Source organism: Lepisosteus platostomus, chromosome 3 (assembly GCF_059453375.1).
Source record: "Lepisosteus platostomus isolate fLepPlt1 chromosome 3, fLepPlt1.hap1, whole genome shotgun sequence".
NCBI lineage: Eukaryota > Metazoa > Chordata > Actinopteri > Semionotiformes > Lepisosteidae > Lepisosteus > Lepisosteus platostomus.
This window is the reverse complement of record NC_142613.1, coordinates 62,586,692-62,658,780: the sequence shown is the minus strand read 5'-3', so window position 1 is coordinate 62,658,780 and position 72,089 is coordinate 62,586,692. Positions and strand designations below refer to the sequence as shown.

At 37.8% G+C, this 72,089-nt stretch overlaps 1 protein-coding gene across 5 annotated transcripts; it reads right to left on the bottom strand.

Moving 5' to 3' along the window:
- Positions 1-25,812: 25,812 nt before the first annotated feature.
- ehd3 (EH-domain containing 3) lies at positions 25,813-71,725 on the bottom strand. 5 transcript variants are annotated; one of them, XM_088626360.1, is made up of 8 exons: positions 71,604-71,725; positions 71,246-71,373; positions 70,814-71,011; positions 66,501-66,677; positions 59,774-59,871; positions 35,911-36,323; positions 29,801-29,965; positions 25,813-29,193 (listed from the first exon to the last, which is right to left on the bottom strand). In XM_088626360.1, exons 2-8 carry the CDS (start codon positions 71,251-71,253, stop codon positions 28,666-28,668), a joined length of 1,587 nt encoding a protein of 528 aa, XP_088482486.1. In that variant the 5' UTR covers positions 71,254-71,373; positions 71,604-71,725; the 3' UTR covers positions 25,813-28,665. The 5 variants fall into 5 exon arrangements, with proteins under 5 accessions (XP_088482486.1, XP_088482482.1, XP_088482484.1 ...); XM_088626356.1 differs by having other exon boundaries at positions 71,614-71,665; XM_088626358.1 differs by having other exon boundaries at positions 70,814-71,373.
- Positions 71,726-72,089: the final 364 nt, after the last annotated feature.

Sequence of the window (72,089 nt, the reverse complement as noted above, 5' to 3'; positions counted from 1 at the left end):
TTCACAAATGGCTTCCTTTTACAGCAGTTATGACAAGTAGCGATATGGAATATGAAAGCAATACCAGCTTGCTATACTTGTTGTGTGAGTGAGACCAGATAGGAAATGTCAGAGGCTACCTAGACAGCTCAGGTGAGAGGGGGAATGGACCCTGTGCAGGTACCAACCTCAGGGATCTCTAAAAGAGCACCAGAATACAAACTCAGGAAACAAAGTCCAGAAACAGAGTTCAAGAACCTGAAAGGCAATCCAAGGAGAAATAAAACACAGAAGCAGGGGAAAGGAAACACAGAGTAGCAAGGAAAAGAAGAACAAGAAAATGAACAGGGACTTAAACACAATGGGAGCAAGAAGAAAGGTAAGAAGTAGGGTACTTGGCCCAGGAAAAGCCAAGAAAGTAAAGGACCAGAGCTCAAACCAGAGGTATACGAGACTGAACACTGGAGGGAATGAGAGCACAGTTTATCCTGTATGGAGCTGAGGAAGGGAGCCATGGAGTCCCACAGTAGATGTACTGATCAGCCATTCAGTTTCTAAAGCTTAATACAGCTCTCTGCGTGGTCTGTGGCTCCACTGTGCAGCTGTGCAAACAGTGCTCGAGGTTCCCTCTCATGGCGAGGGGATGGAACTGTAACAGTAAATTGTTTATTATTTTAATAATCTCTCCCCTGGTCTTTGCACTTGTCCTTCATGTTTTTCTTGTGAAAAACTCTGGTCTTCTAGGACAACGGACATGCGGCCTTTAAAACAGTGGAGTTCTAAAACCTTACCTGACATCAATTTCCTTCTGAAGTAGTTTGAATTTTAAAAGCAAAATACAAAAAATACTTAAAAGCAGAACCTTCTTTGAATGCAATGGAAAAAACACAACCCTAATGTTTGTCAATTTCTGGGAATTTCAGAATCTCAAAATCTAAATTTACTTTGAGTTGAAGAAATGTTTACACTTTCCAAAGAAAATAAGAGAGATAAAGTCTTGACCTTGACCAACTTTTGTATTTTTAAATGTGAGGGGGAACAGTTTGTTTATGGAATACTTAATAAGAGATAAATCTCAAGCCCTGCATGAAACAGGATATTATTATTCTTGCTATAAATCAATGTGGTAAAGAGGCAGTGTTCAAACTCCATTAAGTATTATTTTTTAATTGTTTCATATCTTTTGTGTTTAGAATGTTATATTTTTGAAGGTTCCTTGCATTTTTCGTTTATAATATTGGTTTGGAAAGTTTGCATGTGGTTTACTACAATTACTGTAGGTCTCAGTTTGTATGACTGTTAAATGTAATACTTTATCTAACCATAAGATGGAGCCCTAACACGGGGATTGGAATACTAATACGCCAAATTTATTCAAACCTCACCGACAACTTGAGACTTTTCTTTGCCTCTCATTTTATTTTTAATTTCTTCTTTGTTACTTTAATTTTCGCTGTTTAAAATTCAGAATCATTCACTGCTACGTCTCACAAACCTAGAAAAGGTAAAGACTTATGCACGTTGCCAAGTCATCTGCTTCATCTACAGCCACATGCCCAGAGTGCAGGGAATGGGTATTTGGGGTTAATCAGAGAGCTTATTTTCACTTAAAGTGATGAAGTTAATACAAATGTAATGAGATATCAAAAGTGAAAGTAGGACAGCAGCTTTGCACTACTTTACTATACTCTATAGTTACAGTATGCCTATACTGGTTTTTGTAAGGGTTACCTGTTTTTTTTTATTGTTTTGTCTGCGTCCCTCTCCTATCAATGTATCCAGTCCTTCCTAGTGCATACAGTACAGCAGACACAATCATCACAATCCAAGATTGAGTGACCACTGTTTGCCTAAACAACCATCAGTCACCACACAGTCAGAGGTGGCTCATTAGCTTGTGTGGGGACACTCTACAGGCTGAGAGCAGACCTGGAACAGAGAGGGGAGACAAAGGCCAAATGAGTGAAGGACAGAGCCCCGTGACTCCTGGTCATGTGCATCTATTCTTTAAGTAGCCCCCACCTGTTCAGGTATGCTACCCCCAGAAATCACCTGGACACTCACACCCCTTATTCAGTCCTGAAGTTCTAGCCAGAAAGAGGACCTGTAAACCTCAACCAGTGTTTGGAGACTCAGGCTCTCTTTTCTTCCCCTGTCCTATCTTTGTTGCAGACACGGGAAAGAGGAAGTACAGCATAACAGAACATATTGAGAGTGAATGTCTGGACTGAAGAGGATGCAATACTAACCAAAGGACTGGACTGATTTCTTCTTCAGTGTGTTAGAAGGAAGCACTCCTGGATGAATGGTCTGGGCTGATCCAGAAAAATGAAGTGTGTTGAATTTTCGTTTTGGGGACATTACAAGGAAAATAAGGACTGGATTGTATGACATACTGTGTAAAAAGTGCTTCTTGTGCTTTTGTTTGGCTACTGGGGAGTATGACTTTAACTTATGTTTATGTGCATGTGTGTTCCTTCTGGACAGTTTTTTAGTAGACTGGGATAATTGTTGTCAATAGAGAATTAATAATGTAGCAAACAAACAGCAGACAGCTCCACCACGCCAAAAGAACAGGTCCTCTCCTGCAGCAGTTTTACACAGGCTAGATTTCACTCTAGTGTGGTAATATCACTTCTGCAGCTCACCCACCAGTTAATAATTCTAGATATAAACCTAAATTTACTGGTGAATTTGAGAGTCAGCATGTGAAACATCATGTTCACGTGAAAATGTATATTTACTTATCAAGTCTTCTTACAGAACAGCACTGTAATAGCCACAATGGAACAGATACCAGCACTTCAGTGTGTGCCAAAACTGTCATTTGACTGCAGAACTTGGCACGGGACACCAAAACATATGGGTATGCTGACCGGAGATTGTGCTTAAACAAAAAGCAAAGCATCCACTATTCACAAGCCTATGGAAAAGGGGTGAGATTACTCTGTGTGAAAAATAATAAAATGGGGTGATTTTTTTTTAATCTGAAGGGGTCAGTACAAGGTGTTGTGCCATTGTGTCTGAGCTGCAAAAGCACAAGTAGATGTTAATTCCACACTGAACAGTAAAAAAGGAGGAGGGTGAAGCACAAAGAGAGTGGAGTGGGCTGGTGAAGACAGAAGAAAGAAGGTGGACCTTCTCTGCCTAACTGTGTGGGACTCAAACACTTCATTAATAAACACAAAGCTTTAATTGAAACAAATTCTATAACTGAGACTGGCCATTTTCTGCATTTTCTGAACACTGCTAGACAGTGCCACCTTCTATCATCTCACCTTTTAAATTGTTAGACCAATCGTCTTGAATTAAACAAACAGGAAATACCAGAAAAAAAAGAGAATTTAACATTTACTAGCTGTAAAAAATGCTAAAACTTTACTTTGATTGTAAAGGGTATCTTTTTCGAAGATAATGTGGAATTCAAAAACAGACCACTGGACATAATTTTAGAAAAGATGTTAAGATATGGTGAAATGTGTGTAACATTGTATTTTACTGGAAAAGTGTGTTACCATTTCACACATGGTTTATTATCCATCCCATTTAAAAAAAACATTTAAATTGTTTTTTTCTCAGATCTAATACCAGCACTCAAGCTTGTCCTAGTTTCAGTACTGCATTAAGATTACTTTTTATTGTCCCAGACCAGTACACATTAAGGGGCCAGTTCTAAGGATCCATTATTTCATTTCCCTGCTGAAAAACATCCTGCCATGTTCACTCAGCCTAATATTGTTTTCATCACAGGATGTTAAAATCTGATAAATACTGGCAGAAAACAGGAAAATGCAGCTTGGTGCTGGGCTAGCTGTCCATATCTTTTTAAATCCTCAATATTATTAATCTGTCCTTTGCCTTTGCTATTTTAGATGTGACACACCCACTGCTGTCTTGACAGGGCAAGTAAGTTTGAAGTAATTGTTTCAGTTGTGACAGTGTGGATATCATGCACTAGAGTTTTCAGCCACTTTGTAAAACAAAAAGAAATAGAAATGTATTATTATTATTATCCAAGAGTAATGACAAGTTTATTGAGTGTTATAGCCACAGTGATTTTGGCTTGACCTGCTGAGGGGTTATCTTACCTGGCCACAGGATGAGGAGTGAACAAGGGGTAGCTGCAAAGGTGGAGATTAGGTGGAGAAGGAATACAAAAGATACTAGAGAACTTCTCTCATAAACTCCATTAATATTATCTTAATAATTCAGCTTTGTTTCCAACTTGAACCGTGAATTTCATGCATTAGTTGTAGGCATTTTAATAAGGTTTCCCTTTCTAAAATGTGAAGTTGAATAGATATATAATAGATGCATACAGCACATGATGAAAGTAGCCAGTTGTTTTTGGCTTGAAAAAGACATACAAAAAGAGTAAATGTATGAAGGCCTAGAAAGAAGTGATTAAGAAAAAGATACTGAAAAAAAAAATGTGTGAAAAAAATTAAATGCAATGAATTAGAAACACGAGAAAAAAAAAGTCATTTGTAAGGCTAAGAAAAGTTGATTCTCAAGGAAAAAAAACTGACAACATTCCTCAGGGTGAGGAAAGACACAGTTCTTTATCATATAATTTGCATTGCAGGTTCGAGACATACTGAAGACAAGTTTCCAGGTCCTGATGGTCTTTCTAGCTGTGCTCAAGGAAGAATGAGAGACCGTGTCTGTAAGACAATATTGTTCTAGGCAATGATTTAGAACACTGATTTAGAAAAGGTAAATCTTGTTCAACTACTGGAACTTGACAAAGATCTTCTGAACAAATAACAGTAGTAATGGATACAAAGTAGACGATATTATACAGTATATACTGTAGCTTTTCAGAAGACTTTTGATTAAGCCATTAATAAAAAAAAACAACTAATTTAACTAATCAAATTTCATGCAGTAAACTTTCAAGTTAATGTATAAATGTGGCTTAAGAACTGGTTATTGAACACTGAGCTTGATAAAGACTTCAATAAAGAGAAAGATGTCTATACTGGTACACATTTAATGTCTGCTAGACCATGTGGGGAAGGATTAGAAAAGGCAAAAAGACGTTTAAGGGTATGTAATTAAAATAGTAGAATTTAAACAAGAGAACGTTTTGTCAAAAATGCATAATACACTATTAAAACCTGTTAAAATGATATACGCCATTTTGTTCAAAACATTACAAAAAAGATATCCAAGCAGGCGGCTGCGTCAGCATGTGTAGACTGCAAAGTCTCTTTTCTTTTCTCTGCCTTTAAGCATGGGATGAAGATTCCGAACAAGGATATTGCTGCAGTGCAACGAGTCCGGGGAGGAAGAATGAGACACATTTCAGTTTTAATGTCCTTCAACTAAAAGAAAAGTCTTTTTGGATCTGATCAAAGGAGAATGCATTGAATCTTTGCATTGAAACTACAGAGATATTGAGATAAAATCCCACATAGGAGGCACTTTTTGGGGTTTGTGGAGGTCTGAAATAAACTACCAAACAAGACCGTCAGAACTGATGCCCTGGTTTCTTGCAAGAAACAGCTGAATGAGTTCCTAGGATTACTCAGATACTAGCAATCAAATGAGCTAGGCCCCCTGTCATTTGTAACTTTTATGATGTTCTTATTTTCCCACCATTCCTTAATTTCCCAAGAGCCTTCTTCTTCTCACCCTCTCCTCAAGCGATCTTTCTTTCTGTTGTCGTATGGCTAAAAGTAGTGGCATTAACCCAATTAAATAAATCCAGATGTTTGTTGCTTTGAGGGGATGATACTATTGAGCTCTGGGTAGAGATAATTTGAAACATTTTAGCAAGAGATGTACAGCCAATATAAACACTACACAAAGAGAACACATCATTTGTATGCTTGTTTGTTTTCTTCCATTCTAATCATTTTGATAGTTTTCTTTTAGGCCTGCAGTTTTAAAGATTTTTCTCTTGTTCTTTGAGAAGACTCTTCATATTATTTTTGATTTATTTAATTTAGTATCTATGCGCTAGCCTTCACCTGAGATGTCCTCTTTTACATTTGTCATTGACAACCTGGAGCCCAGTGTATCACCTGCAGCTCTTGCTTATGTGCACAACATGAATTAACATCATAAAAGTTAAGATTAAGAGATAAAGAATTTTCACTGCACAGGGTCATTCTGCAGTTTTTTTTTCTGTTAAAGTAGAACGCTGTGCTTTTGTATAGTGCCTGCCAAAATTATTTACCATTTACAATGATGTCCCATTTTGTTGAATTATACACGTTTTTAAAGTGAGTTTGTTTAATCAATACTCTAAAAGTGTGAGAGCTAAATTATAGTTACTTCATTTTTTCTTGTTTGTTGGCATATGATCTAATATTTGCATCCATTTCAAATTGTGAGTTTTGCTTTTCTTTTGTGGAAAAAAAAAACAGCCAGGTCATCACATCCAGGAAAGCATTCAGTGTCTCTAAGGTACCTTCCCTTACAGGGTGGTCATGAAGGTTAATTTTAATATAATTTTACTTCCTTGCTCTTCACATCCTAAACACAGCTGTATAACTATAGGAAATAACAAATTGGGAAAAGGACACTTTGAATTGCAAAAATGTACAATTTTTATCCCAGGTAGCTCAGAGTTCATTCCCCTACAATGTCTTAATCCCCTCCCTGGAGAAAATGCACAGTGTTCTTAAGGGCGGAAATGCACTGGGTATTGCGTAAATCCACATTCACCTTCCACCCTCATTTCCATACTAAGAGAGTTCACCGTGCTGCCAAATCTGCATGCCTTCTCTGCACAATACTTCTGCTTTATCCAAGGACTTCAGATGCAACTCTGTTTTTCTTCAGGACTCTACCAGAAAGAAATGCTGTGCAGTTTCAAACCCAATGGAGCTGCTACAGTTATTATAATTAGAAAATAGTGGAATGTTCATTAAAAAAAATCAATTTTTTTATGACAATCTGAGAAATCCCTATGAAAATCAGGATCATTTCCCATTCACACTTTCACAAGCATACAAATTCTTGCTTCACAGAGGCTGTTAAGATCAAGATGAATTTTGAATTACTGTACAGTGACCCAGTCTAAGGGACAGAAATCCTGTAGACAGTTATACTGAAACAAGTACTTGTGTCAATGCATATGGCCAGTTCACTATTTTGATTATTCATTGTGGCCAATTTGTCAATTCTGCAGCATGGCAGAGATGTGGGCTTAGCCCAATAGTTACACACAGCAGTAAATTAATTACACGTGACCAGTTCCATATTACCACTGATGCAGGTGACATTGCATGGTCAGTTGAAAGTTAAATTGTTCAAGATTGTTCTTATTCATAGCCTACAGCTTCCTTTCAGTTTAAACAACATTCAGCAACATCCAATGGTGAAGAAGTTTAAAACTTGGCTTATGCTTAATTTCTTTCAATAACAGCGTAACAAGACATATATAGAAGCATTAGGTGACATAATCCCTGGGACCTCCATAGTGACAGATTCTTGTTAAGGGTGGCTGGTCATTCAACATGGTGGAGTTCAATGCTGTAGGTGTACGATGTCTGTGCCTGGGCGATCCAGATCAAATATCAGCCAGGACCAAGTCACTTACACACCAGCAGAGGCAGAACCTGGACAATTTAGTGGGAGAGTGTGTAATTATTACCAGTATGTAGCTCCTTATGATGCCCAATACCAATAATTGAATCATTCCCACAGCCTCCTGACATTGCTGAATTCAATACTGTTACACAGAAAAGCAAGCAAGCCTGTGATCCAACGATAAGCCTTGTTATACTGGTTAATTAATTTGTTTTAAAATGAAGTTAAGACATACACAAAAATGTGGATGCATTGAACGATACACTTAGCCTAATACAATAACTATGAAGCATGACAGTCTGTTGCAAACAAAACTTTAAGCTACAAGGCCATTATATCAAGCAGCAGATGATAAATAGCAAAATAGAAGTTAGACAAAGGACTCAACAGACAAAGCTCTTAACATTATTTCTCTTACTTCCTTCCCTCATATCTGCCTGTATGTCTTTGTGACACTGTTCAAAGCCATGTAAGCACTTTCCTCATGCTCCTCTAGAAATATACAACAACATGCTACAGAATACTCTGCACGCTTATTCTGTTTCTTACAGAATCCTTAAGTAAAGCTTGTGGGCATTGTTACATCATGTAATAAATTCAGCAGAAAAGGAAGTAAATTAATTGTTTTGATTGCTGGAAACCAGTTAATCTGATTAAACTACTGCTACCTATGCAATGGAACGCAGCCACACATTGCCCAGAATACCATAAACCAAACTCTCCACCATTGGGAGAACAGAAGTCAAACTGTGCTTTAAAGTCTATACTGTCTCCACTGCCTCAGTTTAGGTGTTTGTCTAGATGATCTTAATCTTACACTGCCGTGTTGCTTATAGACATTAGGTCTCCACAATTTCCTTTTGTATTTTCTCAAAGAAGCACCATGAATTCTGAAGGGCTGATTCCTGTTTCTGATGTGAAAGACCCTAAATTCTTATTATAGCGCTGGCATGAACTTCCCCTATCTGAGGAGAGCAAACAAGCAGAAGGTGCAGTGCCTGCCCTTTCTCCCCTTAGACGTAGCTTTGGTGTTTCAAAGGCAACCGCTTCACTGTTCACTGCAGATACCAATTTGTATTTGTCACATTCTTTGCGCTGAAGGGGGACAAAAACAGAGAACAGAAAAGTGTTTCAGAAAAAAATTTAATGTATTTCTCTATCATGATAATTGTTCTTTCTGTGATACTTCTTGGTTTTTTGCTTAAAGTGATTCCCTGTGATTGTAATTTATATAAAAGTTATTTGTTACTTTTAAGAATAAAGTTACAAACGCCACTCTTTCCATGGAGAAAAAATACAGTCATTCACATTTTTTTTTCTATACACATATGAAGATCTGCATAAAAGGATTTGTTTCATATTTGCATGATTGGCAAAGTTTAGGAATTGAAACATATTTATTTATCCATGATCAGGTTGGTGATCTGACCTCAGACTGTCAATCTAGGAATTCTTTGTTGCACTCAATGATATATAAATCATTACATCAGTAGTAGGCTATTTTGTTCTCCATTTGTGCCCTGCTTTGGAATCATCAGCCCAGTAAGCCACTGGTTTCAGGTGGCTGAGGGCTGGATAGCAGGAGTAGTACACAATCTCTCTGGGGGTTTCCCTGTGGATGCCCCTTTCCCCCGAGCTCTGCAGTGTTCTTCTGTTCCTAAGGCCATTGCTGATCGCTTTCTTCCTCAGCCAGAAAACAGCACAGCATGGATAGAGACTAAATAGCTCCCAGGGTACAGGACCCATACAGCTCTCCAGACAAAGTCTTTTGCCTTTTGCCAGATGAACCACACTGAAACATGAGATACTAGGATGTACTGGGATTTGCAGTGTCTCCTACAAGTAACTGCAAATTCCATGTTTATATTTGTATTGAAAAACATGTGTAAACTACAATAAGAGATCATGAAATAAGAAAGTTTGACTCCATAGTAACTAAACATACCTCATACTCTGCTGTACACCAAGTTCAAACTGTATTCAACAAAAACTAAACACAAATTGTTTTAATTATGGTTTTATTGTGTTTCAATAATCTGCAAATTAAGACTCAAAAGGCATTCTGTTGCATTTGTGTTTCAGGTAAAGGGTACTGTGAATTTTGGTCAGCCATGAAATGTTTGTAAATGTTCTGAAAAGGAAAGATAAAAGGATTGTGTAAGCATTGCACAGCAACATACCCGAAAATAGGAACAATGAAAGCTGACAGGCTGTCTGCGCAGAGGTATGTCCGTAGTGATAACAAAGGACAGGATTACTACTGAAACAAAACAAAAGAGTCACACAAAACAAATTGCTTTATGCTGTGAAAATAGATTACCAATGGAAAATTCCTTAAAGGGCAGAACTCATGTGAAAGACCATTTACCTTTTGATGTGAATAGTCAAAATTCCCAATTAATTACAAACTAGCAATTTTAATGGCATGTTCAGTATTATTCACTTTAATTTCAGGATGATCATGCTATCTTAGTCTTTCAGCCATACAAACCCAAACACTTATAAAGTATCCCCACATGCAATTATATTATATTCCCTTTTTTATTTACCGAGATAACAGCTAATAAATGGTTCTGCAAAAAGAAACTTCATTTAATCTTAATCATGGAAGTGCAGATAAAAAGAGCCCTAATTACTAAACACTAGATATAAATCTACCACATGAAGTCATTTTATCTTAAGCAGACAACATGCTTAGAGTGGTCTTTTAAAAATATATAAGTATCATCTGTGCTCGGGCCAGCAGTCACTGTAATACGTTTTCTTATCTTTTTTTTAAAAAAAGCATATTTTGCATGTTCTTAAGCATATTTTTTTTAAAACTTTCCAGGGATGAGTATGGATCCAAACATATCATCTACCAGAACACCACCTGATCAAGACCAGTACAGTATGTTGTAAGAAACCAATTGTGTAGATGGTATGAAACCAGATCATGAATATTCAACTCCTTATTTACTTAAAATACCTTGTTCTAAACTGTTTACCAATTATCAGTTAACTTTAACAGGGTGTGCAAGAAGGTGTATATTTGTAACAAAGTCCCAGTGGCTAGTAGTTTTACACATGGGGTGGTGTGGTGGCTCTGTGGCTAAGGCTCTGCACCTGTGGCTGGAAGGTTGCCAGTTCAAATCCCATGGCTGGCTGTGGAATCCTATTCTTTTGGGCCCCTGAGCAAGGCCCTTAACCCCAACTGCTCCAGGGGTGCTGTACAATGGCTGACCCTGCGGTCTGACCCCAAGCTTCTCTCCCTGTCTGTGTGTCTGTGTCTCATGGAGAGCAAGCTGGAGTATGTGAAAATATGATTTCCTAATGCAAGAAATTGTATATGGCTAATTAAGTGAACTTATCTTACATGGCTACAGCACAGACAGAAGAAAGATGGTTTCTCCATTGTACATGACCTTTAGAAACTGAACCCCAATATTTGCTGTTTTATTTTACACATGCAGTCTTCTCATTTCAGTCATTAATCGACTTTAATAGGGATTTTTTAGAAAGGAACATGAATGAGCATTAATGAAAATTAAAACTTTCATAAGGTGACTTAAAAATGAAGTTGTGAATTTTATCATGTCAGGAATGTAGAGGCCCTCATAAACAAGCAAATAAATACAATTCAGGCTTTGAAAGGAAACTGAGAATGTATTTTGTTTCATTTTAGTTTGTCAATATTTACTTGAAGTCAACATCTTAACATGTAATCAACCAAATATGAAAGGAATTATACACTTGAGATTGAATTCTGAAGAACATGAAGAAATTCCATTAAAACTAATGTCATTTAACATTTTGACTGCTGCAGCTGCAGAACACACTGAACTTTTTCTTAATCCCTGCGCATTTAAGAAAAAATAAAACAATAAACATCTGTTACGGTGTCCATGACACTAGCACAAAACATGCAGAAAGTAGTGTGAACAAATCAGTGCTGACATGGAACCCAATGTTTAAGAAAATATCCAGAGACAGCTGTATTATCCTACAAGCCTCGCAGTCAAAAACTGACCACACAAGATCCAGTGACCCTGTTGAGAAATGTTATCAATCAAGCAATTGGGAGCAATGCATTTGGATTACTGTACATTGAAATTGCATCTTAATTTAACTATATTCACAGCATGTTTTATGTTAACCCCTTCTTATTTTCTGGCCTGTAAGAATGACTTTTTTATCTTTAAACTTACACTTTTTTATCTTCGCACATCTTATTATCTTTGCACTATCCTTGTGTACTAGGACTGCTGGTGCAGAATAACAGCCACACACTTCACAGGCAGGTGATGAAATTCAGTAGATAAAAAACACACAGGAACATAACTAAAGGAGGTCACCTGACTCTTTTAGCTTGTTTGGTTGCTAATATCTAATTGATCTCAGGATCACAGCCAGTTGCTCCTGTCAAAGTCAGAGCATCATTTTCAACATCATTGTTCCAGACTCCTCAATCTCACAACCCTATGTGTGAAAACATGCCTCCAGTTATGAGTTTTAAATGACTTATCCATGATTTCCACTTGTGTTTCCTGGTTTATCTTTCACTGTTCTGAGGAAGTCCAATGGTTTGTCAATTTGAAATTTGGCAAACTTGATCTTGAAGTTCCCTTGTAGTCTTTTTGTGTTTCAGGCGAAAAAGATTCAGGTTTTTTAAGCCATTGTTAGCCTCTTTTCAGAGCAGGACATTCCTTGAAGCACAAGAATGCATCTCAAGCCTGGAGAAGTATCAAGGAAAAATAATAATCATTTTGTTGTGATCATTATAATTGGCATACCCACTTCCACCAGTAACGCAGGAGGACAAGCTGGAATGACCACAAGAACTGGCAGAGTCGGCTGCAACGATCAGTGTGTATGATCTACACACTCTGGCAGGACATCTGTTCCACCTGTGCACAATTAACTACCACAGCTGTCTTGTGAGAACCAGGCTACTTCCAATCAGTCTTTGTATCACTCTGCCTCAAGAGTTTCGTCCCATAAACCTCGGTGTTCCCTGCTTTGATATCTTCTGGATTTCGACCTTGATTCGCTACGACTTCACCTTTCTGATTTTCCTTGAACTACTTCCAGTGGATCTCTGCAGTATGAACTTGTTTGCTTGTTTTAGACTACACTTTGGATTGTGCTTTTCTGCTTGTTTTCTCACCGCACTAACATGTCTGCTCACTCACCACAATATCCCGCCTGCACGTTTTCATGCTTGTCTGCATTGGGGTTCTGGGATGCTGCTCAACTACAAGCAGCACTGTAACAATTACTATCTCTATTTATGTGTTACACCACGTCAATCTCCCGATATTGTTACAGAATCATTTTTTCATTCAGCAGAGGGAGACAAAGATATAATGTTTAATACAAAGGAAGGGTTCTTTTTGGAGGTTAATGTTTGGATGGTTTATTCAATTAAAAACATAATTTCACAGGACACTAAAGAAAGACTTGTCCACCCCCTCATTTGCAATTGTTTGTGGCAAATTTATAATTGACATTGTAAACAGTATTGGTAACATGGTGTGCTATTACATTTATACAGTATGCTTCTATATGAAACCAAATATTTAAAAGTCTAGTGAACTTTAAACAAGGTCATCTTAAACCCATTGTCAATGACAGATGACTGTGAAGTAGGAAGTAGGTGTTAAGTTGCAACCTTTTCTTCCCTGCTGATTGCCAAGAGAAAGTGCTTGGCTTAAGTTGACCTTGTAACTTTTCAGATTCTGTCAATTCAGCACAATAATCCCTCTGAGATTCACTGAGGATGCTTGTCTTTATCTTCACCTTGTAAAAAGTGTTTCTCTATGCTGAAGTGCTTTTTGTACCTTGTGCAGAAAAAATAAGTTATTTTCTTCAGTAAGCACGTAACGGTTAATGTGTACCTTGCAACTAAGGCGATCATTACAGACACATGACTGTAACTAATTTTCTACTCGACTACTTCCCAGATATAACGAATAATGAAGTACCATTTATTTATGGCTTGTGTACCAGTCCTGTATCTGTCCTTTTTAAAACATCCTTTTTAGTAGCTGGAGCATTTCAATTTTGTTGCAGAGTACATTATTCAAAGGGATATTTTCTTATATACTGTATGACCTGCTTAAGACAATTTCCAAAAAGCACCTTCCAAGTTAAGCTAGCTCAAAACTGTGCATTGCGTGGTGACAGAGGTTAGCTGGAAAGCAAAGTTAAAAGCTAAGCTATGATTTTTAGTGGCAAGCTTTGACACTTGTGATGCAGATTATGTACTGTTTTTCAATTCCATGAGGCTCAGCAAAAGCTTTATTTCTCTTTTTGTTTGTTCGCAAGAAGACAAATACTGCAACCCAGGAACAGGAACCATAATGCAACAGAAGGAAGTCTATCGCCTTTATGGAAGTGAATTGTATTTTTTTTAGTGGAAAGATTTCATAGCAGTTTGACATACAGTATGCATTTGCATGTTAATGCATTGTTAGAGTTCAAGCAAGAGTAGTCATATGACATTTAAACTTTACTGCCTTCAATCACATTTGCAGCACGAGGTACAGAAATGATTTACTTGCTTTTCTCTCCAGGCAGGAGTCAAAAGGTGTATTGCAAAGGACATCTGAATAATCAATCTCATTGTTGAACAGGGTTGAAAAACATCTAAATAGCTTTCCAAAAACATATGGAGTTCTGTAGGGTATGGCAGATTATAAGAAGTAAAATTGATTCAACTGGAAATCTGGTGATAAAGTGAGGCATCAAGAATGACAACTGTGTGTTCTAATATATATACTGCAGATCCCAATTTAAAAAGGGAATAAAAGAGAGAGCAATGTCACAGTGCTTCACATTTTGCAAAGGCTCACAAGGATGCAGGTCCTTTTCTTCGGTATCTGTTCTGTTTCTATTTTTACATTGTATAATGTGCTTTGTGAAAGACTAATATCATATGGGGAATTGTACAGAAGCAAATTGTACAGATAAACTTTGACACTATATGTGGAGCACTCACTCCTTTTCACAGACTCAGAACTGGTACTTTATACGAAGAGAAAATGGTCATTTAATAGTAATGCAGTGCTTTTAAATTGTTAAAAATGTTTCATTCTTAACGTTGTATGTAACATTGTATTTTCATCTTGTATTAAACAGATTTTTTATCAGAACCCTGACAAAAAAGTTTTCTAAGCTTTTGCAAAGTATTGTTGACAGTCTGTAGAAGGTTGTTGTCTTTTGAGAAACCTCAGCCTCAGGCAGAAATAAATCCAATGTTCTATAACATTATGTAGGAAATGAGAGTAACTGAATCTCCCTGATTGGGAAGCTGGGCTGAAGGCTGATGCTCAAGATAACTGTGGTGTTCATTTATACCAACTAGATCAATAACAGCAGGCAAAGTTTATTATATAACAACTTGAACATAATTGCTTCAAATATTTAAAAACACACTATAAAAAAGCACATCCCGTAAATAAATTCTAATACACAGTACTTTTAATAATAAACGGTTACAATATAATAGATTAAAAGCAACAACATTCAGCTGTTTCCAACTATTAAATTCTATACAAAAGAGAAGCTTCATGTCTTATCCTTTTAATCAACAAAATAAGTGGCTTGTATAAATAATGGAAATCAAGGTAGAAACTAGAGATAAAATTAGAATCTTGAGAAACAATGTACAGAACATCTTAAAAAAAGTTGTATTTTTTAAAAAATATTTCCTGGAAGCTATGCAGGACAGGAGCATTTAAAAACAGGAATTCTTATCAGTTGCAAAGGAAATTCTATTTCTATCTCACAGTGTTAAAATGACTCTCACTGTTTTTTTTTTAAATGATGTGAGAGCTTATATTTTTTTCTTTGGGGTCTTGGGAGGAGGCATTGTAATGAAATAATTTTCAAAGAACATTTTAAAAATGTTAGGGTCAGATTATTTTAATCAAGCATTATGGATTTAATAACGGCACAAACTCAGTTGCTTAATTCATAGAAAGCAAAAGTTAAGTTGAATATTATTTTATGTCTGACTAAATAATGCTTGTAAATTGGAGTCTCAAGTTACACAATTGTGTATTAGATTAATATGCTGATACTGTATATTGAAAATGAAACTGAAAGAACATTAATATTTTCATAATTATATTAATTGGTGGAGGTAGGCAGAAGTTTGGTACAGTAGGTAGCCTTTTGGAGGTAGCATTTTGATTTACGCTTAAGGCTTGGTGCCCAGAGACACACAGTCATCTATGGTTTACCATTTCAGTTCAAAGAGCTTTACTGTCATGACTGTTGTATTACGGTGGTATTGTGAGATAAGCTTGTTGTCTGTTCCTCTGGCTCAAGACGGGAGGGATACCAGGTCTCTTACATTTCCTCCCCTTTCCCCCAGTAGAATTGGAAGTTGTTCTGATTCTGGCAGGTGTGGGAGTTCTGGGATTAGATGTTTTATTTTAGGGGGTTTAGTAAGTATGGCACTATTTAGATTGCTTTCAAACAATTATCAGTGTTTAACACCTCCACCCATGTTCTTACAGTTTTATCCAATAGAGGGCCACAGGTGAGCTGGAGCCTACCACCACAGACTATGGTCACAAGTCAGGATACTCCTTGGACATGATGTCAGTTCATTGCAGGGTGTATGTACACAGACACGAACACGAGCACGCTCACCCCAGAATTTTCCCAGAAACCAATTAAACTACCAGTGTGTCTTTGGACTGAAGGAAGAACTCAGAGCAATTGGAGGAAATCCATGTGAACATGAGGAGACCATACAACCTCCATACAGAAAGCACTGCAGGAGTTGAAACCAAGGGCATAGACAGCAATGCTTCTTTAATACCTCTTAATTGAAAATCTCACACTGTTGAAAACTGAGTTTTAACTTCTGGTGGTTCCTGGCTTAGACAGCAGCATTTAGGAAGCTCTAAAACTAAAGTTCAAAGAAGTTAAGTTTCAGTTTACTCATACCTATTTATTCAAAGCCCTAAGAATCAGAACTGTCAACAATGCAGTTGGGCACCCCTCCCCCAAAGCCAAGGATAAGAAAGTCAGGAAGCAGCTTCTTACTTCACAGGCCACAGCTGCAGACACCATAAATTCTTGTGATGATTCACTATGGCAACTACTGTGGCTCCCTGACACACTGCTTTGCTGGCTGTGAAAGTTTATTGTGGGTTACCTCAGGTACTCTCTGCAAATGAATGCCTTTGTTAATGTTATAGCTGTCTGTTCCACTCGGAGAGCAAGCCGCCTTCAGCAGCTGGAGTTGTCATCTGTTGACAAATGTTAGAGGGAGGATGTTTCCATTGGCAGCACTGTGCCATAATCACACCAGCATTAGAGATGGAAAAGAAGATAAAACTGATTAAACCCAGCCAGTCCAAATTATAGGATACATGTACAGTATACAATGATGCAGATTGTCAATAAGATGCTCTCAGCAGTATACACTACAAGGTTGTTTCCATCAGCCTTGTTATTTGCATTCATTATTCCAAGAACAATTCCACGGTTTTTCTCTGTGTTGGAATATGGTACTGTGAGTAGATGGAGCTGCTCAGGCTGTCTCTAGAGCAAGGCTGGAAAGGTCCCTGCATGGAGCAGTCAGCTGGGGAAGAGGGCTCACTGATGGCAGTAGAGTCTGCCTCCACTGCTGGAGGACTTTGACTGCAGATGCCAGGGTTTTTTGAGGCCTTCAATATGGAAGTGGGCCAGATCAGCCAGCCACCACCTTGGCTATATTGAGTGGACAAGAGTTGTCTTGCCTTAGTCAAGTACTTGCCTTAGTACTGTTCACATCCAAAGACATCATGACTGCTAACTAGACGCTGATCTCACTGTGCTTCTGGACCGTCATGAGAAACATGCAGATGTAGGGCAGCAAATTGTTCAGGATGATGGTCCATTTTGCAAATGCTTCAGGCACTCTAAAATTGTAATTTTGTGCAACTCTTCCCCTCTTTGTGCTGTCCTGTACTGTACATACCTTCAGCATCAATACTTTATGTGATCACCCGTGTATCTACTACCCCTCGGGTCCTTCTTCTGAGCCTCCATTTCATTTTCTACCTTAAGGCCATTGCAAAGGTAGTTGTGATTGACTGAGTATGACAAAAAAAAAAACTATTGCTCATTGCACCTTCCATCTAGTTCCAAAGTAGTTGCTAGTATCCAAATACCACCTAAGCAAATTGTCATTATGTGGTAAAACTATAAAAAGAATTAAATTAAAATAAAAACAAAGTAAAATATATCATCCTCTTTACTTCTCATCATATAATTGAAGTAAACTACACCTAAAATATCAGCAATTGCTCTATAGGGCTCATTGAGTCACAAACATTTTTAATACATTCTCTGTTTAATCTCACAACATCAAGTTTCTCCTATCATCTGTACCTGCTGTCTCACCATTTGCCTCCATAGGTTTCACAGGTTTTTTTATTCTTTGGAACCATCCAACCATCCAATTCTTTTCTAACTTCTTTATCTAATACAGGGTCACAGGGGAGCCAGTGCCTATCCTGGCAAGCAATGGGCACAAGGCAGGATACACCCTGGATAGGGACACTAATCCATCACAGGGCACACACAGATGCACACATTCACACCAAGGTCCATTTTCCCAGAAGCCAATTAACCTACCAGTATGTCTTTTGACCGTGAAAGGAAACCGGCGCACCGGGAGGAAACCCATGTGAATACGGTGAGAACATACAAACTCCACACAGATCCCAGAAGCTCCAGCCCTGCAAGGCAGCAATGTTAACCACTGCACCATTTATGGAATGATCTTATTTAACTGAAGAGATTGCATCATGTGTAAATAATTACAAAACACATACTGTACTTAAAACAAATACTAAATAAAAACAATAGAAAGTGGCAGAAATCAGTTTTCTGACATTTTAAATAATACTACAGGTCTCTGTTGCCCTGGAACACAGTACACTTATGTTCTCCTTTCTCTAAACACAGTTTTGGGGAGTCAGTGATCCCCACATACCAGTATCTGGGACAACATACTAATCACTGAGCCTAAGACTTATAATCTCTTTATTTTATGCTGTACACACAGTGTTTTTTTTTTTAATTTTATGTAGTGAAGCTGTGTTATTGATCCAAACCTTACTGAATTACAGTACTTTGACTAGATTTGTTTGTTTTTTTGCAGAGTTAAAAGTCACCGAATTTGAAATCATTACAATGCTTTATTTGTACTAACCTGACCTTCTCATGCTATAAAATGCAGCCCACAAATGCAGGGATACAAAACTCGCCTCTCCTGCTGATGAGCAAGCAGGTCAGACAAGGTACAAGTCCATAACTTGACACAACATGGTGTAGGAGATGGGGGTTTGAGTTTGCTGTAACAATCAGAAATTGTAACAGTAGATTGTGAGGGTACTTGATGACCTTTAGGAGCTAATCAAACACAATCATTTACAGTCTCACACACAGATTCTATATATACTATATACAGTACAATGGATGGAGATTGATTTCAAATCAGTGAGTTAACTGGTAAAAATGATTTGAGTTACAGTTTAATAATATGGAATCACAAGTTGGTGACTGGTCAAGATGCTATCAGGTTTGGTTCTGGTACCCACCCTACAGATCACTAATTAGTAGATTTACTTTACCCTGAGACTTCAAGACCAGCTGTAGAACTGCAGATGTACTTAATTCACACAATTACTTAATTGGTCACATTATGTTTCCCTGGTCTTTAGCATGTGGTAGGTAAACTATTATTTGTACTAGCCTGACCTTCTCATGCTAAAAAAAAGCAGGTTTAGGCACAGATATCACAAACACGGGAACATATGTACTGTAAACACAGATGCAGACAGATATATAGATATTACATCCCTGGCCCCTTCCCTAGTGTTTAAAAGTAAAAAGAGAGTCCATAGTTTTTGGATTTGGCCAAGTCTTGCCAGAATTTCCAGAGCATGCACCTGTTAGAGGATATAACTATTTCCACACACCTAAAGAAGGCTATACAGCTAAAACATTTTTTTTGCTGTTTTATGAAAAAAATCATCTCTACTTCAGTGTTTTAACTTCTGAATTTTGACTGTTCATCATGATGTAAAAGGTATTTAAAAAGTGAAAGTTATGGTATGATTCACGCATTCCCATCATAAATGATTCAGAATTTTTATTATACAGTACAAAATTTAGAATTTTGACTCAATTTTTTTATGTTACACCGAGCTAAACTGGGATGTCAAATTGTGTGTTTTCCAGATCCCAGCTTGCAGCTACAATCATGCCATTGCACTCAAAGGCAGCAGGAGGGAGTGTCCTCTGACCTGGCCAGTTCTAGGCTGCTTGGTTTTTAACAGGTTACAGGCTGCTCAGCCCAGCACCTGAGATTCGTTGCTGCCCTGGGGGTCAGGCCGTGGTGAGAGCCCTACTTGCCCAACTAATCCCACCCTACTCTCAGAACTCTGCCACAACCAGGAGAATCCAGTCACAGCCTGCTAATGACATGATTCAGGTTCAAACCTGCAATCCCAGGGCTCTGCCTGCCCTCAGGTGGGTGCTTTTGCTGGTAGAGCCACTTGGGAGTCAAGTAAATTTCTGTCAATTTTTATTATATGCAACAAGTTAAACCTCACAAAAAACACACCCAGGGAATCCAGTCACAATCAGCTAGTGTCAGACTTAAACCTGCAATCAGGTTGCTCTACCCATGCTCACCGCTTGAAGCCACTTAAATTTTTATTATATGCAACTTTTAGCCTCACAGAAAGCAGACAACATAGAACAGACTACAAACAGGCATTTGTTTAATTTATTTAGAATTTTTATTACTTTCAATGTTAGCCATTATGCATTATTTCAGTCAAACCACTGCTTATTCTTAGCAAATGATGACTCAACTTGGCTGAGTGAAAAACATTGCAGTTATTTATGTCGCTGGTTTACTCAAACTGCCACCTATCAGGATGTTTGTCTTAACAGTATCATAATTGGGGAATTGTGGCCTTGAAGTGATATACTGTAGGTGACACTTGCCCAAGAAAACAAGTTTATAGGAAGTACAGCATGACCAGCACTGGATGTCCTGGTACAAGGTGCCTAGGGAACTGTCATAGAAGTGGGAAAATCCCAGTTGAAACACGCAACTCATTAAAAAGAGGAAGGACACCTCAATTTGTCCCTGCATGGAGGGTTCCATCAAATGTTGCTCAATAAACACTACAGCTGTCTTCCTCATCCCTCCCAGAGGGCAACAGGGAGAGTGGCGGATGTTCTGATGGCACAGAATCTTACTCATCTTCCTATCTGCTTCCACAAGGGAAGTGAAGTCAAGGGCGATGACTCTCCCTACATAATACAAGACCCCTGAATACCTGCCAGGTTATGTTATTCATCAAAAAAGCAATAGTGGTATTAGCCACTTGTGATAAACTTGTCTGTGCTGGCTCCAGGGAGTATCATGACGATCATGCACAAAAAAAATCCAAATGAAGTGCAAAAAATACTGAAGGTGTTATTGGAAAAAAATAGTTTCCGTGGTTATAGAAGTAATTCTCCCAAGCCCATGCCCAGCACACAAACAAACAAAAACAGGACAGGAGAAGGTCTGGGCTTTAGCAGCAGCGTAGACTCAAGCTCCAAACAGAATGCCTGCATGACCACGAATGCAGGGATACAAAACTCACCTCTCCTGCTGATGAGCAAGCAGGTCAGACAAGGTACAAGTCCGTAACTTGACACAACATGGTGTAGGAGATGGGGGTTTGAGTTTGCTGTGACAATCAGAAATTGTAACAGTAGATTGTGAGGGTACTTGATGACCTTTAAGAACTAATCAAACACAATAATTTACAGTCTCACACACAGATTCTAAATATACTATATACAGTACAATGGATGGAGATTGATTTCAAATCAGTGAGTTAACTGGTAAAAATGATTTGAGTTACAGTTTAATAATATGGAATCACAAGTTGGTGACTGGTCAAGATGCTATCAGGTTTGGTTCTGGTACCCACCCTACAAATCACTAATTAGTAGATTTACCTTTGGTTGATTTACTTTACCCTGAGACTTCAAGACCAGCTGTAGAACTGCAGATGTACTTAATTCACACAATTACTTGATTGGTCACACTATGTTTCCCTGGTCTTTAGCGTGTGCTAGATAAACTAAGTGTCCTAAACCAGGAGGGTCTGGCTCTCCAGGCTTGGAAATTGGGCACTGCTGTCTGAGAAAATTGTGTTCGCCTTTGGCACTTGCAAAGGCAAATGATGTCTGGCATTTTGGGGCTGATGTCTTTTTCCCTTATTTGTGTGTGTTGTTTTGTTTTGTGTGAAAACGTAATGTCATAGCCGAAGTCTAAGAAAAGCATATGAAAGGGGAGATAAATAACCCATGAATGAATTGAAAGAAAAAAAAGCTGGCGTCGGCGAGAATTGCAGATAACATTTGTTATGCGCCACAGGAACTGGAAGATGGGGCCTTATCTTACAGATAATTCGGGAGGCAGATATGAGGAAGTGTGCATGCCCTGTAACTCTTTTGGAACTAGACTGTCCAAAGACCATTATATTTCTGCCTTTGGGGACTAAAATCGCAACAGTCCCTTTTGACAGAGAACAGAATACCAGGAAGGGACTGGGGGATTTGGAAGCCAGTTATCATTTCCTTGCCCCATGTAGAATACAGCACTACCTGGAATATACTGTATAATGTATTGAAATATGCTCCAGCTGGGTGTCAGGGGCTTGTTATCTTCTGCAGGCGCCAATATTTTGCTGCCCTTGGGGATGCTCAGGTTTGCACAGCAACTGGTATATTGCTAATGATGCAAATTCTGAGAAACTGCCCCAGTGATGCTGTCCTGCGTGCAAGTGGAGTGGGATACTATTTCTGTACTTTCTGTAATTTTAGACTCAAAGACAGAAAATGACGCTACTGTGTTTCAGATGTTGTTGCATAGTTGTTTCAATCCAATCTGTGCTTTTACATTTTGGTATCTTGTGTATCTTCCGAGTGTATTCCTGCTGTGAGGTATTATGAAACTTTGTGTGCCAGCAGCCATATCACCCTGCAACTCACAACTGGCAACCCACTGAAGCTCAGCAGGTGTGAGCCTGGTCAGTACCTGGATGGGAGACCTCCTGGGAAAAACTGCTGCTGGAAGAGGGTTACCCTTCACCCTGCAGTCCGTGTGGGTCCTAATGCCCCAGTATAGTGACGGGGACACTATACTGTAAAGAAGCGCCATCCTTCGGATGAGATGTAAAACCGAGGTTCTGACTCTCTGTGGTCATTAAAAATCCCAGGGTGTTTCTTGAAAAAAGTAGGGCTGTAACCCTGATGTCCTGGCCAAATTTCCCATGCCTCCTAATAATCCCCTTTTATGAATTGGCTACATTACTTTCTCCCCCCCCACTCCGCTGGCAGGTGGAGCGACGCACCGGTTGGAGTATTCTCGGTCGCAGTTAATGGCAACGTCAGCTCAAAGATTTGGTTCAAACTACCAAATGGAGACTGGTGTGCCGACAAGCGGACCCTTGTCGGGATTAACGCTAGGAAAGAGAGAGGTATTATGAAACTTCGGAAATACATTTTGTAATTAAAGTTAGTTTTTTGGTTATTATAGTCAGATACACTCTTGTGATCAATGATCATGCAGCAACCTTTATCAGTATGCATTGCTTTATATTTTAAGCGGTGCTTTAATTTTTGGTTATACTACTATCAATTCATCCATTTCTTAACCTGCTTTATCCAATCCAGAGCTAGAGGGGGAGCCGGAGCTTATCCCTACAAGTAACGGGTGCAAGGCAGGATACACCCTGGATGGGATGTCAGTCCATCGCAGGGCACGCACAGACACAAACACACTCACACAAGGACCGATTTTTCCAGATGCCAGCTAGGCTGCATGTCTTTGCACTGTGGGAGGAAACCAGAGCACCCGGAGGACACCCATGCAAACATGGGGAGAACAGACAAACATCATGTCGATAGCACCCCAGGAATGCATGAATGCACCCCAGCAATGCTAACCTCTGCGCCACCTTACTGCCCTATATTACTATAACATTACAAACATAGTTGTGTAAGCACTGTATTGTATTGAATGTTGAGGTTTATCTATCCGTCACTGAAACAATTTTATTAATATCACTATTATTATTATTATTCATTTATACATACAATATACATTCATTTTATAAATGCCACTTATAACGTGATCTAAAGTGTTGCTAATACTGTCAGATGAACATTGAAAAGCAGGTATAAGAGGGAGTGAGCAAATCCATTTCTATTATTAAGGCTGGTTCCACTGATCCTGTGCTCAGCTTAAAAAGTGATGTACAGTACAGTTCTGAAAATAATTAAGTCCAAATATGGAGAAAAACAGCATTGCCAAGAGACTATGGTATAAATAAATCCTGAATTAGAATTTGTGGATTTTAAAGTATGGATAGCAAGATGTCCAGCGGGATTTGCTTTTCACCAAAACAGGCTTTATACCCATAAAACAGAGGGTGTAGTACTGATCCTCTGGGTATTGTCCCAGCTGCCCCAATGGCCATCTTGGTCTTCTGTAGCATTCAGTTGTGGGTCTTTGTCGGTTTGCAATTTGTAGTCCACAGTTTAAAAAACAAAACAAAGGCAATGTGGTCTGTTGGTTGGTTCTGTCACTTTCAGAGTGAACTGCAAATCAGCCAAACGTCTTCTATCAGGCAGGATCTAATTCATTACTTCTAATGAAATTTAAATACACATTCTTGAAGAGGTCATGCTTTAGCGCATTACTCATTGCTGAAGTCATGTGAACCAATACTAGTACACACAGAGGGCATTGAATTAATGGTGGAACTTGTTAAAGTACTTTCTTGTACCTGAAATAACTTAGATTTGACATCACAAAAGGTGGTGAATACTTATTGTATATGATTATCATATCCAAGCCTTTGACTTTTGTGCTGTTTTTGCTGACATTTAACTTCTTTCACACATACAGTATACTGAGAGAGATTTTAAGTATAAATAACTTGATTTAAAAAATGCACGTACACCATTTGCAACAAAATGGGATGTTATCGGATGGGGGTGAACCTTTATGCAAGACTATGTCAGTTTTTGTATGTGTTGCTAATGGTGTCTCTCCTTTACCTACCTGTCTCATCTCCTGGCCATAAATCATGCAATTCTGTAGCAAGATCCAGACATTCAGACAAATGTTTTTTATGTGCTTGCTTTGTTCATAACATCTAGATGACTTCATCACATTAATTTCTTTTGATGACCAGATTAATTTTGAAGTAGAAAAAAAAAACAATGTTTCGGCTATAGAGCCGGAAGGAGAAGGAGAAGGCTCCACAGCCAAAACATTGTGCTTTTCTTCTCCTTTCAGCATGGAATAAACCTTTATTTGTTCCTAGGCAGTATAATTTTGGTTTGACTTATGGTTCATATTAAATTAAGTTAATGCATTTTCCAGTTCAGTGTGAAGGTTGTATCATTGGTTTTATTTAAAAAAATAAACTCCAGAAGTCCTTACTGCCTGTGATCTAAACAATCCTAAGTATAAAGGAAGGAGGGAGGTATTTTTCCAACACCTGCCCAATTCTAGAACTGGTCCTGTCTGGACTTTGTGCCTCTTTTCAGGTAATTGAGCCCATGTAATTACGTGTATATAAGAAAGAGTGTATATTACCTTTTGATGACAAGGCAAGTGCCACTGCTTATTAAATGTATTCTGATCCACTGGTTCCTCATTTTGGGGTTCTTTTTTTTCTTCCTAAGCTTTTCAGAGCACTGTAACATCATAAAACACAGAAACGATATACAGGTAACGCCCTTGAGAAATGGAGTGCTTTATATAAAAGCCTCTGAAAGTTATTTTGCTTGTGTTTCTTGTATCAATGCTGAACTATAGCGGTCTCACTTCCAATCAATGGTGACACAAAGTACAAAATAGAAAACGGTGTCAGCATTTTCTTGTAAAAAAAGAAAAATTTAAGATTACATACCAAGAGGAGGTCATTTGTTTGATGACTTGTATCTCATTTCTAGTAGCTAAATCGTCATTTGTTTTATAGGAGCCAAAACATTCCCTCACTTCCCACGGGAACTGAACTAGTAATGAGAAGCAGTCTCCTGCACCAGGGTTAATTCTTTCTCTAAAAAGCAAAAAAATATCAGAATTTGGAGAAATGCATTAGATATTCCACTAGGCCTTTCAGTGATTTTCTTCCAGTTCCACCATCTTCTGAAGCAACAGAATGCCTTTTTGACAGGCATGAAAAAAAACAAAGAAAATAAAAACGTGACAGAATATGGTCTGTATTAACAGGTTTTATTTATTTTTGAAAGCTGAGCCTCCATCAATGAGGAATGTTTTAGCACTGGATTTTTCACAGGCTGGGAAGTTTACGGAAAACAGTCAGAAAGCTTTTTTTATACAGGTTTGTAAAGCAAACACTAACTAGGTTAACAGAGAATTTGGGATTACACAACACCAGTCTACAAGAAGACATTATGCTACTTGTTATGAATAATACATCTATAATCTCATTGCGAACAGTTTCTGGCATCCCAGAGCATTTCCACCCATCTGCTCTTCTCAGAGAAGTTCCAGAGCGTAGAGCAGGCTGCTTGCATACGCTTTTCAGCACTTCAAAAATATAAAGCCAACCACACATCTTAAAAGATCACAATCAATGTGTTAGAAATCATAGAAAGGACAGGCAAAGTTGAGGGAATTTAAAAGGATGATCAAAAAATTTGAGTTACCAAAAATATGTTTTAATTAGTCATTTGGCTTTCATATATAATACTGTGCAGGTGCATGTTACAATTCCTGAATTCTTTCCATTTTAACATGTTGGATTTAAACATACGACCAACAAGGTGAGAAAAATATTAGCAACAACTAGCCTATTAAATGGCAGCCTGCCAAAAACAAAGTGTGAGCTAAAAGGAAAAGTTACACTTTAAATTAGGCCTTTGAACCTTAATGTACACTAACAAGCTGTATATGATATACTGTACAATAAGCTTTACATTTGCATATGACAGCTTATTAGCTAATAAAGGTTAAACCAGTAAATATAATAACAGAACTGACATTGCTTACTACTCAAAATTGGATTTAGCGTTACGCTACTCACAGAATTTCAACAGATTGATGGTGAAATCAGTTCAGAAATTAAGGCAAAAAGATAATTCTCTAGTAGGCTTAATGGACAGTCACATTAAAAGGGTAATCTTGTCCTTCACAGTCTGGACATGGTTTGGCCAAGTGTTATTCAGGAAAAAGAGAAAATAATCCGCTTCAGTTAATGAGCAGTTACCCATCTTTCCTGATTTTTGACACAGTACTGCATGTCCAGATATTTGGCTCAAATTTCCCAATGGTACTCAGTAGTCTAAAGGACTCATTTCATAGGATATGAAGAGACCATAGAGCATATTATCGTTAGAGCCTGTCACAATATTTTTTATGTTTTAATGAAAGTTTGGTGAGGACCTTATACAATCAAACATTGACTTTTTATTCAACCGTTACAGAAAAGAAGCTTGAGCATCCAATTGTTTGAAGAGGCATAATGTCACTTTTTAAAACTGTAATGGTAATAAAGTGTAACTAAAAAGAGGATACAAAAACATTTATTCATACTTGAAACAATTTTTTCCTGCCATCTTACTGAAAATTTTTCTCTCACGCTGTTTTTGCTGCTATTGCAAAAAAGGAATAAATAAATGTAAATGTGTGTGGACTTTGGCTTAGTGTGGGAGGTCCATCTCTACCTTATTGCCTAGAAATGCAACTGTAATATTAGTTATAATAAGAAACAAATCAGCAAGGCATGTGTCAGTGTGATATGAACAGCGTCGGGATGCTCTAGAGCTCACATTGCAGAGTTATTTCATTGCTTGATTGAAGGCACACTACACACCTCTCATCCAGTCTAATAATTTAATTACGCTCTGTCGGGATAGAACTGCTTAATTATAGCCTTCTTTCAAATCGTTGTGGGAAACCTCTATTTGACACAAAGGAAAATCTCCATCAGTGTGCTAATTTCTGCGCTAAAAGGCCACACTACATAAATAAAAGAAATCTGTTATAAATAGTGAAAATAATAAACAGCAGGCTGTTATCTGACCTGTTACTGGAGTAATATTTTCCTCATTGTAACAACTATTCTCTAAGCACTACCAGACTCAGCATCTCCAAAATGTATAAGCAAGAGCATAGTGTCAACCTGGAGAAAACTATTCTACCATAGAAGCACACATTATTTTAATATAGCTAACAACAGAGGTATGTCACAAGTTATTCTGCATCATCTTTTCATAGAAACATTTCCCAGATTTCAGATTTCCCCAAAAAAGTGTCCGTTTTCCATTCAGCAGACATTTAAATACATCCTACAAAGTACTCTAGGTAGCTGTAATAAGATAAATATTTATTCATGTATAGTAAGTAGACAGGGATACTACTTCTAATTTTAAACACTAAGCACTTAAAAGACCTCTCAACTGCCAACACAAGAAAAAAACTTCAGTTACCTAATTTAACAGTCTCTCGGTCAGGCTATGAAGGGCTTGCATTTAAGTTTTGATGCTGCCTGTTTGCAAGAAGAAAGAAGATCTCTACAACTACTTCTACAAGGTCATCAGATACAATATATGAATATATTATGTTCTAGAGTTACAGTATGTGTATCTGTACAAAGAGGAACAAGTCTAAAGAATTAAGACATTTTCCCTTACAAAGCATGCCTAGGGTCCTGAAAAGCCAAATAATATTCTTCTAAGTTTAGACTCAAAGAAGAAGAAAAGATGGCAATTTCATTTCGTATCAGTCTTACCCAACAACTCTTTTCCTTTTAACACCCACAAGAGTAGGCTAATAGGAAGACTGCTTTTAGCAATCCATGTGTATATAGATTGGTGAACCAGACCCTCTATAAAGCATGGTAACAAAGGGGATCTAAACCTAAATTTCTCCTCACCACACTCTCTTGATTAAGATTCATTCAATTTAAGAAACAAAAAAGTTGCAGCAAGGAAGCAATTTTATCCCTGCTTTCACTGGCTGACCAAAGGGTCTGAAAACTGTGCTTCTTTTTGTTTAGTTTCTGAAGCCTACATTCTACTTCCCATTATTATTTGCACCCTCATTTATTCAGCAATTTTCCTCTTGGAAGGAGGGACTAAGTGTGGAGGGAGCTCACTGGGTAACTCATGGCCTTCCAGTTTGACCTTGATAAGGTGGTTCGCCAGGGCAAACTCCTCATCATCCAGCATGCCATCTTTGTCAATGTCAGACAGTTTCCAAATCTTCCCCAGTACAGTGTTGGGTAGCTTAGACTTCACCATCTCTCTCTTGGCATTGGCGCCAGTGACTTTCCCATTGACGGGGGAAAGAGTGTAGAAGATTTCGTCATACATGGGTTTGTCTCGGATCACCACCCACTCCACCTCGTCGATGCCTTCGCCTGCTCCCTCGCCATAGCCGTGACCGAAAGGCCCGTTGAGCGTGCCGTCGAAAGCACCTCCCTTGACCACCTGGTTGGGTTTCTGGGTCTCCTCCTGCCTTACCAGCACCATGAGCTGAGCAATGTCGTTGGCCAACATGTCATCTACAGTGTCCAGCAGTTTTGCCTTCAGTGGCTGAAACTTGGTCAGGTCATGGGCTTGTAGCTGATCCTGAAAGAAGAAATACGGGAAAGACGGGTTGGTTTATCTGTTTTTTTACTTTTCACCCAAACACATCACCCAAGGAACACCATCCCTACTGTGAAGAATGGCAGAGGCAGAATCATATTACTAGGATGATTCTCATTACCAGGCACTTGTCAGGGTACAACTGAAAATGAATGGAGCAAAGTCAATAAAGGTCCTTGAGGAAAACCTGCAGCCTTCTGCAGGAAAGCTGAAACTGGGATGGAAGTTCACCTTTCAGCTTGACAATTACCCAAAAAACATTGAAGCTGCTAAAGAAACAAAAAATTAAACCTCCTCAAGTCATCCAGTCAGAGCCCTGACCTCCATCCAACTGAACATTTGTGGAATCACTTGAAGGTTGCAGCCTATTGCTTTTAATAACAAAGGTTACACACAAGAGACCATTCAGGCCACTACTGTAGGTGCTTGAGTGAATAGTTGAAGTAATGCAGTTAATTATATTGGACATACTTTACGGTTCTGCTTTGTTTTTGTCTTGGTTCTGAACAGCACATAGGTTTAAATCTTATATGCAAAACTGCATCTAAGTTCTGTAGTGTATTTTCTCACACTTGGAAATGGGTCTCACCTGCATTTTCTTTAGGTTAGGGAAATCCCCTGGAGAAATCTGATGTTCCCTCTCAATTCGCCCGTAGATTTCCCCCAAACTGTTTATCAACTCCTTCTTCTTGTTTTCCTTTCCAAAGACAGCAGGCATCTCTTTCTTCAAGGAGCTGATTATGTAAGCATGGACCTGCAAAATCAATTTAAAGACACCGCGGTTAGCAGAGGCAATTCTCATCTATGCATGGACTTTCCATGGGTTTCAATCTAACACCTCTTTGCTGCTTTCTGAATGTACGTGTTTCTGGTCTCTGTGACCTTTTAACAGGGAATAAAGAGAAAAGGGCGAACCTAGATGTGCAGACACAAGCTGGCAGAATTTCAGTACACTGATGTTCATTAATGAGCAATTTTAAACCAGGAGTAAGATTCAGAGCATGGCTTACTGTGTTAACATTTTGAAAAAAAATTAAGGAAAAATCACAGCAGTCCAACAGAATGGGACATTCTTCTGATTGACAGTCCCGATATTCAACTAGAGAGGACTCGGCCATTGAACACCTGTCTATAATATGGCAATAAGATCTCCAGGTGGAAATTAAATTATTGGAACAGGTCTTCAATATGAACAGCCACAGCCCCTACATCGAAATGTACAGCTTTTGTAAAATATTTCCAAGGAACCAGAATATTTCCAGAAGAGATTGCAAAATGATAATGCTAAAAATTAAGCAGCAGAGTAAAAAATCATCTTATGGACATTTTGGACCACAAATCAAAAATAAAATCAGAGCAATTTTGCAGCTGTTCCACAATAATAATGGGGGAAACAAGTTGGTATACCATCTTAAGCAGCACCAAAGCATCCTTGAATCACAAGTTATAGATCTCTACTTATAAGTGCTTCTGAAAAAAGATTCCAAAGTTCTCACAGGACAGTTCTAGTCAGCGGAAGACTAAACACAGATTAAAATAATAATAATTCACAGTCCTTGCAGCACTATCCCAGGAATCAGAAAATTAGGGAAATAAAATTCAAACAATGAAACAGGTTAGAGGGTATCAGCTTTGATGAATATAAATTAAAAACCTGAGAAACCAGCAGAGCATCCTTGACCTAGTAATGAAGCATTCTTGAGGCTCCTAACGACTGATCTACTGTTCTTAAAACAAGCCAATTGGGAGCTAATAAACGATTGTTAAAAATTAAATGGTAACAGAGTCCAGAGTGTACTTAATACAGTTCCAGACATCTTAAGCATGGTAGCAGAGTCTCCTGCAGCATACACAGAACATACAGGTATAGAGTGTCATATTAAAACAAGCAGCAGTAGTGGCATGCACACATCTCCCAGCACAAACAAATACAGATGGCGATCTCAGGCAGCTCAGGACTAACCACAAGAGAGAGATGAGGATAAAATGTGATGCAAGGCCTACCATTAAAAATGAAGAGGTGACAATTCCTCAGAAGTCCTTGGAAGGTAAAGAATATTTAGGAAGAAGCAGACAAAGCACAGAATAAAAACTGCAATCTTCTAGCCTAAAATACAGTGTATCTCTCATTCCAAAAAGAAATACTGTATCTCTAGTGTAGTCAATATCTTCTGAAAATTTTAGTCAACACCATGGTGTGAGCAGGTTTTAACAAAACATTACATCCACTATTTAAAATAAACATAAATCTGCATATGGAGAAAACACAGTTCCAGAGGAGTTACTTCAATCCCATATCAAAGAATTTCTTCGTTACTTTAACATTACATGCTTGACAGGAGCATCAGCCTTTTACTGCATTTTGCAGCTCATTAGCACAACCATTTACACAGTGCACATTTGTGCCAGCTGAATGATAAACTAACCTCAACACCCACACATACTGTAATAGCATGGCAATACAGTCCCTGTTTTTTCCAATAGGAAGGCATTTTAGCCATTTACAGACAGTTGATACTTGCACAAAGCTGCCAACAGCAGTTACAGATGTATACTACATAATATGAATAGAATTGTCCAATAACCCATCTTTTACCATCTGGAAGAGTGAACAGCAATTATATTCTTCAAACAGCACTTTTTGTGTATTGGCATCTGATATTGAACAATAACACTGTAGAAATTTCTATGAAAGCCAATTTAAAAAATGCAAAAACAGTTTACAAACAGGGTTGATCAGGTCTGAAAATGAGTAACATGTTTCTGCAAGATGAAAACTGCAGTAGCTGAAGTCCTTCTGATAAGAACTATTTTTAAAAGCAATGTTAAAATAATGCAGGAGACGCAAATTCCACTTTCACATCTCAATCTTATCCAGATCCACATCTGATAGACTCTGGGATACATCAATATTAGATTCCACACAATTCCTCACAAACTGGCTTAAATGCCTTGCTCTAAGTCTTTGGTGATGACACTTTCTGGTTGTATACATACAGTAATCCTACAACGTTTTCAGACTGAAAGTAGCACACACATAAAAGCTAGTATGACACAACAATTTATTGACCTAGTAATGTATTGAGGATGAGAAGCTCAACAGACCATATAAAGTATTCCACTCTGGAAACTAACATTGTATATCAATTATCTCACTGAACTGAAAGAGGGAAAGGCAATTACATAGCTGCTGACAGGGGAGGAAGAGTAACTTGCTTCTGTGAATAAAAACAATGCCAAGGAAGAAGATGTCCCGTTCTGAAGTGGACAGCTGTTTCAGGATTCTGACCCAAAGTCCTAAGAACTTCAACTCCTGTACCTTCCTTTAGCTAAGTGGCAGTTTCAGGAACAGACCACCTGGGATTGGCACACTATCCAGCTGAGAGAGCACAGGATCTGCTCTCTTTCCCAAGGCCACTGAATAAGGGAAACAGGAGGCAAGGACTGCCTGTGCTTTTGGAGCTCTGGCTGTGATCCATTTGCCTGTCAAATGAACATTATGTGGCTTAAAATGAAATGCTTTACTTCCTTTTTAATCCAAAAGGTCTTATAACCTTTTAAACTATGCTCATCAGTGCCTCATAATTTCAATTATTCTTCCGATACAGAAAAATAATGAAATAGAGAGAGAGACTCGTGATAAAATATCACAAATGAGGCCAATGTTCCTTTTGGTACTTTTGGACAGCCTGAAAAATGAGCCCTGTTACTGCCAAGCTTATTGTCAACTGGGTACACTGTGGAAAAGAAAAAAGCACTACAGGAATTAAAAATACTGCTGATGCAACTCGTTCTTGTGGTCTTCAAGGAATTTTTTGTGGTGCTTTCTAATCACTCAAGTTTACTCACACCTTCTTCCAAATGCTGCTCATCACTTATCAAAAGCAATTTCTTCAACTCTGAACAGACACACAAAGTAATTTGTACATACATGTGTGCAGAAAATACTCCTTGCAATCCATCATTTCTCATGAGTTTTGAAAATTTATGCAAAAAAGACTCAAAAATGGCATTATCTACATAATAATTGGTATTAAGACAAAAAACATGGGAGTGAAGTCTGCAGTAAGAAGCTGAACTGCAGGATGGAAGACAGAATTCCTTATAATGGAATTAGAACGGAATGTTCTGCCTTCCCCCACTGTGTCAAGAAACACTTAAGAAATTTTGTGCAGAGCAGATAATTTTACTATCTGACCAGAGACCTGCAATGAAGCAACCTAGTCTGCCGAGTGACCTTTCCTTCCTCGCAATTGTTTGCAATATGCTCACATGGTTAAACTCTTAACTATGTGCTGCTAGTTAGGAACAGCCACTCAAACGTGCAATGCTACTGGAGTTTCCACAGGAGAGTGCAAGTCTGACGCCAGATTATACCACTCACTGCCTGGTAGAAATTTTTAGCGAAGAAAAAAATCAAATGAGTGACATTTAAGGACTGTTAACTTGATAAATGATAGTGCTTTATGCATCAAAAAGGAACTTGTCAACTGTGAGAGCAATGCAAAGGTACTGTGTATCAATTTCTTTTGGCCTCAAATCTCAAAGTCTCTATGCCAGCATGATGACCAGTTTTTGTACTTTGTTCTGCAATGTATTGCACATGACTGAGACTTTATACACGATCTCCATTTTCCATGTCTAAGCGGTTTTAAAAATTAAGTATGAATGCTGCAAAACAGCCTTTGCAAATGTGGATAAAGTGCTAATTACAAGAATACTCAACTCATAAAACTATCAATGAAATGATCAAACATAGAAATAACACATACGAGAGACATTTCACTACCCAGTCACAAAGGGAAGATTGAAACATTTCTCACTGATACTGTGAAACAGAACAACAGATGAACACATTAAGAAATAGACCAAGTTCAAAATAACCTTAAACTTATGCAGTTGAATTTGCTCAACATGATTAAGCGCTTTTCTCTCGCAATCACATGAAACACAAAAAATGCTGTTCGCAGATCAGGAACGTTGCACATCAGTAGGTTGTGCTGTGGTTTTCTGTGGGTAAGAGAGGCCACAGGCGGAGCGAAACAACACTCTGTGGGCTGCTTGTGATGCTCTGTACTGCAGCAACAAGAGAGCAAGCTGGCCTACTGGCACAGACCAGTCGATCACAGCCCGGCTACGGCTGGCATAGTGACAGGCTGCCATGTTGAACCCATTCTGAAGAATAACGTACAGTACTTCCCATGCTAACCAGCTGCAGAACTACGGGGCTTTTTCAAAAAAAGTTAATATTGGACTATATTTCCTTCAGCCTGCCAGCTCAAAACCATTTACAGTAGAATTAACCAATTCTGTACAGACTGAATGCTTTTCAATCTGTACAGAAGCAAAACAAGCACAACATAATCCACAAAAACAAAATGAATCCAGCACCAGGATACTGAGTGGAACTAATCTAGTCCTGGCCATCTGACATGCAAAGCTGTACAACATCTAGGAAAGCAGAAGCTCAATCAGCTGATGTCAAACCAATGTTTAATTTCAGAAGTACAGGATATTGCCAATTAAACTCTAAAGCCCTAAGGGAAAAACACTGCTCTTTATAAGAGGTCAAAAACCGCTTGGAATAGTTTCCTTTGAGTAACATTAAGGCAATGCTTGATAGTTGGCTGAAGATTATCACTGCATTATTTCTTCATTCTTCATTTGATAGATAGAAATCTGGCAACCTACTGAATTGTAACAAAAACATATTGTAGGATAGCTGGTGACTAAGTCTAATATCAGAACTTTAATTGTATTTAATTTAAGATGAAAGGTGAAAGCAGACACTCAAAGCAGTTCAGCAGTCACTACTCAATGCTAATGCAGGATTAGCGTTGCTCATCAGATAAAAGTAACACTGACAAGACAGTAGATGTAATTACAACAAGAACTGTAAATTCTTTGTTTAATGTTGCAATGATGACGGGTTTGTGACAATGGGGAGGATTTGTGGTTGAACGATCTACAGCACTTCCTTTAAGATGCCTTTACAGAGTATCATATCCTGTATTATAGGCAGGCATTTTACATAAGAACCACTTTGAAGTTCAGAAAGCTCATGCATTCCAGATGTCTTGAACCACTAAGAACACCCGTCTCTTCATTTAAAATTGATGAACATCTTTTCATATTTCATTTTCACGACTTGGGACATAGTCACTTCATATCTTCTATAAACTTTCTAAAAGTAATTTTTACCGATTCCAACAAGTGTTTTCTCACTGTGCATAAAAGCTATTTAGACAATATATACTGGATTTTGAGGCTAATCTATTTTTTCAAGTGGTTTGAATGGATCTCCTTTGAAAACTATTAATGCAGGTTCAAAGCAGCTTCACTAAGTTTAAGAAAGGGCTTCATGATGCCTACCCACTGAGCAAGATCACTTTTATACCCTTGTTTATGTTATTAACCTTCTCCACCTGCCAACAGTTTCTACAGCTGTTGATTGAGGTAGAAATCCAAAAAGTGCAAGTAAACATGAGGTAAGGCGATGTAAAAACACAAACACTAGAAAGGTAGCGCTGGACTGGTTACTCACAGTTGTCCTTTGTCTCTATTGCCTTGTGATGGATTTTCATCCCACATCCACAAGGATTGTGCTCTTGCCCTGCCTTGCGGCCTACAGTTTCAGGTGCAGGCTTTGGTTTGTGGCTTATGGATAGGAGATGGATGAATGGATAGAAAAAGTCTTACCTTTGCCAGCCGTGCCCTCTTGATAAGGTCATTGAGCTTCCTCAAAGCAGCATTTCTGGGCAAGGACTGGATGTCCTTGAACAGGTCCTGCTCCTCTGCTTCAAACAGCTTGCGGTTGTCTGGGATGAGCAGCGGGTGGGACCAGAAGGAGCCAATGTAGACGCGGATGACTTCGGGGGTGTTGACAATCTTGCCCAGCGACCACATGAGGGCACCATAGACCCGCATCAGCTGCTGGGTTTCGATTTGGTCAGCCTTGTTCAGAACCACGCGGATTTTGTCCTCATGGTTCTTCAGAGCCTTGATGACCTCGGAGAACTCATCAGAGATGTCCAGCTTGTGGGCGTCGAACAGCAGGATGATGCGGTCCACCCTCTCGGCGAACCACTCCAGCACTGCGGCAAAGTCATAGCCTGAGAGAGGGGAAGGAAGAAAAATAAAATTAAAACAGGTAGTAATAATAATAATAATAATAATAATACGGAGCTCGAGGGCTAGTTTTTTATGTTCCCAGTAAAAACATCCGTCTAGCAAAGTTATACAAGTGCTCACAAAGCTGTGGTCGACAGGACAAGAAACTATCAACTGATAATTTCTTCACGACTGTTAGCGACAGAATTAAAGAAAGAAGTGGACCATTAGAAATGTAATCTTTCTCGTGACTTGAATTTAAATGCCACACTGTTCTAGTTCCAACTGGGATAATCGTTGTGGTTCTAGTCCGTATTAGTGCTACTGTTCTCAGTGTTTATGTTACCGTGACATAGCACCCCTAAAACGGCAGCTATCACTGCATCTTTTAGTGTAGAAAAAAATGCATTCCTTGCACCCTATGCAGACAATATTAATAACCAATTTATATACTGTAGTTGTGATTATTATACACTATGTAGAACTACATGTTCAACAATTGGTGAAAATAAATGAGCAACCATACTCGGATATAAAACTGCAGGACTGAAATGAACATTAAACAGGTTGTGGAATTAGTGAATCAGTGCCATCTGTAAACTGTACTTGTGGGATGAATGAGGAAAACAGAAAGCTGTTGAGATGCCGAGTGAAAAACAGTTCACCATAATTGGTAATTAGCAGATTTGTAATGTTATTGACATGGCAATGAAACCAATCTTTTAAAGGAAATTGGTGATAAAACGCAGAACACTAACACTTGTTTGCAATATTAGTGGAACAGTCATAATATAGTAGGTCTGACAATGTAGATTATTTGATTGATATTCTTAATGTACTAGAGAAGTCACAAATTTTAATTACTCTACAATGGCTAGATATTTTGTAGCACAATATGTTCAGCTTGAAAAAAGATTTCAAACCACAGATTGGGACTGACATTGCATCATAACTGAAACTGTGAAACTTTAGAACTTAGTGACTAAAGAAAACCATGAGGGAAACAATAGGTCAGCACTTCATTCCAGAGGAAAAAAAAAAAGTGAAATGTATCCTAAATATGTTTGTAAACAAATCTTATCACAATTTCTGTGCGAATCCCACAGACCATTTAAAAAGAATAGTGTAATGTTTTTGAGAAAAAAGGGTAAACAGTTTATCCAGATACTGTAAATGTGCTAACACTGCATATTCTATCTAGAAAACGTCTGTGTTCTGTAAGTAGATTCATCAAGTTATAACTTGGCAATGCTGAAGTTGACCACAATCCTGTAGTCAGTAACCAGGACCTGGAGTATAAGACCAATCTGCAAAAAAGAGGAGCCATAAGGCCTATCTACCTCTATCTGGTATCTCATCTATTCGGTACTTTAGCAGCTAAGTGAATCTAAAATTTTGTCTAGTCAGTCACAGTGGAGTGTGAGTCTCAGTTACCCAGGTGAGAAACTGTTCCAGATACTCACTTCTTTTAAAGCAGTGTTTCCTATTCATTAGAAAGGTTACAAGCAAGATGCGGCCATTCGGTAGTAGTTCATTGATCAAAGGATCGTATCACCTTCACAAAATTACTGGGTAGCTTGTTCCATATTCCCATGACATCTTTAAGTAAAGATGTGACTCCTTTACTTCTACTTGTGCCTTCTGGCTCATGTTTCACTGCTCATTGTAAACCATTCTGTATTTCACTGTGCATTCAATTCTCCGTTCTGAATGAATTTCACTTAAGTTTACGGTTATGACCTCATCTATACATGAAGGACAAACAGATCTCAAGCAAGCACATGGTCAAACATCATACAAACGGATCAACACACAGCATATTTATATTCCATTTCCAAGAGATTTAATTTACATAAATTAGGCCTATTTCCTAATAACTCTTCCAATAAGACACGCATTATGCATCACACAGTATACAGCATGTCAGGTCTAAGAGTTAATTGCGACTGTTGAAGCAAAGAGCTCTGTTTTAAATCCCAGGCTTAATACTGGGTGCTGAACATTCATTTTACTGGATGTTTACAGAACTCAGTTAATTTAAAGAGTATAATTCAATGGCCTCTCTAAACGAAAAGTGAAAAGTAAGTTCTTTGTAAAGTTAATCAATGTAATATTAAGTACATTTTAATTCACTGAACAATAGTGAATAATCAATTAAGAAAGCTAGATTAGGCAAAATAAGTTGATTAAGCGTGTATTGAGCTTTCCATTCTCATGGTAGTACAGTAATTAAAAGTGAATGATCAACCTGTAAAATGCACTGAATATTTTTAATTGTGTGACTGCCAACCACTTAGAAAACTAAGGCTTAAAACAAATGAGCTGTTAGCACAGGGAAACCAACTACTATACATCCTGGTTCAAACATGAAACATAATATCTGAGCAACAGTACTATGCAAAATGAGAAATGTACATAGATCTGTGTAACTCACTATCTAAAAAATCTAAAACCATCTTGGCGGTGAGCTATACATCAAATGTGTAGCATAAGAACTCAGGGACAGATGTTCCCAAGGGTAAAATATATTTAACATGAATGTGCAGGAAGGATTCAGTCTAGTCTTAATTCTGTTTTAAGCAAACATGCTTGAAGAACAAAATGGCTGAATAGTTTAAAATTAATATTAGGATATTATAATGGTAATGAGATATAGGCTGCAATTAAAACACAATGTATGGATTTTGGAGCTTAGAACATTTTTATCCCATGACTCTAAAATGTTGCACTAAATGAATCATTCATTCAAGGGAAGAAACTATATACTTGCATTGAGTGAGGTGCTGTTATATCTTCTTCCAACTGAACAGTACATATTGACTATCCTTTTACTGAATTGCTTAAAGAATCAGGTTTAATCATAACTTGAAGGTAGAGCATTACAGTCTCAAAAAAACATTCTCATAAGTTGTGCAACTGTTAACATTTCACTTTAAGCCATCTATGATCAATGGTAGCATCTGAATTTCATGCCTTTTCTTTAGAATGGAGCACAGTTTGTTTTTTTAAGCATGCAAGATGGACAATTCTTCACTTTTTGTATGGGTAGAAATTGTCACTGTGCTACTATCACCTACACTGAGCTTTTATTTATAAGACAAATCAAAGAATGAAGATCACAAGTGACATTAAAAAAAACAAACTGGGATAATTGTTCTCGAACGAGGGCCTGTGCACGTTATGCCAAGAGTGAAACACTCCAAAAGTGTTAACACTAGTAAAGAAATGAGCAAACATTGGTTATTTGAACTTGTACGGGAGAATAGTGTTTTGGGCAAAAATAACTACAGTACAGACAATTTAAAGCTTGACATATTTGTTCATTTAAACAAATGTGTGTTTGCCTCGCATAAAAAAACAATCTATTGCTCCTTCCTTGCCCCTTCATATAAATTGATAGGTTACTTTTATTCTTATATATAGATATTTTTGTTTCACACTCCAAAAATGCTCCCCCTGCACACATGAAGATCTAGTAGGCACTGTTTTCCTCATGATCCATAGACTGCAGAGATATTAAATCACAACCACTATCCATCTATACTCTAATTCAACACATTTATGTTCACAAATGTAGAATAATAATGATTACTAAAGCAGCAAATGTTTAAATGCATGAAAAGGAAGTGATAATTTAAAAAAAACCATAAGAAGCATTTAAATCAATGAGCTTTCTAAATGTTTCTAATGAACAAGGTTACATAGGACAGGAAGAAAAGTTCTAAATGACCCAACTCCTGAAGGGTCCATTAGAGAAAAAAGAAGACTTGACTGTTAGGGTTATTGAGAGCTACTTTGTCCAGAGTTTGTTAATAAAAAAAAGTCACTTCTGTGCCACTGAGTACTTGGAGAACATTTCTGCGCATGTACAAAGATCCTGTAGAAATTGTTAACTTCAGAGACTGTTTTCTTTGACTTCCTAAATGTCTACATGAGTAGATGCACCAGGACCAGAACCACAGACAAATCACATACTGTATCCTTTTGGACTTTTTTAAATAAAAACATTTTTCAAAACTTTTTTTAAAGTGGGTCCAGTATTCAAAAATCTTTTTTTTTTTTAAATCTTAATCTTCATTTTTTTCTAACTGCTTAAATACTATTGATTTAGGACTGGATAATCCTATGGAATATGAATTTCACTATTTGAGACTGAGATTCCTGAAAATCCGATTCACCTTTGTAAGAGTCAACTGTAAAAAAATCTCTTTACTTAAACTTTAAATACCGTTCTCGCTTTTTCAAATATGCCTTTTTGTTTAGATTGCAGTCATGTGTTAAGGAGTGATAGCTATTGGGACCAGCAAAGACATGCTCCCCTGTGCATGTTAAGCTATACGAGTGTGAGGGTTCCACAAGCAATAGCACACAATTGACTGAGAAGCTGCATGCTTGTGATGCTGTCATTTAGGGATGGACTTCTCCTCTTCAATGTGTTAAAACCTGAGTGACTTGAAGTGGGTATACGGGAGGAGTCTGTCTACACTTTTTCTTCCTGCCCCACTTGTGGTTACAGAACTAGCAGTCATGAAGCAAGACATGAAAACACAACTGTTTAGTTCCAAATATGGTGGATATATACAGAATATTATTTGGTGGATAATAATTAAGGTTATACATTGTGCATATATATTAATCTGTAATAATCAAGGCTGTTATGTGGCATACGGTAATATTTTACAGCATCTGTTGACTAAAATAGTCAAAAAGCAATAACAGGCCTGACAATTTCAGCATTCCTTACCTTCATGAAATGCACCAAACCAGCTAGCCCTGCAACCTTACTGTGCATTTCAAGAACATGTTTTAAAGGGAAACAGTATGCTAATACGCTGGATCAGTGACATGAAGTGAAAACAAGTCAGATCTCAGCAAGCCGGCAGCTCCATGCTGTAAGAATCTGAACAAACTCCATCTTATAATACCTGGCAGTCCCACCTTTGGCATTATTGTGACCACACATATTTAAATTCTAGTGCAGTGGCTGAAAACTGAAAATCCCAATACTGCTTGAAATATTTACAGTCCAAGAACAGAAACATGGAGGATAATGATACTAAAAAATATTAAGAATCATGGAGTACACATACACTGTAGCACTGTATACACAGTATGTTAATAAGAGTTAATAACTTCTGCTATTTCCTGTTTTTTAATGTCTTACTTGCTGTATTTTTCCCTTTCAAACAGCATTCCAAGACTTTGTACATATTTAAATCACTAACATGATTTTGAGAACAGTTCAACTTTTTGGAACAACAGCAGATAAATGATATTTGAGTCATTATATTTTTCAATGGACCTACAGTATAAGCTCTCAAACAAAAAGGATATCAAACCAACCTATGCAAAGGTGTAGCCTTACAATTATGCGATACAGTTCCTGCTGAAGCAGAGACCACTGCTGCATGGAAAAGAAAGGCTCTAAATGTCTCTAGATGGAAGTGCTCCAAATATCTCAAAATCAACTAAAGTTATTGACTAATTATTTATAACCTACAGACTAGGCCTTCTTTCAATACAAGTTTTTTTAAATAAAAATGGAAAGTAGCATGTCAGTATTCAAATGTAAATGGTGCTCTTTCAGCATTTTTTAATAGATTAAATAAAACAAACTGAATTAAAGGAATAATCAGAGCTGTATGACATATACTGTAGGTGGTTATAACTTTGATGACATTCCTTTGTGTGTAGCTGGCTAGATTGCATGACACTGAATGGAAGTCACACTGTTCTTACCCCAAATTGGGTCTCATTGTACTTTAAGACTACCTACTTAATTTGATGATGATGTTATCCGGTTAGTCGGATCCAACTCTCGGTGATTCTATAGGCCATCTCTCGCCATGCTTTCCGGTCTTGGACTTTCTCTTTCAGCTGTTCTATGCCTAAGCCAGTGTCCAACTTGATGGCGTCGAGCCACTTAATTTAGGTAAGCATTAAAAAAAAGTTTGATACTGTATGTGAGATGTTCACAATTTTTGGTTATTCTGATAACACTTATTAAGCATTTTCATAATAAGTTCAAGAACACCCATTAATCTTGAATAATCAACCATTTCTGGGACTTTGTGAACAGTTCTTCATGAATTTAACTGTAGAATTTTAAAGAAGCTAATTCTAAGTTCCTGCCCTCAATCTTTTTGTGTGGTGTATTTGCAATGCTATTTTTTGATCAAATAAAAAAGATTCCAACAAGATTCTGCAAGGATAAAGAAAGTTGCCCACAGCACTTATATTGCATGGATGTCACCAAATACTTCAATACAAGGCATCATAACAGTGCAAGACACCTATTTGATTCATTTAAACATGTGCTTACAAAAAGGTGCAAGAATAGTTCTGAAACCACACTTCCTGCAGCATAAAGAATGGCAAATAAGCACCATGGTTAAGGGCAATTACTGCACATAACAGGATGTACAACAGTTAATACATTAACCTTAGTTAGAGATCCTCAAGCTTAGGCATGAAGGCCTGCAATCACATAGGCTTTTAGGTCTGTTAAACTCAAATGGCCTTTGGAGAAGAGTAAAACTAAGCAATCCTACTATGATAATAGCATGGATTCTCCAGAAGAACTGTGCATTTACATGCTACTGCATGATTCAAACTACATTCACATTGTGCAGACTGCGATTAGGCCAATATAACTCTATAACTCAGGTTCAACACTGTAGCTGACTTAAGACTTGGAATACCTGATGAATTGCAGGATTCAAGGACCAAAGTTTGGGACACTTAACATTAATAAAACGCAGCAAATAGCCATTTTGTCACATAGTTCAATGCACTGTATGAAGAAGGCCGATAACAGCAGCTGAAGGAAAGTGACAGCCTTGCAATAGAGCAGCATATTACTGTTCTGGGATAAGATCTTTGTTAATATCAGAGGATTCAGTTATTTTAAGTTCAAGCTGCGGTCATTAATGCTGCAGGGGCTTTTGAGGCAATGCAGCCCTTTGACTGAAATACCTCCATATGGGCATCTACGGAGCCAGCTATAGCCCTCTTCTTGAGCTGGACAAGGGGGGGAAAGAAAGACAATGATGAAAAGTTTAAAAAAAAAAACATCAACTTGAACCTAACAACCTTTTGCTTTGCTTTTAAAGTGATATGGCAGTACCATTTGATTCCAGCTGTTTAAAACCTCCAATTCACAGGTTATCATGCGTTTTGACCTTGCAGCACAGAGAAGCTATCCTGTCAAACTCCAAACCACAACTTTTTCTCCAAACCAAGTCCTGGGGAAGCTAGGACTGTAGCTATAAAAGACACCCACAAATCCAATATGTACCTGAAGTACTGAATTTGTGGAACACAAATGTAATACTTTCACGGATAAACAAGTCATGCAATTCTGAAAAAGAGTATAAAAAATAATCTCTAGTTCCACCCCCATTATAACACTGTCTCACGACTAAAAAGCTAGCAAAGGGTAAAAAGTTGGATGTAGATAATGAATGTTGACCATAATGTACAAAGCAAAAGTCAAATAAACTAATTGGAAACAGATTTGAACTATTGTGAATATTACTTGAATAACACTTACATGACACTCCTGCACTTAGGATAAAAGAGCAATCTCCAAACAAATCAAAGGCACAGAATTGATCAAAACTTGAACAGATACACATTGGATAAAAAGTACAATAATCAAATACACACTGATTGAGGTACTTGTGCTTTTATAATACAATTATAAGCATAGTAAAATTATAAACCCCCAAAATGCTCTATTATATATTGTTAAAATGTATTAAACCTTTAGAAAACAATGAATTCTGCTACAGTAAGCCAGGCAATGGAACCTGTGTCATGGACAGACACAGACCTGAAATATACAGCATTTTCTGCATAAGCATTTCTTTGTGGCAAAGTAACTACTGAGAGTTTTAGCAGAAATAATACCACATAAAAAAGCTAAATACATCCGCTATTATTAAAGCCATTTAATCTGAACACTGTGACGTGATGGTCAAACAGTTTTTTCTGTTAACATAAGACCCTCCACCAGCTTTCAGCATATATTTGAATATTAAGTGGTGTGAAATTAAAATAATGTATTGTTTTTATGAAAGACACATTTTGCTTGTGGTTAAATACAAAGTCATCCGTATAAAACATAACATATCAGATTAGATGTAACATACAGATTGGAGTATGTTAGTTGCTTTAAAAAAATCTTAAATTGTTATAGTGTAATCATAATATTGAATGAATTCCAAGACATGCCAGGGCATTCTGGCCTGAACACCTGAGTACTTCCGCCAGGAAGCTCAAGATTGCCTATAAATGGACATTCAGGCACAACAATGATTTAAAGCATACATCAAAATACAGTAGGCTCAGATGGTTCACTTCACCATTTCAATCTCCAGATCTCAATCCAATTGAAGATTTGTAAGTCTAACTCAAAAACTTTACAGGCAGAAACCAAAGGGTCTGAAGGACCTAGAGTAGTTCCTCCCAGAACACTCAAAAATTGCAAGAAGATTACAGAACACTACAGTAGGTTTCTAATCCAAGCCAGAGGATATACAAAATACTATAGGTGTTTGAAGAAGTATGACCCTCATGTTCCCTTGACTGTATGCAACGGTATTAAATTATAGTAGTTCCAATTTATACAAGACCTTATCAAACCTTTAAATCTGATAAAAACTGATTAAATAAACAATGTCTAGGAGACAAGGAGAAAACGTTTCAGGGAGGCTACCAAGAGGCCAACAGCAACATTAAAGGTGCTGCAGGAATTTCTGGCAAGTACGGGTCACTCCTTGCATGTTACAACAATCTCCTGTATTGTGCACACGTCTGGGTTATGGGTTAGGGTAGCAAGATGGAAGATATTTCTCACAAAAAAGAACATCCAAGCCCATCTAAATTTTGTAAAAAAAATACATTCAAACACCCCAAACCATGTGAGACAAAGGATGGAATTTTTGGACTTAATTCTAAAAGATATTTTTGGCGCAAAGACAACACAGCTCATCATCCAAGGAATACCATACCTACTGTGAAGCATGGTGGTGGCAGCATCATGCTTTGGGGCCGTTTCTCTTCAGCTGGGACAGATAGATGTCCCATAGATATGAGATGGGATAATGACTAGCTCCAAATATCAAGATATTTTGGCACAAAACCTGCTTGCCTCTGTTAGAAAGCTGAAGATGGAGAAGAATTTCACCTTCCAACATGATAACGACCCAAAGCACACATCCAAGTACACCAAGGAATGGCTTCAGAAAAGGAAGATCAAAGTCTTGGAATGGCCCAGTCAGAGCCCAGACCTCAATCCCATAGAAAACCTGTGGAATTACCTAAAGAGGACTGTGCACAGGAAATCCCCTGGCAATTTGAAGGAGCTTAAACTTTTTTTGCAAGGAAGAGTGGGATAAAATTGCAAAGTCCAGGTGTGCAATGTTGATAAGAGACTTATTCACAAAGAATTACACTGCAATAAATGCAAAAGGTGCTTCCACAAAGTATTAGTTGGGAGGGGTGTGCACACTTATGCAACCAGGGTGTTGTAGGTTTTTTCATTTCAATTATTTTTCCTAATAATTATCTATTTGTTTTACACTTGAATTTTGTTGGTTGCAAGGTCACATTAAAGATGGAAAAATGTCTGATGTGATTTATCTTGATTTCTGGCTTAACATCACAAAAACCTGCAATTTCAATAAGGGTGTGTAGACTTTTTATATATCCACTGTACCAGGGTTGTGGTACAAGCTACACAACTCTTGCCATTTGTAACCATTATCTTCTTATGTACAGACTGGTCCCTTTATTCATAAAATGCACTGAATTTGCCTACTGTTTGACAACCCTGGCCCCTGAAGAAGTGTTTCTTATCCACCCTTGAGGAGAACAGTGCCAAAGCTAAAGGTTCTGGTGTTTTTCTGAACTAATTTAAGTAAAAGCATTTTAAAAGAAGAAAAATGTAAGGATCCTGTTCTTCCAAAGCAAAAAAGGTAACTGTCTGATTTCTCTGTGGAAATATCTTAGCCAAGCCAATGGAAGCTGCCAGCTTTTTCTTCCTGTCTAGTGCATTCAAATGTTGTTCTACCAGGAACCGAGAAACTCCTCTGAATAAGAAAGATTTCCAAGAAAATAAAATGAAACACTCAAGTAGAAGACCCTTAACAATTATGAATGGCATTATATGGTTTGCATGCTTACAAGTGAGGCCGTGGGATCTTTGCTGTATTAATGAAAAACAGGAGCTCATGGGCCCTCAGAGAATGCTTACTCTCCCTTCCTTTGTCAGTGATTTTCACCTCTGTCAATGCTAAAAACCCTGCCCAGGTCATAGGATGAAGTCATTTTCCATCTGTTGGCTACAGGGACAGCTAGAGGTTTAAGTTCTTTCCCTAGTTCACTACACATTACAAATAAACTATTTTCTGACAAAAATTCTTCAAACTGCACCTAAAGCAGAGGAATCATGTAAAAAGGCTGTCATCCTTTTGCTCATACAATGAGATCTTGCTTATTGCGTATTGCACATACCAAACACGACCCTGGACAAGTAACTAAAAACCCTTTAGGACACTGGTGCTAAATGTATACTTAATTTAGCCTTTAACCAGTTTGTCTCAAGGGAGTCTGCATAAAATACAAGCAGACGGTGAAACCAAGGCAAGAAATTAAAAAAATGCAGTCTAACACGTTATATAGCTCAGCAGTATACATCATGCATTACAAGCATTTTTGTAATATCAGAAGATATACACAATAAATAGAGAACACCTCAGATATAACACATCAGTGAACTGGAATGTTAGAGTGAAGTACCACAGTAATTAGAAGCAAGGCAGCTGTGGGATTCATAAATGTACAGGTGAGATTGAAGAAGGGCACGATAAGGAAGTGAGAGATGCAGCTGATCTAATATTCATAAATAGCGTAGCACAGAAAACCACAGAAAATTGAAAAGCAAAGAGCAATGTTAAACAAGATTCCCAGATGTAACATGCTGGTATATTCTCAAAAGAACTTAGTGCAGGACAAGAAGACTTGAATGAATTCTGAAATGGCATTTTGCAAAGTAATATCAGACTCTTAAACAATGAATATTCATTTTCTTTCTTTGCAGAATGTCTGATGAAAAGATCATTCTTCTGTTGCAAAATGACATCCTGTGAAAGTGTGTTTGTTAAGGAAATACTTGGTTAAAGACCAACGGCACAGCATGCCCCAGAATTTAAAAAGGGCCTTTCACAGAATTATTTCAGTAGGAGAAAAATAAAATACAACACCCTTTATACCACACCAACAAAAAAGCAGGCTTGCTTGGAAAGAGCTCATTAGCTTGAGAAAAAGGCTACGAGACCTGAAACTAAATATTAACAAACATTACTCAGCATGATTAATTCAGAGGCTTTTCTCAAGGTTAAGAAAAAAACTGATAAGCAAAGCTACCAGTCACACGGCCATACTACTGCATCCAGGTACTAATTAGATTGTTTTTGTTTATCACCTGGTATATAGCACCTCTTACAAAATAATTTCATAAGACAGAGGAGGATGAGAACTACATGGTGCTGATATCTTCTCAAATCTTTCATCTATTCATGTGGAATTGAGTTATCTTAAGGCTCAAAGAGAGATTAGAAAACCTGCCTAATTGGATCTCCCAGTACTGCCTTCCTAGGCTGGACAATACACTTAGTCATGGCAGATTGCAGGCAAGACTTCCTTTGTCCCAAAAGAGGACCAACTGCAATTACTGTATAACTCCACAGCACACCTTCAATCCACAGCATATCATTAGCACATCCTGCCTTTTAAAACAGTCTATACTACTATACTACTTGCCAATCTATATAACAAATAAGAATTAATAATAAGTTATTACTTTTAAGTAATTTGACCCACTGATTAATTTTTACCAGTTAGACTTTAAAACCACAGCTTTCCCACCTGAACAAAAAGACACACCGGAAAATGTTGATCTCACCAGTACTCCCACAGGCTCTTTCACTTGGCTTTTTCACTTCAGCTGATCAGAACCGCTTGCTCAGACCTATCACCCAACCAAGAGACAAGATCCTCAGAGAGCTGCAAATATAGCTTTATAACTGAATGGAAGCATCACAAATACATATACGTTTAAAGCTGGCTTGTAAACCCAGCAGCTGTTATATAGCTGATCTCAGGTTTTTATGAAAATGTATTTTCTTTAGGTAGCAGAAGCGATCTGGATTTAGACCTCATTTCAGAAATACAGCTTTCACATTAAAAAACTTGCATCTGTAAACCGTTGACTGTCCACGCACAACCTAAGAGTCAACTTGTGAATGACGCTCCGTTTCATTTTTCAACAAAACTGTAAAAAGAACCTGCAATCAAAAACTGCACGCCCAAGATAAGTCAGTTGAGACCAAATTCACATTTACAACTAGTTACAAAATATACCTGGAGAAAACCCATCTATACAGCAGAGCTTTTTCGTGCAGCAATCTGAGTGAATTAATTGGATTTTGAACCCACAACCTTCCGGATACAAATCGAGATACACTGCTGATAACCAGCAACACCTGAACAGGTGTCCCATGGCACCTGGGACTTCAAGACCACCAGTTTGAATCCTATTACAATAATAATTTTAAATGGGTCTTGCAGGTCTCTTACATAAGGGTGTTCATTGGATTCCATAACAAAAAAAAATCCATGTGTACATCTTGCTTTCTGAAGAAACTCTATGATCTTTCAAGAAACCTGAATTAAAATCCCCTGAATGTGCTCTGGAAAACCATTTAATAATTAGTAAGATTTAAATCATCTAATTTGATATTTGAAGTGACTGATTTAAGAAGGAAATTGTATGTTTTAACATGGTGAAAACCGTTCTATAAATATAAAAGCCTGTAAAATTGGTCAAATATAAAACGGAAACATTTATATTGCTGTGATAAAGAATAAGGCCCCAAGTCAAATAACGTGATTTTAAAGATACACAAATAATTAATACTGCTGATGCATTAGCATTCCTATCACACATACACAAGAACTGTTTATACTTGGTTATATCAATAGTACACTGACAGAGAAGATTAACACGTCACATCCAAGTGGCAAAGATAAATATTTCACAGAGGGCTACAAACTGGGTTTTCAGCTATGCATGCAATGCATGTGGTCTTCACTTTAGGCAAAGTGAGGCCACAGCAATCATAAATTTGAATGTAGCATGGCCCTGCTAATTAGATGAGGCCTGACAGTCTTAGGGTCAGATCAGCTTGCCAAATAAACTCACAAAGCAAGTATGTTAGAAAAGGAGAAAAAAAATCAAGATGCATAGTTGTAATGCTTCCAGATATGATATGTGCTGCTTCTCAGTCCAAGGATTCCAGAGCTCTGAAATAACAATGCTGGCCCACATATGAAGTCCAAAATTTAGGACTATGAATGAAACGCAGTAATTACAGTGTTAACAGATCATATAGAATTGACTTAATAAGAACAAAAATTAACTAGCGCTTCCACACATCACGTATTCAGTGTTACAGGCAGATGTTGCCTACTACTTGCCGTAGATGTTGCCGAATACTGCTTATTACAGCTAAGAAAAAAACTTTTGATCTGCTGAAAAGACATACAAGACTTACGTACTTTAAATACTTCCCTATGAAGTCTTCCTGAAAGTGGACCACCTTTGATGATATTAATGATTGACAACCATGAACTGTTAAGGAATTTCAAATGTTGTACCATATTTTAAACCAAGTGAAGTTAAAAGACATTACTGTCTCACTGCATTTACTACAAATGTGTGGTCTTTGTTCAATCACTTCTACATGCATTTTTTTACAGAAATATCTCACTTTAGCCATGAGTTCTTTTTCCCACATTTATTTTTTTATTTAAGTATTACATGACATGAGAGAAGGTGTACCTTTGTGCTTACAAAAGTGCTCTAGACTGTTTCGCAATGTTAGTTATACTAATACTACTCCATCACCACTGACAATGCAGCAACCCATTGAACAGCAAGGTAAGGAGGTCCCCAGCATGCTGTCCAAGTGTGTGGATGATAAGCAATAAATACACACACTATCAATATCTCATTATTTGTCTGCATCTTCTTAAAATGGAGAACAGGGAACTATTTAGAAATGACACAACCAGAGAAATGTACATTTTAAAATGAAATGCAGTTTCACATCTTCAATGGGATCAACATAAGAGTAAAAGTGAAAGAAAGCAACAATACCTTCACACTCTAAATTTCTAATAGAGGAAAAAAAAACGTTTTACTTGGCATGTTAAGCTCAACTGCAAAGGCCACCTTCATAAAGTCGGGCAACATAGAAAAACACATTTGTAAAACACGTACGCCATCCTTGTACAGCAGTTCAATAAAAGGAGTGGCGGTATGCACAAAGGGCCCTAAAGCTAGATGCTGAGGTATGGAGCCTACCACCTTCCACATGGGAATAAAGGCCTGGAGGCCTAATTAAATCTAACCTGTGTGCCTTCCGGAGGTGAAAGGAAAGTGGGGAGAACCAGCACACTCCACCCAGGTGGAGATGGCTGGAACCGACGCCAGGACCCTGGTTTTTTGAGGCACCAAGGCTAACCACCGTTCCACCTAAACAAGTACTTCAGTGCTGTTTATTTGGTCCAATATAAGGGAAATGCTAAAAAAAATAAAAAATGTTTTTCCCCCTGGAAATTTCATGTCTGTAATTATGAAGAAAAAGTTTTGCACCTGAGCTGTAAATAACCTAGTGTGGTAATTGTTAAAACGAGGCTGCCTAACTATTCTTTATATTATTAATTAAAAGCTATTTTAAAAGTTCAGCAACAATGCTAACCTACTTCTAGTAAAGGGGCATCGAATTCCCGTTTATGCCAGTGCCTGGGTTTTAAAGAAAATTGTTTTTCATATCCTACTTTCCATTCTTTGCTACCAATGTGTGGTTATGTGTAGTTAAATTCATCTTCTTGTTGACCAATAAGTTTTTTTTTTTTAAATGCAAAAGTGAGCAGTCTTCAAGAGAGCAATCTTCAAGATAACCATTATAAGAACTTTGGTTTGGAGGAGAGATGTAAAACATACCGGCAAATTTAATGTCGTTTGTTGTATATATCATTGTGGTACTGCGTTAAACATTTACTGGAACATTCTGGAGTAGAAAATTGTATTTTTTACTAAATGTTACAGAAATATCTTTACTCATTGATCTGCGTTAACATGCTATTTATCTAGATGTTTAGGAAGTATTTTCTGACTGGTGTGAATATATTGTATGTTTAAGTACAAACACAGCATAAGTTGTTGTAACGAGCCCTAAGCCAGCAGTGAGAATTGTGCATTCATGGCAGCAGTGCCAAATTATAGGGCCCTTAGGCAGGTATTAACTCACGGGAGCTACTTATACTTTACAGAATATGAGAAAAGTTTGTAAGCATAGTGACTCCAATCTTAAGAAGCAAAATTCTACAGCAGTGCACTCATAGATGTTTTTTTAACTAATTAAGGACTGGAGTCATGTCAGACATTTCATTATAGAAAACACACATCTGTGACTGTAATTTTACTGTACTTAATAAAGTACTTTACCTGGGGAATTAGTTTACTTTTTTTTATTTGACTATTTAAAGAAGTCTTACTTGATCCAAAAGGGGCTAAAGAATGATAACACTTAACTATACCTACCACCTCCTTGCATTTTCTCTCAATCATAGTGCAAGTTACTTAAGTACTCTCCTTCGATTCACTGCTGCAGGCAGAATTTTCAAAAGAGTCAACAACCTGAAAACCTCAAAATCCATCAGCCCTTCTTCCACGTGTCTTTGTGAATGTCTGGGAGGAATTATAAACTAACTAAACAGAGCTACCAATCCAAAGCGTTTCCTCTTCTATAAAATGTCTTGTGCTACATCTGCGATTAATCTGAAACTGAACAGAGATCGCCAACACCCTTCTCCCTGTGCGTGTGAATGGCAAGTAACAGAAGCCAAAATCAAACGAGGAGCCTAAAAAATTCAGCATATCACACCCAGAAAACAATCCTATCGATCACCTAAATTTTCATTATAATACTCAACTTTATTTTATATAGCGCCTTTAAAGGTGGCTTCTCAAAGCGCTTAATTATGAGAAGAATGTTTTAGATCTATTCTTTGTATGTTATATTTACTGCAAAACACTGTTCGGCTTTGTGAAATTAATACATTACACTACTTTTTAAATAGCAACACATTTAAAGCCAGTGCTAAAAAGATTTCTATTTTTTAGGGTTTTCTATTTTAACCAATTTAAATGTAAAAGTTTATCAATCAAAGCCTCTCTCACAATATGGACATCAAGGGACTTACCATCCTTATCCACTACAGCAGTGTGTGAGTGCTCATTGTTTCTGTATCATTAGTTGGGTTTTTGAGCATGTTTCTGAGGGTGTGCAGAAATGAATATAACCAAGTACATGCAAACAACAAACAGCAGGACTCTTAGATTATACAGTATTGCTTTTATTAAGCCATCATGCACAAACTGACTCTACTGAACTTTTCATGCTTCCACAGGCAAAAAGCACCTTTAACAGGCAATCTGACCATCTTCCTCATCTCGCCCCTTCGACAAAGATGAAATTTACAATGCAAATGCCAATCACAGGTGAGGAAAAAGGTGCCTTCTGTGTGAAGAATGAGACTGGACTTTAAACAAGACAAGCTGATATGCAGATGAGAAGAAACGTGCATACGACCAAGACATCTTATTCCAAAAAGTCTACATATACCTGAAATAATTTATTTGTACACTGTGAAATTACATAGTCTGCCTTTGAGTTTCCCAGACTGAAATTCACACACTATCTAAAAAGAATGTTTTTGTGGTATTTCAATGAGACACACACCGCAAACTGCTACATATTAACTTTGTAAAATGATGTACAGAACTATGAAACAATTTAATTGTTGTTAGAAGAAAGTGTTCTAGAATGAAACATCCTAGTTTGAACAGGACTGAAGGGATTGCTCAGTTCTGAATATGCATGATACAACTTGTACAGAACATGCCTAATCCAGGGTGTGTAGATCTGGTCACTAAAATAGGTAAAAAATAATCATTACAAAAAAGAGTGAACAGGTAAAGAGTAGCAATTAGCAGGGGTTTTATCTGAGAATACTCTGCCTCATCTCTAAAGTTGCATTATAAAGAGGGGTCCAGACCTCCTTCCATTTTGCTTGCCTGATGCATCAGCTTTGCGAGAGCTGTGGCTCTGAGTTCACAGCTTTTCTAATTCCTGCTGATCTGAGCTCAGGATCCCTACAAATGCTTGACTGGCCCACCACTGCTCAGTTTCATTCTCTTGCAAAAAAAAAAGATCCTTATTCAAGCTTTTTTCAATCTGTATGCTGTTTCCAAGTTCAGGAATAAGATTACCCCAGACTAAAACACAAAACACATAATTCCTATGGAAAGAATACAAATTCAAAATTTAATTTATATATTTATATTTTTAAACAATAAAAAAGCACAACTCCCTCTATACAGTGTTTAAACAACTAACCTAAAAATAGTGGATGACCTCTTACAGTCATGAGAACTTTGATGTCTCCATATATTATAGGTTCAATTACTGATGAACTACTACTACTTTTGATGTTTTTAGGTCAAGAAGTTGGTATGTAAAATACTACCCGTGTCTTGACTACACCTCTATTACATGCTACTCCTTTCCTAACACCTGTTAAAAGCTGGTCTCTCTGCTCTTTGTCCACTTGTAACTAACAAATCCATGAAATCTCACCTGGCACCTGTAGGTTTAACTTTTGCCGTTATCATACTAAGGTTAAAAATACAAGACCCTCATGTACATACTGTAGCTATTGCCCTATTTCTAATTTGTCTGTTCTCGTAAATTCCATTAAAGCCAGTGGCAGCTCAATCTCACCTTACATCTAATGAGCTCCTTCAACCTTTTCATTCTAGGTTTAGACAGTACTAAAACTGCCCTTGTTAAGGGGGCTTACTTATGATATCTGACTCTGGGTCAGACTCTTCTTCTGCTTCTAGACTTAATGCAGCTTGTGACACTGTCTTTCAAAATATCCCGATGGATCACAAGGAAAATTATCTAGGGAACACAGGTACTTCCCTGATTGGCTCCTAGCCTGTTGTTTATATAAGTGGCTTTAGATCCAATGTTGTCCCATTTAATCAATGTGTTCCAGGGGGTTATTGCTGGAATCCTACTACTGTAATTTGTTGCCACTACATTTTTTTTTGCCAACACAGCCTTGGATTTGTCTTTTATGCAATGGACTCATGACTCCACTTGCAGATGAGATCTGATTCTACTAGTTTCTGAACTTTAAAAGTGTCTGTGTCATATTAAGACATGGTTGCAACAGAACATTCTTAAGCTAAACTAGGACAGATTATGCTTGCAGGCATCCAACATAAGCTTTGCAAAGTTGGTCATGTCAGCGTTGTTGTTGATACAGAAATCAAATCCAGACGTTAAACTTCTGTGTTACTTTTGACCCGTATTTAAAGTACACATTAGGGATGTCATGTGGGTATATTTCAGCTACTCGCTTGGTTAAGATCCTTGCTGTTCCCATGTGATGCTGAAATACTGATGCATGCTTTTCCATCACCATTACTTTCAATAACTTATCCAATTGAGGGTCACAGGGAGCACTGGGCAGGATACACCCCGGATGGATAACAGTCCATTATAGGGAACACACAGACACAAACACACACACTCACACCAGGCCCAATTAACCTACAAGCATGTCTTAGGACTGCAAGAGGAAACTGGAGCACCTGAAGAAAATACAGACAAACTAGGGGAGAATGTGCAAACTCCATGCAGACAGCATCCCAGGAATTGAACCCAGGACCCCAACAGTATGAGGCAGCAATGCTAATCACTGTGCTACAGTGCAGCCCTTACATTCTTTCATTGAGGCAAAATAAGACTACTGTTATGCCTTATTAACTGGGTTATCTTCTAATGTTGTAAGTAGTACTTAATATTTTTGCAGCTTGTGTGCCAGCTATAAGTACTTTGAATCAACACATAACTCCCGTCCTCTGTACTTCGCTCTGGATTCTGGTTAAGCTACTAGTGCTCACTTGTAAGATACTCACTGGTCTAGCCCCAGATGTTATTGCAAGATATTTAGCTTTTAAATCAGATATCTACTAATTCAGGCCGCCTTATTTTACCATTTACACAATGGGTGATGAAGCCTTCTCACATTCAGCACCAAGTCTGTGGAACTCAATGTACAAATAAATTGACCAACTGTCAATATTTACAAAGCTCACTTACAGAGCTATCGTTTCACTATAACTTTTAAGACCGTTTAATTTTTGGTCTCACTGAGTCAAAGCTGTTGCACTTCTCTTTTTACTTCTTTTACGTGTATTAGGTGTTTGATACCATACGGTGCCTCGAGTTTCTAGAAAAGCACTTAGAAATTAAAAATATATATATATTATCTGTTGATACAATCTTAACAGGAAACCATATTATTTCTGACATCCACAAAACTTTCTGCACTGAATAGTTCAGTGAAAAAAAACTGACATGATGAAATTAAGAGATGGAAACACTAACTGAAACCTTAAAAAGGCTCATCCAGAGCAGGACAGTTCCCATTGTGCCCTGAGCCCAAAGGGCAGGCTGCCCTATTCGTGTCTTAAGCTACCAAGCCTCCCCTCTCAATTACAGCCTGTAGAATCTCCCATGCTTTGCTTCTATCACACTGTCACAAGAATAAACAGTTTTCTGTTTGTCGATGGGATGGCTGGCCAAGCAGAAGCAGTTCCCAATAATTTCCAATATTGTAACTCACCATGGATAGACATATCTAACTGAAAAGCAGGTGCCAAATGCAATACAAGTTCAATATATTCCAGTGAAGATTGAATAAACAGTAGCAGTGTTTTATATGCTGAAATCACTTCAGAAATGCTATACGTCAAGAATAAAATCTGAGTTTTCAGTGCAACATACAATTTGTCACTCTTGCCAGTAATGGGGAAAGAATAAACTGTATTACAAAATATACAGCAAACATTATATAATTTCAGAAATCGTTATGGTAGCCAACAATCATCCTGTGCAGTACATATTAATCTATGATGCTGACTTGTCATTTCTCACAAAAAAATGGGCCATTGAGATCTAAGATATTTTCAACAGCTAGATATACCACATCAAACACTTAAGTCACATAGGGAAGGAAAAGTACCAGGAAACTTGTTAAAATCTGAATATATTCATGGCTTTGAAACCATATACATCCCCTGAAAGAGGCTTTGGTTACACCAAATAAAAACAAATACATCACAGGAGGTGAGATCAATCTTGGATGAAAATATACATCAGAATATGCCTATATTTTACATCACAATGAGCGAACAGCACTAAAAACACACGTTTAGATAACTGATTGTGTTTCAAAGAACGTATAAAACAAGACAAGAAAGACCACAAGTTGGCCAGCCTAACAGCATATGAGTGGAATGTAAATCCCTGAAGATCTGTTCCTTTCCAAAGGCAACGCTGACTCATACATCCTGGTAGGACCTGCATTTCTGATCGAGTCAAACAACTCTTTCTTGACAACCGGCCAAAGAAGTCTCTTTCTCATCACTGACAGAGGTTACCTAGATCAAATTTATTTTTTTAAACTAAAATATACCTTACCGAAAATGCTGATGAAAATTTTGATTATACTAACACTGCAGAAGGACAAAAAGAAGAGCATTAAGCTCTGTTTTACTGAAAAACTGTATAAGAAAAGCAAAAACTAAACACTATTTACAAACACAGCAATCCTTTTTTTTTAGCACTGAGGATTCCATTCCAGAGATAGGTGCGTTATGGGAAATGGCACTATTTGAGGCAATTATAGCCTGGATTCAATGGGAAAGCATTCCCATGAGAGATGTTTCTTGCATATGAGAGCTTCACTGGGGCATTTGGTAATGGCTTCAATTATATTTTTAACACAGAATATAGTTACAGATTAAATTTATATAGAAAAGTTTATTTTACATTATGGGTACAGGAGAAATCCACTCAATGTGGCCACATACCCATACATTAAGTAAGAAATTGTGTAGATTAACCACCATCTGCCTTCACTCCTCCAACCTGGCACCAGGAGACTAATGGGAGGAGCTGCTTGGCCCAGGATGAGGCTCTTCTTGAGGGGCTTATCACTTCTTTTTGATTAAGTAAGTTTTGAGACTTTTTGAAATGTGTATTTACCAATGGCACGACCTTAGAATAATATACTTTGATTGGCTAAGATCTTGCATGTCATTGTTCACTGAATTTTGCCTTTAGAATACAAACACTAGAAAGATGCACAACTACAACTACTGCGCCAAGTGTGCTATAAGTGTTTCTGCCCGGCCTATATGCATGTCACAGGCAGACATTCAGCTTTTATATAGGTGTATTCTGGAATACGTAAATGACAGAGTGCTATGGTGAATCACTCCCAAGAGAGGCATTACTGTATACTTTCAATGACCTAAATTCCCACTGTTCAATTATCAATGAGATACACATTGGTGTATCGTATGCTGGATGCTTACAAAAGAGCAAAAAAGACCAAATTCATCATGGAACTCTTGCTCTTTAAAGGAGCAGTACTTGAATAGCTTGAAGAAGCTGGTGCAATTGCAATAGTTATGAGCCGATTGGTCTTTTGATCCCTCCGAGACTGAACAACTAGAAACACACCCATCTGAAAGAAGCAGACTGTGTAATCCTGTTTCAACAATAAGAACAATCATTCCCAGTTTTCCTTTGCAAAACTTAAATACTGCAAAGTGCTTAAAAGGTGCAAGCAAAGTTTTAGGAACTCTTCCACACTCTGCTTTCCAATGTATACTACAAAGGAGGTAACAATTTGACATTTCAACACTTTGTATTAAATTCCTCTTTGGACAAAACAAATGCTGCAACAGCAGAACAAATTCTTGGAAACTAATAGATTATACATGCCTAGAAGCTGAAGTGTTTGGGAAAAGAACGCTTGTTCAATGGAGTATATTTTAAGTTAGGCATTAAACAATAGTCATCCAAGGGTTTTCAAGACAAACATGGGCACGACCAGGGAAACCACATCGTGCAAAGATCTGTAAGGCAGCTCAAAAAAGACTTAACAGTACTGTGGAAAGACTGACACTTTTCAAGCCCTTCCACAACACATGTTTAAATAACTTTTCTTGATGTTGTGTACCACTAAACCAGCAGATTGAGAAACCTGGTCCTAGAGGACCAGCTGGGGTCTTGTATTGTCTGTATCAGATTGATAGATTTCATTGTTTTTTTATCTGGGGTTTATTTTAAAAAAGTGGTTTCTTCTTTTCAAATGATGAACGGATTTGTAATTGGCATAATCCCTTTACCAATTCCTGTTCTTCAGAATCAGTCAACTGAATTTTGCAGAAGGGGACAAAACCAACTAATGTGCAAGCTGATACATTGTTCTTCCAGCCTGAAGTGCATTTCCTGGTGTTCCTGATGGTTTTCATACCAGCTGAGCATGTAAATCACTTGCACTAACTGATTTGCCTGTTTAGGCCTTTCTGCACTTGACTCCACAAGTACTCTCTTCAAGTGTATTGTTTTCAACAGGGATGATGTGGATACTTTTCTGAAAGCTCTCTTGAACTTACTCACTTTGCACCCTTAATTCTGACTGAACAAATTATTAATTCGTCATGAACTCACTAGCAGGAATGACAATGTAGCCTAAATTCCCACAATGAGTGTTTTTCTTCCTCCAGAGATTCAAATGGTTTAAATTCAGACAGCACATCTGAATAAGGGTAAGTCTGAACCTCAGAAATGGATACAGGGCTGACACCAACCTAGTATCAAAAGTTACAGCAACAGTGTTTATATCTGGACTGGTCACTCGAAGACTGTGGGGGTTCAAAGTGAGACACTCCTGTTGTACCATGTAGCAAAGTACTTCACCCGAATAGCTCCTGTAAAATTCCCAGCTGTTTGCAAGGGTGCAAATGCAAGCTGCATTGGATAAAACAGGCAGTCAAATTAATTAATAATAATACCAATTACAAACCCCAATCACATTTATAGCAGCTGAATGGTATTTTAAATATATGCGTCAAAATGTCGTCTGAAATAATTACGGAAATTTTTGGAACAAAAAAACCAGCACAGAGACAGAAATCCCCCCCCCCCCCCCCCCCCCATGACCTGGGTTCGAACCACTGCCCTAATAACAGGATGTTTCACAGTTCTACAAATAAGTTGGGACACTGTGACAACAGAGACTGAACTCACTTGCCAAGGCACCCTTCAGCATTATAATCCTGTTTTACCAATCACAACAGTGTAGTAGTGGTTTTCCTGCTGTGTTTGTGAGATATATTTTCAATATCATCCAAAGTGTACCAGTAAACCTACAGTAGGAGGACACTTACCCCTGCTGATCCTCTGCTTCTCCCCTGACAGAATTCCTGGAGTGTCAATCACACTGATGCTCTCCAGAACACGGTTGGGTAGCTGTGCGCATACAAACCTGCAGATTGCAAGGAAAGAAGCCTGTCCTTAAAACTTTTCAGATTACATGCCATACCAAGAAATTAACATTAGAGTGCTGTAAACTAGCACTGCTGAACTCCTTAATTTCTAATTTAATAAATCCCACTTACAGTATGTTTCAGGCTTGTACTGAGGCGGTACATGGATATACTCATATACTTGTCAGTTTCAGCATTGTGCCGTTGTCCACATTTATCTTCTGCAAAGAGCTGCAAGCTTATAAAACCATTCTTGACCATATTACAATCTGCAATTAAAAGAGCTTTCCAGCTTCTAATTTCAACCCAGGCTGTACAACATGCCCCATCAGCTACAGTACATTGCAGGCTGCTAGCAACTGACACAAGGCTGGGAAGAACAACTACCCAGATTTGCTCATGATTGAAAGAGTTGAAAGAGCACCCACAAAAACGTCCTGTTTCTACCAAAGATGGTTTCAAAATACCAACAGTGAATGCACCAAGCAAAGCACACAATCCAATACCAATTGTTTAACAATGCAAGGAAGAACAAATTAGATAACATCTTGCCTCTAATAGAAAGCATGGCCTCAATGGTATTTCTCACATGAAGGGACCAGTAACCGACTTCTAAAAAATAAACTACTGAACTCAGATAAATGGAATCCCTCTTTTATAATTTTGCTAGCTAATGAAAAGGGGATTAACCAATTTCATTGTGTATGGTTTAGGTACAAAAAAGGACAGTGTTCATTGCCAGCATCACTGCTAATTGCATTTACTGTATATGGTTAGATTTGTGGGTTTGTTAACTGACAAAATGTATGAGTACATCTTCCATTAAAAATTATGTAGACCTATTATCATCTCTATTCAAAGTGGTAGAAAAATTTTTAAACCTCTTCAAATGCTGTACAATTAGTGAAGTTAACTGTTTTTCCCATTTCCGCATTAACACTTACTCATAACACTGTAATCCTAAAGCCATTCCTCAAATATAATCCTAAACTAGTTGATAAAAAGCAACTCCTCTGTGATATTCTACAAAGAAACATCCCAATTTTCCATTCAGAATGGGATGTAAAAAGAGAGATCAAGCAATAACTATAACGCTGAAAGAATTTCACATTTGACCTCTTTCTGTTTCATTCTCTTGGCTCGATTCTTTCTTTCCTAAAAACATTTGCACAAACATCAGTGCCAGTCCAACTTGACCCACAAACAACTTGCCATGCAACAACAATTCAGCCTCCTCTACAATAGAGCATGCCACATTAACAAAAAAAACTCTGTAAATTCGTTTGGTCCTGTAATCCTGTATCCAGATAGCTTGTTTTTTCTGCTTATAGTCAACTATCAGAGCTTACAAAGATAATGAATGGCATTTATGAGTCATTTATTCCAAATATTTCAGGTCAAATTACTGAAGTTACTTTTTGTGTTGCAAAAGAGTGGAATGGAAACAACCAACAGTTATGTAAAACATGCTTTAGTCTGTCACATGTCTAGTAAGAACACAGTGCTGATTAAATGTTTATGAATCCCAAAGATAAATATGGAATTTTTATAGTTATAACATGATAGCCAGCAAAACAACTTCTTGAATGAAACCAAGTCCTTATTTAAGTCTCCAATAGGGTTTATAGTAACCATGTCTCTTAAAACAAGATGATGTGGAGTTAAACGATTAGTAACTAAGGTACAGGGGATGTTAAAAAATAAGTGAACTCCTAGCTTCATTCACTCAATTAAGGGAATAATTTAGAACATGGTGTTTAAATAATTAGATACATCTTGAATGCTGATTATAGAAGGACCCACTATATATAGAGATCTAAAACATGGTGAGTTTGGTCTTCACCATACAGTTGTACAGAAACGAGTCATGTCACGATGTAAGGAAATCAAGGGTTACTGATGCTCATCTGTCCAGAAAAAGTTACAAAATCATTGCCAAGTATTTGGGGCTCCACCAATCCACAGTCTACACATGGAGAAAGCTCAAGAGCAGGCCCAAAAATGTATTTATAAATAACGCAACCATACAAAAGTTACACTAGGGCACATTCTGTATGTACAATTTGTGCATTCCAGAGATCTAATTACTATGGACTTAGAAAATTGCAGAATTCTTCCTCTGTAATTCAAATACACAACTAAACACCATAAAAATGTAAAAAAGAGAGCACCTGCACCCTGAGAAAATAAACTGCCTAGGTCTAAATCATACTCTTTAAAAAACAGAGATGCCCACAAGTGAAAGGGAACCAATTAACCTATTCAAACAACTTTTTGTTCAAAACAGGAGAAACTTTTTTAAATCCGAGAATTTCACAACATAGAAAATCCGAATTTCCTAAAATAAGACACCAAGTCTTTCAACAGTGCTCAGATTCTTTGATATGGTGGTCTGATTAACTTACTGTAAATTTGAAAAACCACGGGAAAACACTAGGAACTCTTTGATTATCTGTTCACTTGTCTTACCCTGCGTTTTACCTCTTAGCACACAGACACCTAGGCAAATAAGAGTAAACAATATGCTTGGCTAAAGCTTTCTAAATAGGCCAATGCAACTGGGAACTCCAAATGTTGATGTGACTCCCTCCTTCATAATATCAGTGCTTCATATAATTCCTTCCATAATGTGAATATAGAAACAAAGGAAAAACATTTTCTTGCAACTTGTTGTAAAAATGCTGTTATCTGAATATTTCCTAATGGCTTCATCCAATTCAGGGTGGTGGTGGAACCTCTTCCTATCCAAGCGAGCAACAAGTGCAACGTCTGTCCATCGCAGGGCACACAAGGGTCAGTTTTGCCTCACAAGCCAGTTAACCTACCAGTAGGTGTTTGGACTGGGGGAGAAAAACACACAAGGGGAGATCACACAAACTCTACGCAGATAACACTCCAGATCTGGAATTGAACCCAGGGCCTCAGCACTGCAAAGAAGCAATGCTAATCAACTGTGCCACCATGTCACCTAATCAACAATGTCATCCAAAAATGAAACTATTAACTCTAACTTTTTCTTCACCTTTTGGATCAGCTACATTAGTTCCACACCAATTTGCCAGTCTGAAAATGACTGTTTCAGAATATTTAATTAACCATGACCTAAAAAGTTTGCAAACATTTTAAAGCTAAAATTCATTTTCAGAAGTATGATCATTCATCCACACAGTAGTATAATTAAAATCACCTCAAAATTGTCTGAAGGATACTCGGGGGGGTAACTACAGCACACGTCCAACAACGCACAAACGGCCACTCTGGCAAATTCAAGATCACCCAGAGGTTATCATGTTTATCTAGGAAAAATGTTTTCTGCATCTCTCAAAGAAAATGCCCTGCCATTTACAGTGGAATAAGACTGTTGAAAAACTTCTTTCTGGAAAATGTCAGAGCAATGAGGATCAAGGATGTCTCCAAGACGATACTTCATATTTGACCTCTCCGCAAATGAGACGAACATGTCTCAAGATTTCATCTCATGTTCTTTGTTTGCATCCTTGCACAGGGATTCTAAGACGATTTTGGCTTATAGTCCTCAACTTTTGGCTCAAGGCTTTGTGTAGACCACCCTTATGAATATCAAGAAGTGGCAGAGTCTTGCCAGATAATAACGGGTTTCGAACAACAGGTAAATCAATGCAAGATAGGTCTAATTGGTGAGGAACTAACGTGAATGACAGACTCAGTGCTACACTGATTAAGTCCTGGGACCTCAACTGCTTCCCCTCCTGTGGGCTCATATTGACAGAACAATGCACGTTCCAATAGTATGACACTCCTGTAACAACTGCAGTCTCGCAGGATGTGAATGTGAGTTATGCCATTGACTTCTTACCAAATATGAGACCATTTGAAGATTGGTGGGATGAGATGGAATCACGTGCGGCATCTAAGGTTCAGACACCAGTGAACCGGTATACTGATTGCAGAGATGAACAGGATCCCAAAAGACTGCATCTGCAACCCTGAGCAAAGCATGCACTTCTGAAGTACCGTTTAACTTGCTTCCCAGGGTAGTCACACACAGACTACCATCGCTCTAATGAAAGTACCAATGTCAAGCCCTATTAAAAAAAAGACTTCCTGATTATAATGATATGAATCTATTGCAGAGATTGTGCTTCTGTGAATGTACAGTGAAAAGTGTATTGGGACACTGAAGTGAAATGTCATATTTGCTGTGTACTATTGAAATCTGTGTTCCAGATCAAAAGATAAAATGAGGCAGAATTATAGAACATCAGGAGATTTTTGGGGAGATTATGCACAGTCTCTTTTTGCTCTAATTTTGGGGTTTTTCTATATGAACTGCAGTTTGTCTTTCTTGGACAAACTGGTCTTTGCCAGTTGTGTAGTGCTACAGTTCTTTCTTTCCATGCAGATAACACCCCAGGTCAGAAATGAACGCAGGACCCCAGGATTACAAGGCAGCAATGCTTAACACTGCACCACCTGACCCCCATCAAGACATTCCTTACAAAATCAACAGAAATGCCCAATCTCTCACAACAGGTCAAATTGGAATTTTCTTCGCTCTCATCTTCAGTATTGCTTGGTCTTCTGTCATAGACAAGTCTCTAGTCTTCATCTCATTTATGGCTTTCAGATTGAGAGGCAGACCCAAACCGTGAGGTCCAAAAGGCTGGAACCATGGCTATATATTCACAGTTTTTTTTATGTTTTCACAATTAGTGCAACATAGAACATCTGAACAATAAGAAACACTTGTAGCCATGTCTCCTATTATTTACTCTCACCTAAAAAGGTGGGATTAAGACATTGTTCTGACATGGGTAAACATCTGCAAAACAACAACCATAAACAAAAGCTGAAATGCTACAGTATATGCTAAATGCTACATATTAATGTTTTAATCGCAATATGTCAAAATTAACAATGTCATTTTCTGTGGCTGGGAATGTTTCAGGCATTCATTTGTTTGAGAAGTTAAAGAAATGGCAAATATGTTGCCCATCACTATCAAATAGCAGGGGAATCCATGGCTGTTGCCCTAAAAACCAACACCATATTTTGCACCTGCTGCACTTCAGGCTACATTATATAACTCTGCAACATAAATTACATTATATAGTTTTGCAACATAAATTATGTAGCTTGTATTTGAAAACTGTGTGGAATTTTAAAATTCAGCAGTTCTACTACTCTAGGCTAAGAAATAAGCCCATGTTTAAAGAGCTATATGCGCTTAATGCTTAGTGTACAAGGGACAAAAAATTCAATTATGACATGTACTGTCATGTTTAATTTTGCCATGGAGAAATCTGTCAACTGTTCCAAAGATGTCAACTTCATGTAAATTGGCTTTATTTTGAAACCTTGCAGATCATTCTCAATCACCCACGCTGACTAAAAGTATTAAGTCTAACCTTTCCATTTAATATAAATTTCGCTTCTGAAACAACTTGGAAAGGAAGAGCATAACAAATAGAAAGGTCCTGTCAAACAACAACTGAGACTGTAAGACAACTTCAGTAACTAGAAATAGAAATTTGAAAAGGACTGACACACTTTAATGTATGCACACTGCTTTTTAATATCATACCGATACAAAAGGCAAGTTTCTTTACAAATAAAATAATTCTAAAGAAAATAGTTAAAAAATAGCCTTCAACATCTGTAATGTCTCTCAATACATAGGTTTTTTTGTTTAGAGCTATCAGACTTCATTTAAACTAAACTCTCTTGAATTCAAAGAATAACAAGTCAAACGACAACTTCAATATGGGTCACCAGCATCTATAGTAACGGCCATTTTACCAAATAATTCACAAAGAATTTCTAAAACGAGCCTAAAGGAAAGTGAAAGAGGAAGAACAAAAATAAAAGCATCCCTATTCTCTATTCTTGTAATAGTTGGTGGTTTGGAAATGTCATCATCCTACAATGAATCTTTGGTGAAAGTCTGTAAATACTGAACACTGCAAGTTTTTAAAACACCATATTAGTTTTTGAGGTTTTGATCCTGATGATAAATGACACTTCCTAAACCACAAATGGCACAACAAAAAAAAATGCTGCGCGCTCATTGTAACATTGTACAAGTAGCCTCTGACAAATGGTTTCGAACATTTGTGCATTTGGCATAACCGATGTATTTGGAGGTATGTGCATGATAAATGCTCATAGCAACAATCTGATTAATATCATGTGGAAAAGTAAAAGAAAGGATCCCTCACCTGAACACACCCAAACAAGATTTTTCTTCTTTCTACTTTTCACCACAGAATTAAACTGTACTTATTCCTTCACAGCACAAAGCTGACACAGTTCCCCGCTCAAACTACAACATGTACATGTTTGAATGTGATCTTTACTTCAAAGTATAAACATAGTTCCTGCCAGTAAACCATTTAGTAAAAATTTAGATAAAAAAATTAAAAGATGGAGCAGCATGTCAACTGAGGGACCTTTGCTGTATATCCACATTCTGAAAACATGTCTGAATCTTGCAAAACAGTTGAGCTATTGCGAATGATCCCTTTACACCTTTCTTATCTGGATTATTATTTTGGCCCTTAATAATCTTTTGAATTGAGTGCTGGATTTTCTTCATTGTGGTACACAGCAAGGCCAAGATACCTGAAAAATGAGAAGCTTTCCAACTCACCTATTGAGAAAAGCATTGCCGAACGCATTGAGCTTTCTGAAAGGCTTCTTCGGATCCACCACCAGCGCGTTTCCAGGGATCAGCCCTTCCACGTCACCATGCATTACCGCAATAAAGGAGTCGGTCGTGGGCTCCGGGCCAATTCGCATGCCAGGGAAGTCCTGCTCCAAGAGGTACCTTTCCAAATAAAAAGAAAAGCAATGAGAAGAAAAATCTTCCTGAGCGCTGGGCTGTATCTTTCATCTAAATGAAAAAGATTGACAAATCTAATCTTCTTAGTCTACAACCTTTGCTTGATTCCTTCAACATGTGCTTCATTTCAATCTTAAGTATAACCTTCAGTCTACAGAACAATTAAAAGTTAGAGATTAATTTCTCTAAATTTCACAGGACATATTCCAAGGACTGGGGGTGAGGATCATGGGCAACATATAACTTAATTCATTCTTTATTGAGTGACACTATTCTGAAATGTGAAGTGTATATGTGTGAAATCTTCTCCTGAAAGCATTTGTGTGCTGAGTAGTCACAGTTCCGAGCCATTCGCCCTGAAATTGGCTAGTTTTGTCTCCAGCTGTGAACGCCCTGCCTGTGACGTAAACCGCAATGAATCATATACATGAAAATGAAGCACAGAACAGAACACAAAGTGTGAAAAACTGATGCTTATAAGACTATATACTGTACATACAGGTTAAAGATGAAAGTACATTAAGCCAATACAACTTGTGCCCTGCGCAGTGTTCTTGAAGCAGTCATCTGTGTGTCTGTGTGTCTCATGGAGAGCAAGTTGGGGTATGTGAAAAGATAATTCCTAATGCAAGAAATTGTGAAGGGTTAATAAAGTGATGTTATTATTATCTCCACATAAGATATATATTCTGCCTCTGTTTCAGTTGCATTTGATAACCTGCAGAGCAAGGCCTCAGAACTGTTCACTGAGCAAAATGATTCAGAGTTGGTTATGCGCTGAAAAACAATCACAGTTGATTCCACTGGATCACAAAACCAACAGCAAGTACCATTATTATTACCATTATTTAGACTTCATGAATGATGATTCCTATCCTGTTCTTTATCGAAACCTTACCAGAACAAAACATCAATGCTGGGACATTAATCTGCAATTATTAAACTATGAAAAGGTTGGTTCACATACGTACTTTATGAACCACACCATATTAGGAGACACAAGGAGGTTCATAAACTACAAAGGAGACATGCAGATCTTTTCAATGGTATTTTTTCATATTTACCAGGCTGCATTTAAAAATGGTATGCCATGGGAAACAATGAACAATGTTTAGCTAGAAATGTATTGTAAAAAGAATTGCTCAGGATGAAACCCCAGCACTTCTGCCTATTTTGGGGAAGAAGCAATCATGTTTTCAAAGACAAAGTTCTCCATATTATTAAGTGTCAGATGCCTATCAAACTTGGCATAGCGTTTAAAACTTTCAAAAATTCACAGTTCTGACAGTAGAATAGCTAACAAGATCCGACACCTGCTCACCGTCCCTCTTTCACTGGAGTCCAGCTCACGGCTTGTCGTTACTTGAGAACACGATTTTTTTCTTGGATGAAATCTCTGCTGAGCAATAAAGATTCTACACAGCAAGTCATTCCTGACAGCCACAATGACGTCACATACTGGAAACTGCTGAACCTTTCCAAAACATTACTTTGATGACTACCGCAAAGTCAGGAGAACAGAAAACAATCAAACATCTTGACATAAGTCCATGTAAAGTTTTATTTTTTATTTAAGAAATTTCTTACATTTCCCCACCTTTTAAATGTCTTTTGGTATTTTTACATTTAAAAGAATATAACTACTTGTCAAGCACCATGTCAGTTTAACCTCCTGACTTTGATAATACAACACAAAAGGAGCTCCTTCCTAAAGTGAGCGTTGGCTCTGTGGCTAAGGATCTGCACCTGTGACTGGAAGGTTGCCGGTTCAAATCCCACGGCTGGCAGAGGAATTCTACTCTGTTGGGCCCCCGAGCAAGACCCTTAACCCCAACTGCTCCAGGAGTGCCGTATAAATGGCTGACCCTGCGCTCTGACCCCAAGCTTCTCTCCCTCTCTGTGTATCTCATGGAGAGCAAGCTGGGGTATGCGAAAAGACAAATCCCTAATGCAAGAAATTCTATACGGCTAGTAAAGTTCTCTCTCTCTTATCTTATCCAACAATCACTAAGCACATCTCTTAAATGAGGCCAGAAAACCAGAAGCACATCACATCACTGGTACATATGATGTCTGTAGCACTAAGGCAGCTGGAACCTCTTCTATGAGTAATATAATAGAGAAAACTGAATGAGAGTCCTATTTTGCAAGACGATACTTATGGAATGGTTTTATCCAGTACGCAATCTTCTTTGTTCTGTAAAACATCCTACTACATTTACAGTACTCTCCAGAACTAACACTCAGGCAAACTGCAAAATTCACAGATCCGTCACATTCACAGATGTCTAAAAGAAAAAGCACCTCATTCTACCCCACTAACAGTGCCTCCTTGGCCTAGATGGGACATTACACAGAAGTTTTAATTGTATTTGCCAGCACATAAAGGTTTACAACTTTTTGTGTTTACCAAATTCACAGGATGAGAGGATTCCATAAGTAAGCTGGGAATTACATCTGGACATTGGATTTAAACAAATACTTGCAGCTTTCCTGCCCAAACCTGTGCTCTAACAACTCTTAAGAATGGAAGCAGAAGATGGCCCACTAACACTGGCACTGTTCAGCAGGAACATCCTATTAGGTCTTCAGCAGTTAATAAGCTTCCATTATGTATGGTACAAGAAGAGACAAATACTCAACTTCCAGCTATTCAAAATCAACTGCTCTGGACCAAACTAAACCATGCACTACCAATTACAGTCGCCGAAATACCTTCCAATTTAACCAGAATACCTATGAAGATACTTCACTGTATTTTTTCAAGGAGTAAGCAGGTCTAGGGATTATGTGAGCCAAAATGTACTTGGATAATCCCAACTGTTCTTAGGTTCTGGTTTTTCAAACTGATTTCACAACTGAATGTTTTCCACAGACCATAAACAATCAGTGGCAGGTATTTTAAAAGGATACACAAAAAGACTGTATGGTAAATGCCATACAATAAACAGTAAAGACAAGTAAACATAGTTCTGGTTATGATCTGACAAAATTAACTGCAAACAATCTGACAATACACCAGCAGACAGCTATACTGCAAACTGGCACGACAGTCAATCTGATGAATTCTTGTTAGCTTGTGTGCTGAACCAACAGTGCAAATTACAAAGTTTCATCCAGGTGACGTTTGTAAGAAACAAGATGCTTCTATGACAATGCCCAACCTTTAAAAGTCAATTATCAGTAACAAACATGTGAAGAGATATTAAATGCACACATGACTGCAGTTGAATATGTCATTAATACTGTATAAATGCCTAAGCAGACACACTCACAGGCTAAAGCACAGACAATTAAGGTCTATCTCATTTAATCCTCAAAGATAAAGTTATAACATAGAACACCAGGGTTAAGGGAACCACGTGTCACTGGGTCATTTGTTAGTCTATGTGGGAAACTGTAGCTAGCATAAATCTTAAGTTTACAACAGATCATGGGCTTGTGCTTATGAGCACCAAGATGTTCTTTTCCCGGGGTATCTGAAATATGACTCCTGCATATTTCACAATCTGAAACTCATACTGCACTGTAGCGGTCTGAGCTTCTTCAGACTGTAGCTTTATGTAAGGACAATGCCAGTCAAATCTGATACAGGACTTAATTAAATTTAAAATACATAAACTAACAAGCGGAGGAACCTGTATTTTAAAGGGAACTGTGACATACATACGGCAGAAGCAGGTTGTTTTCATTACTGCATTTACGCTCGCAAAATAATGAGTCGCTGCGTTTCATAATACAGTCGGGTGAGGGACAACTCATTTCTATGTCACACAATGTTTTCACAGCGGTATACTGTGTAATGTCTGGACTTATTGAGGTATTTATTACTGTAGATCTGCTCACTGAATGATCTGTCATTTTATTAAATGAGGGCCTTACCCTTCATATACACAGGTCTACAATAACGTTGGCAAATAAGAAAAAGGTCACTTCTAATGTTACCGCTATAATATGCTCTGAACAATATAAAAACTAATTAACTTTGCGGCTGAATAATACTGGATTAGTATCAATGAAAAGAACAAAATCAGTAATTTGATATGAGCAAACAAGAGCGATCTTTTGTGCAGCGCCTGCTGTCCGATATTCATTGCGGACACGCAAATACCTGAACTTACCGAATGAAGCTGGTCTTCCCAGTGGAGTACTGTCCCACCAGCAGTATCATTGGTTTGTTGTCAAAATCGGCATCCTCCAGCGCCGGCGAGTGGAACTCGTGAAATTTGTAGTGCTCTTCCAGGGGCAACAGCTTCGTCTTGTACAGCTTCTTCAGCCCCTCGCTCACGGTCTGAAACACTTCAGGGTCCTTCTTCCTCCTGTCATCATTACCCAACCAGCTGAACATGATGCAATTCGATAATCGATAACTTTACACTATCAGTAATCTATGCAATTTAAAGAATTGGAGTGTTCTTTGAAAACACGCAGCGTGGTTACTAAATTGCGTAGTGTTCCCCCACTTTAAAGAAAAAGATACTTCCTTTGCAATTGTTTTTCAGATGGCGTTCTTAAAAGCTTTTCAAATGTGTTAGTATTTAATCAGAACATACTTCGCCATCAAAATGTCTTCATTGACAGCGTCCTCTCTTTCCAGGTAACCACAATCCGCTTTTTGCTTTAAAGGCCGAGATCGCCAAAATGCATTCAGCTTTATCTTGAGATGATCTCGCACTGTCTCCTGTAAAAATGTTACACATAGAGAATTAAAAGCACAACCCAAGATTTCATTCAAACTGCAGAGGAATCCGAGTAGAAGTCATGTTTACAGCATATCTTCTTACATTTGAAATACTACAGGAATAAACGTGTCCTTCGACTATGACCCCTCAAATTATGTACTTAAAACTTTAAAAACGTAAATGACTATAATAAATTCAAAAAAATGTGTAATTAAGACGCTATGCCTACTGCTCTGTACAATCTCAGACGACCACAGGTTCCCCGGCTTCTTCACTGCAGCTGATTTAAATACCAGACCTCTGGAAATATGATCGTACAGGAAATGCCCAACTACTGGCAAAGCCCCACCCATGACACTAGAGGACTGAAGTCACTGATGTCAGCGCCATATTAGCGGAAGAGGTACTATCTCCGCACGTCGTAGAAACGCCTAGAAAACAATCATTTACTTGTATTTGCGGCAATGACTAAAACATAGCTCCATCTGGCGGTTGTAATAGTGACTTCATTAAATTAAATGATACCAAAGGGTATTTCAAAAACACGTTCAGTGGAAAGTTGCCTTCAGAGCGGGCGTTTTTAATTAAATCGTTGTTATCCGATCCTACTCATGGATGGCCGGTCTGTATATTTTCCAGATCTATTCAAAACAACAGCACTTGAAGATCTGGAATAATTGATTAAAGTGATCGATTAAAAAAATAACAAGCTCAT

Excerpts from the sequence above, each read along its gene's own strand:
- ehd3 (XM_088626358.1), bottom strand. The coding sequence starts at position 71,040 with ATGTTCAGCTGGTTGGGTAATGATGACAGGAGGAAGAAGGACCCTGAA. Across the intron at positions 36,324-59,773 it reads GAAGCAGAGGATCAGCAGGG|GCTATGACTTTGCCGCAGTG; the intron begins GTAAGTGTCCTC and ends CCCCTCTCTCAG. Across the intron at positions 29,966-35,910 it reads AGAGGGCACGGCTGGCAAAG|GTCCATGCTTACATAATCAG; the intron begins GTAAGACTTTTT and ends TTGATTTTGCAG.